This window comes from Hevea brasiliensis, chromosome 7, assembly GCF_030052815.1.
Source record: "Hevea brasiliensis isolate MT/VB/25A 57/8 chromosome 7, ASM3005281v1, whole genome shotgun sequence".
Classification (NCBI taxonomy): domain Eukaryota; kingdom Viridiplantae; phylum Streptophyta; class Magnoliopsida; order Malpighiales; family Euphorbiaceae; genus Hevea; species Hevea brasiliensis.
In genome coordinates this window covers 93,710,704-93,782,792 of record NC_079499.1, presented here as the reverse complement: position 1 = coordinate 93,782,792, position 72,089 = coordinate 93,710,704, and the positions used below count along the sequence as shown (strand labels likewise).

At 34.2% G+C, this 72,089-nt stretch overlaps 1 protein-coding gene across 2 annotated transcripts; it reads right to left on the bottom strand.

Moving 5' to 3' along the window:
- Positions 1 to 40,930: 40,930 nt before the first annotated feature.
- On the bottom strand, positions 40,931 to 46,466 carry LOC110637201 (uncharacterized). Of its 2 annotated transcripts, none has more exons than XM_021787199.2 (13): positions 46,168 to 46,466; positions 45,716 to 45,754; positions 45,459 to 45,607; positions 45,177 to 45,252; positions 43,645 to 43,942; positions 43,456 to 43,565; positions 43,298 to 43,345; positions 42,990 to 43,199; positions 42,622 to 42,723; positions 42,349 to 42,482; positions 41,863 to 42,001; positions 41,265 to 41,384; positions 40,931 to 41,182 (listed from the first exon to the last, which is right to left on the bottom strand). In XM_021787199.2, exons 1-13 carry the CDS (start codon positions 46,362 to 46,364, stop codon positions 41,155 to 41,157), a joined length of 1,650 nt encoding a protein of 549 aa, XP_021642891.2. In that variant the 5' UTR covers positions 46,365 to 46,466; the 3' UTR covers positions 40,931 to 41,154. The 2 variants fall into 2 exon arrangements, with proteins under 2 accessions (XP_021642891.2, XP_021642890.2); XM_021787198.2 differs by having other exon boundaries at positions 41,265 to 41,387; positions 46,168 to 46,465.
- Between the last annotated feature and the right edge of the window lie 25,623 nt (positions 46,467 to 72,089).

The window sequence follows — 72,089 nt, the reverse complement described above, 5'->3', positions numbered from 1 at the left end:
TGGTCTTTGTTTTATTTTTATTTTTTGAAAACTTTTTATTTTAAAGAGGCTTCTAAATTTGACGAATAATCTAATGAAATTTTATTTAAAAATTAAATTTGGTTTGAAAATTAAATTCTACTTAAAAATTAAATTGAGATTTAAAAATTAAATTTGTTGAAATATAATTCTGCCTAAAATGAAATTATCTTAAAAAAATGATTTATAAATTAAACTTTTTTGGAAGTTGGATTAACTTGAAAATTAAAATATGTTTGAAATTGAAAATGGATTTTAAAATAGATTTTTTGGTTTTAAGATTTTTTATTTTTTATTTTTATTTTTTTAAACCATATTATTAAAAAAATAGAAGCCAATTATTTTTAAGAAATTGAATTTTAGTTTTATTTTAAAAAAGTTTCAATTATTTTCATTAAATACAAATATTGTTAAAAGGAGTCAAACATATATGTAATACAAGTGATGTCTACTTAACATTTTACTAATTTCCTCCCTTTCCTTGATTAAAACTTTAATACCGGGAAAGGTGTTACTTAGTTCATAGGGATTTCGATAGACCGTGAAAACTTTCAACTCCCCATTGTAAATCCCATCATTGGTGTCCGAATGACTGAGGGTGTTATGTGTGTGATGTGCCTAATTATATACAAATGCAAGTTATGAGTTGAACACGTATATTACTTACAAATTGATCGAGAGATTTAGCAAGATGCTCCCAAAAGTTGGATTTCTCAAAAATTTGTAGCTCTCGACAAGTTAAATAATTCCCACACAAGAATAATATTCTGTTTGAATTTATTATTAACTTTAGAATAGTTCAAGAGAAATTAATCTAATTATTTTATTTTATGGGATATAAGATGAAATTATCATCACGCCCAACAAACCATTAATTGTTATTTCTTTAGGTCAGAGATGCAATTATCATCGAACCCATGATCTTTATTTTATTTTATTTTGTGGGATTTAAGATGAAATTATCATTAAACCTCCAATTATTTTAGTTTTATTTGATTCATAGAGCTTAAAATGGAATTATCATTAAACTCTAAAATCTTGAATATTATCTAACTTATAAGATTTAAGATAAATTATCATTAAACCCTGAAAGATTTTTATATGCTTTATTTCAAGTTTGTAGGATTTAAGATGAAATTATTATTAAATCCTAACAATACTTTATATTTTTAAATCCTAAGGTCTAAGATGCAATTATCATTAGACCTGAAGTAATTAATTCCAGATTTTATAATTAAAAAGATCTAAGATGAGATTATCATTAGACCTAAAATTATTTTAATTTTGTATTTTAGTGCATTTTATGGGTTTAAGGCTATACTTATATTTAGGTGATGAAACTATCAACCAACCCAATAAATTTTAATTAATGATTTTTTTTTAAGTATGTTTAAGGTGAAATCACCATCAAATGCTAATTAGGGTCCATGATGAAATTACCAATGAACCCAAAAGTTTAATTAATTTATTTCCATTGGACTTTAATAGGGCTTAAGAAAACTTTTCATTAAAACCCAAGATTTAGATTAATTATTTTATTTTAATAGGTTTAAGGTAACATTACCATTAAACCTAAAGCATTAATTATAAAATTTTATTTTCAATAGGATTTAAAGTGAAATTATCATTAACCCCAAAGCTTTAATTTAGATTTTTATCTTTAGAATTTATGATAAAATTATAAATAAATCTAACAAATTAATATGATTTTGTGAGGTCTAAGATACAATTATCATTAGACCGAAGATCTTGTTCCTTTAATCCAATTTGCTCATTTTCAATTTATTTATTTATTTTAGGATTCATGATCAAATTATCAATAAATCCCAACCAATATTTTAATTAATATTTTTTAATTACAAGGTCTGAGATGCAATTATCAATAGACCTAGAATAATTAATCTCAAATTCATGACAAACAGGGTCTATGATGAAATTATCATTAGACCTTCGATATTTAAATTTTACTTTAATTTACTTTGTTTATTTACTTTGTTTTTCAAGATTTATGATGAAAATATCAGTAAATTCAAAATTTTAATAAATTTTAATTTTATTTATTTAATATTTATTTTCAGTATTTACAATGGAATTGTCACTATTTTTTTAAAAAAATTATCTATCCAAACCACAACCCGATGTAAAAAACTCATTCTTAAAAAAGTTGTCCAACTACTCCCTACTGACATAATACCACTTGAAGGCCTTATATTTGGACTCAACAAAAAAGAAAAGAAAATAATAATAATAATAAAATAATAAAAATAAATAAAATAAATAAATAAAAATTAATTGATGAGATCTAAAATGAATTAACAAGTTTTCCACACTCTGTAAATTACAAATAATCCAAACACCTACATTTCATTTCAACATGATAGATAATTTTTAAATCCATAGAAAACTGAACTGTCAATTCATATATCAATAGATCATCTAGCATAGTACATTTTCAATCTACCAAGCATTATAATTGGTTACCAACAAATAACAATCAAGGTTTCCTTTTCTTTATCACTATCAAAGTAAAAAGAAATTAACTCAACAACTCAAAACAACCTGAATTTTAAATCTACAAATTTCAAACATCATCTTATCAAAGCCATAAATTTATTTATTTTAACAAAACCCATTAAGATTGAATGAAAATTAATCTAATAGTTATTTGAGATCAAGAAAGAGACCTTAATCCTTGGAGCAAAACTGAGAATTGGACAGAAGAAAGCTGATGCGAGAATCAAATCTTGGAGGAGACAACGTTTTTTCTTTGGAGAGGAAAGAAGATGATTCCCCTTCTAGGAAAGCTAATGACGTTGCTATCAAGAGTCCCCTTCTAGGAAAGCTAATGACGTTGCTATTAAGAGTTCCCAGGAGAGGATTTGTTCTCCCCTTTTAAAGAGAGGCTTGTGTCTTTCTGAGAGAGTCAAAGAGAGTGAAAAGGTTCCTCTTTTCACGTGAAACTAGGTTGTTTTCAAGAGAGCAATCAAAGGGAAAGAGAAGAGTTTCCTTGTATAGGTAGATAAAAAGTTTAGGAAATTTAATAAAATTAATTCCTCATTAATTGATTTTATTTTCTTTTATTTCTTCCAAAAATATATATATGCATATATATAACTAAAATTTAATGGCAACAAATTAAAACCTAATAGAATATTTCTTTTTCTTTTTTACTTTCCTATTTTATTTTATTTTTATTTAAAAAAATTATTTTCGATCCGGACAAAATATAGTATTTACAGTTGCCCCTCTTTACATGTTTTCTGTTAGAGGAAAGAAGAAAAGTAATTTCTAGTTTCCTCAAGATAGGAAACATGTGAAGACAAAAATACGTATATTTTGGACGGACGAAATCAAAAGGCAAAATAAGCAAATTAAAAGACAAAGAAAAGAAAGAAAAAAAAAGAATTTAAAATGGGGAAGAAACAAGCTAGGTAAGAGAAATTTAAAGTACGATGCAAGGTTATGGACACTAAAGTCCAAAAAGTAAAAGAATTTTCTAATTTTCTCAGAACAGGAGACATGAGAAGGTATAGTCTCATATTTTGGACAAAAGGGAAGAAATAAATGAACAACTGGAGCTCAACAGAAACTTAAATGTAGGAAATTTAAAGAGCAACATAGCTCAACAGATATTTAAAAGTGAAAATTTCAAGAACGACATGGCTCAGCGAAATTGGAAAACATAAAATTTAAAGAGTAACATAGCTTATCACAAATTTTAAAAAACAAGAATTAGAATAGCAACATAGCTCAAAAGAAACAGAAATTTAAAAACAATATAAAAATTTGAAGGGCGACGTGGCCCGACAGAAATTTAAAAGCAGGAATTGAAAGAGCAAAATAGCTCAACAAAAATTTAAAAGCAATATTAAAATTTGAAGGGCGACGTAGCCCGATAGAAATTTAAACGCATGAATTGAAAGAGCGATATAGCTCAACAGAAATTTAAAAGCAATATGAAAATTTGAAGGGCGACGTAGCCTGATAGAAATTTAAACGCAAGAATTGAAAGAGCGACATAGCTTAACAGAAATTTAAAAGTAATATGAAAATTTGAAGGGCGATGTAGCCCGACAAAAGTTTAAACGCAGGAATTGAAAGAGAGACATAGCTCAACAGAAATTTAAAAGCAATATGAAAATTTGAAGGGTGACGTAGCCCGATAGAAATTTAAACACAAGAATTGAAAGAGCAACATAGCTCAACAGAAATTTAAAAGCAATATAAAAATTTGAAGGGTGACATAGCCCGACAAAAATTTAAACTCAAGAATTAAAAAAAAAAAATTTATTACCTCTAATTTTTGAACAAGTTGCCTCCTAAATTTGTTAAGGTATCTATGCATTTCAGGAAAACCTAAATAATTAAATATAGTCTTGATTTAAGGCCTACAAAATAGTGTAAGATCTTAAAGAAAATTTAGTAAAGGATCCTTTTACTTGCAAAAGCTTACTGGACATTAAGCTTGAAGCCAAAACAGAGACAGAGAGTCAATCCCAATAGAGCCTGAAGGACTTATATACTTTTTTGAGCATTTGCCTTGAACAACCTTTTCGGATTCCCCCCTTCAAGCTTTTCTTTTCCTTTTACTCTCATTTTTCAAGTTTTCATCTTTCGCTCATTTTGCAGAGAGCGCCCTTTCAGGTTTTCACTTTCTTTCCCTCATTTTTCCAAGGACGCCCTTTCGGGTTTTCATCCTTGAGTTTTTTTTTTTTTTTTTTTTTTTTTTTTTTGGTGCTAGAGCTTGGGAAACTTTCTCTACCAATTGCTGCCCTAGTCGACCTTGGCCTCTTGCCCTTATATCTACATGTTTAAGCCATCAGAGAAATCCACTTGTCCTTTGTATTTATGTTTAAGCATCAAATGGGCATCGATTTATTCTTGTTGCCATCGATTACTTTACTAAATGGGTTGAAGTAGAATCATATGCCAGTGTTACTCAGAATGCAGTAGTGAAATTTCTTAAACGAAACATTATCTGTAGATATGGTCTTCCTGACAAGCTTATAACTGACAATGCAAAAAAACTTGAATGGCTTAAAAGTCAAAGAGTTGTGTGATCAGTATAAAATTCATCATCTCAATTCATCACCATACCGGCCACAGATGAATGGGGCAGTAGAAGCCGCGAATAAGAATCTTAAGAAGATAATTGAGAAAATGACAATCACGTATAGGGATTGGCATGAAGTGCTCACATTTGCTCTACATGCATATCAAAATTCCTTTTGTACAGGATTTTCCCGCTAGGGAAATATCCTAAAGACATTCTTCTGATCATTCTCTTGTCATTTTTGCTTACTTCTTGTGGCTATTCCCTTGTCTTGATATATTATTGAATATCATAATACCAGGGCTTCCCATCCACTTCTTCTTCGATCATTAAGCAATAAATAGGGTTATCTCTGGCCTTTATAAGAAGAATCTGTACTCCTTTACCTTCCTCAATTTGTGCCATGACAGCTAGTGTTGCTAGAGCATCGGCGAACTGATTCTTGTCATGACTTAAATGAGTAAAAGTAATCTCATCAAATTAATTTAATGAGATATTTATGGTATGGAATCAACTTCGGATCTCAAGTTTGCCATTCCCCTTTCACTTGATAAATTATTAAAGCTGAGTCGCCATATACTTCTAACTTCTTGATTTTCATTTCAATGGCTGCTTGTAAACCACTCACACAAGCTTCATATTCAGCGACATTGTTTGTACATTCAAATTTTAACTTTACTGCAATTGGAAAATGTTTTCCATCTAGAGATACCAAGACTGATCCAATTCCACTACCTAATAAATTGACTGCTCTATCAAAATACATTTGCCAGACATCACTCTGCTCTCCCATTTCTTCCTCCACTATATTTACGTACTCATCCGGGAATTCAAAATCCAAAGTTTCTGCGAAGAGATCTGCTATAATACTTCCCTTTACAGACTTTCTGGTCATATAGACCATATCATATTAGGACAGTATGACTTGCCATTTGGCTATTCTCCCTGGTAGATATGGACTTTTAAATACATACTTGATTGGATCCATTCTGGAAATGAGTCAGGTCTTATAATTTAACATATAATGCTTGAGGCAATTAGCAGTCCAGGCTAGTGCACAATAAGTTCTCTCAACAAATGAATACCGAGCTTCACAATCATTGAACTTTTTGCTTAGATAGTAAATAGCCCTTTCTTTCTTGCCAAAATCATCATGTTGCCCCAAAACACATCCTAATGAGACCTGAAGAACTGTCATGTACAAGATTAATGGTCTGCCTGGAATAGGTGGGACCAGAATGGGTGGATTTGATAAGTAATTCTTAATCTTCTCAAATGCCTATTGGCAATCATCGTTCCAAGTAGTAGAGTTGTTTTTTCTCAACAACTTGAAAATTGGTTCAACTTTGGATGTGAGATTAGAAATGAATCGGGAAATGTAATTCAGTTTCCCTAGAAAGCTTTGAACTTCCTTTTCAGTCTGCGGTGGTGGCATCTCCTGGATAACTTTGACCTTATCAGGGTCACTTTCAATTCCCTTCTCACTAACAATGAATCCTAACAATTTTCCTGATTTCGCCCCAAAGACACATTTTGCAAGATTCAGTTTCAATTTGTATTTCCTCAATCTTTCGAACACTTTTCGCAACATTGCGACATGGCTTTCTACTCCTCTTGATTTAATAATCATATCATTCACATAAACTTTAACTTCTTTGTGCATCAAGTCGTGAAACAAAGTAACCATAACACGCTGATATGTTATCGTTGCTTAATTATTTCTTTTAGAGGTGTACACTCTTCTTCCCCATCAACACTGTTGTCCTTCATGGCAATCAAAGGTTTATTAAAGTTAATATGGGGAATATCCATATTGATTGAATATTACTTTCAATATTAGGCCTAGAAAATAATGAAAAAGTAGAAGTTAATTGTTGGCTTGGAAAGAAGAATGAAACATAATAAACAAGATTTGAAAGATGCACCGTTTTTATTAATGCAAAATCATAAAATAAGGTCCATTTATTAACACCATGGACTAATTAATCAAGGGGTTAGTAGCATCAAATATATTACTTTAAAAATAATGCTAGAGCATCCTCTTCTTCCCAATTGTTCAGCTGCTCGCCTTCTTGCATAGGCACAATCAATAAATCATAGCTCTGACTTGGCTCAAGAACATTAATGGATAATTTTGACAGAGACCCTCAATCTCTTTAGTGATATCCTGAATGACTGGGAGTGGACGAGCTACTTGAGTGGTTGAGAGGAAAGTCTCTTGAATGTGAGGGATAACCATCTTTTCATCATAAAATTGGTCAAAGTGCCAATCTCTCAGAATATGCTTCATCTAGGGCTTCTTGTCAAACAAACCATTTTCATACCCAAAATGCCCTTCTCTCTTAGTCATAGTAATAGGTTCTGTTATCCCTTGCAGCCTAATGCCCAAGCCTTTTGCCTTTTGATATCCACTCTTTAACATCACCTTTGCCACCATGTTGGACACCTCCAGAGTATGCCTAGGTATACCTGCTGATTCTAGTGCTTGAAAAGAACTTTCAAGCACTTGCTCAGTTGTTTCTATATAAGGGATCGATTGAGGTTTAGTAACCAACATTGCTTCTTCCCCCTTGACTGTTAGTAGCTTTCCATTTGCAACATACTTAATTCTTTGATGCAAGGAGGAAGGTATAGCATTAGCCGAATGTATCCACGGTCTACCCAGCAACATCATATAGGTAGGCTCAATATCCATTACTTGAAAAATGGCATTATAGGTACAAGCCCCAACTTGTAAAGGCAGTTCAATGTCCCCTAACACCTCTCTTTTGGTCCTGTCAAAGGCTCTAACTACCATATTGCTTGAATGCATCAGAGAAGGTTCAACAGGAAGTTTAGCCAAAATGGCACTTGGCAATACATTAAGAGCAGATCCATTATTAACCAAAACTTTGGCTACCATGCATCCCTTACATTTTATAGTGATATATAAAGCCTTAGTGTGCTTTAACCCAATTGGGTCAATTTCATCATCAGAGAAAGTCATAAAATTCAAAGCTTGAATTTGCCCCACAATTTTCTCAAACTTTTCTGGAGAAATATCAAGAACAATGTAAGCTTGATCTAACACCCTCTGTAGTGCTTGTCGATGCATTTCTGAACTCAGAATTAAGGTTAAAAGTGAATTTCTGGCTGGTGTTTTTTTCAGCTGGTCAACCATACTATAATCACTTTGTTTCATCACTTGTAACAATAATTCCCCTTCGTCTTTCTTTTCACTTGCCTCCCCCTCTTCCTTTTCTTTGGGCACTTCTTCTGTACTATTAGTTGATTCTCCTACCTTTGCTTTCCCTTTCTTGGCCCTTTCAGCCTCTTTTGAGCCATAACATCTTTCACTTTTAGTGATATACTCTATTTCTCCTTCTTCAGCAACTGAACTACCTTAAGGGTAAGGAAATTGAAACTCAATCTTAGGCTCAATTTGGTTATTGGGTAAGCTTAAGTGACTGTCAAGGTAAGATGGCCCAGTGTAAATTATTTTGAGGCTTGGAACAGGTGAGGCAAAAGTGGGATTGCTCAAAGGTGGAAAGGGAGTGCTAACCATAGCAGACTGGGTAAATATCTGGTAATTGTAATTCCAAGGTACAGCATGAGTGTTAGTGACAGGGAGTTGAGTAGGAGCTTTGATAACTACTTAAGGTGATGACATGATGGAAATGGTGAATGAGATTCTGGGGCCACTAATGGATCCTGTAACACCCTCACTGTAGCAATTCTATACATTCTACTATTCCAGTGACCGGTGTCGGTCCAGACAGCTAGAACATTTGGAAAAATATTTAGATTAGAGTGAGGAGTCATAAATAACACAAATATTAATAAGAAAAATGTAGGAAAAATTTTAGAAATAAAATACAACTAAGTTAAATGAGCCGGTGCCCTAGTAATGGGTAACCGAGTGGGAAGTTGTGGTCCTCATAACTAGGAGCCTTAAACCTGGGAGAAAATTTATGAAATAATTTTTAGGGCTCCAGAAAAGAGTCATTGAGGTTTCTATGGCATTAGAATGCCAAGAAAAGGTTTAGAAAAATTTTTCGATTGGTACAAATGATTTTGGCTCAATAAGCCAAACGAAGGGCATTTTGGTAATTTGTCTTCAGAGATGATTTTTGATCGACTTGTCTAGTTAAGTAAATAATTATTATGATCTAAAATATTTATAAGTATTGCTAAAAATTAAATTGAAAATGAGTAGAAAAGAAAAGGAAAGAAAAATGAAAGAAATTAGGAATTATGATATCACATGATGTCACTAATGCACTCCCACCCAATCACATTTTGACACCTCATTATAAACCCAATTAAAGGAGTTAAATGGGCTGAAAAATCAAATGGAATTCTGCTCACTTCTTCCTCATTCCAGCCATAGCACACCCTCTCCCTCCCTTCCACCATTAACAAACTTCACCCAAGCTTCATCTCACCTACCAAATCACCTCAAAAGCCCATCTTCCCTTACAAAAACTTGTCATTACCACTAGAGCAAGCTTAGGGCAGCAATTAGAAGAAGAAAAAATGAGGTTTACCAAGCTTAGAAGTGAAGCTCTAAAGAGGTTAATACACTAACCATACCCTTTATCTTTTCTAAGCATGAAAAGCTTGCTTGATTAAGTTGAAATGGCATGAAAAGAAAAGAAAACTTGGAATATGTTGAAGTTTCAATTTGTGGCAGCCCTAGGTAGTAAATGAATTTGATGGTTTTGATGATTTTGTTTTAGTTAGTAAAGATAATTAATGAAGTTTAAGGCATTAGAAATCAAATTGCATGGATGTATGATTGAGATTGAAATTATAAGTTGGGGTTTTGACCTAACTTAGTTTTTGTATTATTACTTGGAATTTGATGATGTTGAGATGATTTAATGACCATTAGAAGTGCCAAATATGTCAAATGAAGTTTGTGGAGTTGAGAGAATTGAATTTGGGAGTGTTGATTCTTATGCAGGAAATTCAGACGTTTGAGTCCAATGTATTTTTTAAGCTATAAATGGAGTTGTAGAGGTTCAATTGGTGCAAGGCTAATTGGACATGAAACTAGACATATAATGGCACAACTTTGGTGAACAAACTTTGCCCAGAAAACTAAACCAAGTTGACCTAAAAATTGCCTTAATCCGGGTGACTTGCATTCTATCTAGGCAAAATAACTAAATGAATAGGGTTTATTCATTTGGTCATAACTTAGTGTAGAAAGGTCCAATTGATATGAAATTTTACCAGCAGATAGCTGAGACATATCCTAACAACTTTCATGAAGAACACAAATCCAAATTCTAACCATAACCTAGCCAAATTGCCAACTAAACTTAGGTCACCAAATCTGGTAGAACTAAATTGCCCAGAAATTCTGGGTACAAGTCAGTCCAGCCAGTTATGGTAAAATGACCATAACTTGAGCTACAAAACTCCAATTGGAGTGATTCAAAAAGAAAATTAAATAAGACACAATAAGGAACAACTTTCATGAAGACAATTTTGTCAAATTCCTATTGTACAAATGACCAATGGAATAGTAAACCTAGAGTATGAAATCTGAAAATTTTGAATAACATAAGATAAGCTTTGAAATGGTATTGGAAATCAATACCAATAAAAATAAAATACAAAATGTGGTATCTTGGTGAACATAGGTTCAATAAATTTATTATGTATTAAAAATTCAATAATTTGAGTGAATAGTAATGTGAATAGTAATACAAAGACACAAAGTGTAATAACTAAATTGGTAGAGGAAATTAAGGTATGAAATTTGGAATCCATGAAAAATTCATGGATTACTTGGAATAGAAATAGTAATTTACCTAAATGATTTAATGAACATTTAAGTTATGTGAATATATAATTAAGATTTATATTCCCATTGCTAGTAGGTCTAATAAAACATGAGTGATACTACTTGAATAGGAAAATGAAATTAACCTAGATGGATTATTGAGATTTATACTCCCATCACTAATGGAGTTCATAATATATTAGCAATACAACTTGAAGTATGAAATGTACCTTACATGAATAGATTGTTGAATGAATAAATGTGATAAAAGTGTCATTTGGGATTTAGGTTCCCATCAAGAGAGAAAGGAAAGATGTTTTGAATTTGAATGGTAGATCAAATGAATGTGAATTGTGATCAATATGAATGATGTAAGGAATGTATGAATATTATAATGAATGTATAAATTATTAAATTTTTCATGAAATAATGAAGTCATAAAATATAATATATTAATATTTAATGATATTATGTGCCTTGTATTGGTTAGACATGTGTGTCAGATTGGATAGATTGGCATGCCAATAGGGTATTGTTTTAGCAGTACTGCGAAAGGCTTTATGCCCGTATTCATGGCTTTATGCCTGCATTTGTGGATTTATGCCAGCACTAATGGCTTTATGCCCGTATGTGTTCTCATGGCTTTTTAGCCATACTGACTGCATACGTGGTTGACGTTCTGCGTCCCATGGTATGACGGTCCGAGGCACCGCAGTGTCCAATGCCAACGACCTGTTATCCAGTTTAGTCAGCCTGTCATAGGTTACTTGGGCAATCTAATTTATTAAAATAAGTTACGAATATTAGTAATTAAAAATGCTAGAAAGTAAATAAATGAGTAAGAAGTTTTGAAATAAATTAGTTTAGCTCAAAAAATTTGTTTCTTATAATAGTCTGAAGTAAATGAAATTAGTATTAAAAATTTTAAATATTACGAAATGATTGTAAACAACTTAGAAAGTATCAAGGAAGTATTAAAAAGACTAGTAGAAGAATTATAACTTAAATAACATTACAAATGTGACTTTCATAAGAATATAAGTATAAGTATAAATTTTAGATTTATTTGTACATTATATAAATGATTATTGTAAACTTATGAAAGAAGTGATTCTAGAGAGCAGCATAAATGACGAAATATATGTTGTATGGAAAATTTCATATGAACCCAATAAAATTCTTGAGTATAGAAAATATGCTCCAATTATTTTTATTTGTATATATTATTTTTTGTTATATTATTGCACCACTAAGCAGCAATGCTTAGCGCGATGGATTTGTTTCCTCGTGCAGGTACTGAAGTTAAAGCCTAGCGAATACTAAATAGAGATTTTGGAGTTCTGATCTGCAGAGTGTTCAAAGTTGTCACCTCCTCAGCAATACATGTAGATAGGGCCCATATAGATCATATTATGTATTTTGTACATTATAATTAGTTATTATTTGTAATGTCAACTATGAATTGTATGTTGAAATATAAATTATGGAACTATAATTAATTTGTAGATCATGTAAATTATGAATTTATGTAATCAGTCTGTAAATTATATAAATTAATGAAACTTGAGAATTTTTATATATAAATTATGCATTAATGGAAATGCATGGAAATGAGTATGAAATTGAGATATATGAATGAGATATGAATTATGAGATGATTATGAGAATAATTGATGAGATTTTTATTGTAAAATATTATTGAAATTTTCAAACAGGTGAATAGTAAAACACGTCAAACGATAATAAAATAGAGGAAACTCCGTTAGTTTCTCCGTCGAAAAATAGTCGATATTAAATATAACGAGAACAAAATTTTTAAAAAAATAAAGTAAGGTAAGTTAGGGTGCTCCAGCACCGAATGTAGCACACTTTGCTCGGCTACACTGTAGTCGAGTGAGGGGTGTTACATTTATTGGTATCAGAGCACGGTTTAGGCGTTCGTAGGCATAGATAGATGGAAAATAATAGTGTGCATAACATGCATTGCATTCATTTGAGTCGAGGTGACACTAATGCAGTCTGTTTTCTCTGGTAATGTGAAGAAATAAGGAAGTAGCAGCTCATCGACTATTTACACCGAGTAAATTTAGAGGACAAAATTTTTGTTAGAGGTGAAGAATTGTAACACCCTCACTGTAGCAATTCCGTACATTCTACTATTCCGTTGACCAGTGTCGGTTCAGACAGCTAGAACGTTTGGAAAAATATTTAGATTAGAGTGAGGAATCATAAATAACTCAAATATTAACAAGAAAAATATAGGAAAAATTTTAGAAATAAAATACAATCAAGTTAAATGAGCCGGTGCTCTAGTGATGGGTAACCCAGTGGAAAGTTGCGGTCCTCGCAACTAGGAGCCCTAGACTTGGGAGAAAATCCATGAAATAATTTTTGGGACTCCAGAGAAGAGTCATTGAGGTTTCTATGGCATTAGAATGCCAAGAAAAGGTTTAGAAAATTTTTTCGAATGATACAGATGATTTTGGCTCGATAAGCCAAACAGAGGGCATTTTGGTCATTTTGTCTTCAGAGATGATTTTTGACCGACTTGTCTAGTTAAATAAATAATTATTATAATCTAAAGTATTTATAAGTATTGCTAAAAATTAAATTGAAAATGAGTAGAAAAGAAAAGGAAAGAAAAATGAAAGAAATTGGGAATTATGACATCACATGATGTCACTAAAGCACTCCCACCCAATCACATTTTGACACCTCATTATAAACCCAATTAAAGGAGTTACATGGGCTGAAAAATCAAATGGAATTCTGCTCACTTCTTCCTCATTCCAGCCATAGCACACCCTCTCCCTCCCTTCCACCATTAACAAACTTCACCCAAGCTTCATCTCACCTACCAAATCACCTCAAAAGCTCATCTTCCCTTCACAAAAACTTGTCATTACCACTAAAGCAAGCTTAGGGCAGAAATTAGAAGAAGAAAAAATGAGATTTACCAAGCTTAGAAGTGAAGCTCCAAAGAGGCTAGTGCACTAACCATACCCTTTATCTTTTCCTAAGCATGAAAAGCTTGCTTGATTAAGTTGAAATGGCATGAAAAGAAAAGAAAACTTGGTATATGTTGAAATTTCAATTTGTGGCAACCCTAGGAAGTAAATGAATTTGATGGTTTTGATGATTTTGTTTTAGTTACTAAAGATGATTAATGAAGTTTAAGGCATTAGAAATCAAATTGCATGGATGTATGATTGAGATTGAAATTATAAGTTAGGGTTTTGACCTAACTTAGTTTTTGTATTATTACTTGGAATTTGATGATTTTGAGATGATTTAATGACCATTAGAAGTGCCAAATATGTCAAATGAAGTTTGTGGAGTTGGGAGAATTGAATTTGGGAGTGTTGATTCTTATGCAGGAAATTCGGACCCTTGAGTCTAATGTATTTTTTAAGCTATAAATGGAGTTGTAGAGGTTCAATTGGTGCAAGGCCAATTGGACATAAAACTAGACACATAATGACACAACTTTGGTGAAGAAACCCTGCCCAGAAAACCAAATCAAGTTGACCTAAAAATTTCCCTAATCCGGGTGACATGCATTCTGCCTGGGCAAAATGACCAAATGAAAAGTATTTATTCATTTGGTCATAACTCAGTGTAGAAAGGTCCAATTGACCTAAAATTTTACCAGCAGATAGCTGAGACATAGCCCAACAACTTTCATGAAGAACACAAATTCAAATTCTGACCATAACCTAGTTAAATTGCCAACCAAACTTAGGTCACCAAATCTGGCAGAACCAAATTGCCCAGAAATTCTAGGTATAGGTCAATCCGGCCAGTTATGTTAAAATGACCATAACTTGAGCTACAAAAGCTCCAATTGGAGTGATTCAAAAAGGAAATTAAAGAAGACACAATAAGGAACAACTTTCATGAAGACAATTTTATCAAATTCCTACTGTACAACTGACCAATGGAATAGTAAACCTAGGTTATAAAATCTAAAAATTTTGAATAACATAAGATAAGCTTTGAAATGGTATTGGAAATCAATACCAACAAAAATAAAATGCAAAATGTGGTATCTTAGTGAACATAGGTTCAATAAATTTATTATGTATTAAAAAGTCAATAATTTGAGTGAATAGTAATGTGAATAGTAATACAAAGACACAAAGTGTAATAACTAAATTGGTAGAGGAAATTAAGGTATGAAATTTGGAATCCATGAAAAATTCATGGATTACTTGGAATAGAAATAGTAATTTACCTAAATGACTTAATGAACATTTAAGTTATGTGAATATATAATTAAGATTTGTATTCCCATTCCTAGTAGGTCTAATAAAACATGAGTGATACTACTTGAATAGGAAAATGAAATTAACTTAGATGGATTGTTGAGACTTATACTCCCATCACCAATGGAGTTCATAATATATTAGCAATACAACTTGAAGTATGAAATGTACCTTATATGAATAGATTGTTGAATAAATAAATGAGATAAAAGTGTCATTTGGGATTTAAGTTCCCATCAAGCGAGAAAGGAAAGATGTTTTGAATTTGAATAGTAGATCAAATGAATGTGAATTGTGATCAATATGAATGATGTAAGGAATGTATGAATATTATGATGAATATTTAAATTATGGAATTTTTCATGAAATAATAAAGTCATAAAACATAATATATTAATATTTAATGATATTATGTGCCCTTGTATTGCCTAGACATGTGTGTTAGATTGGATAGATTGGCATACCAATAGGGTATTATTTTAGCAATACTGCAAAAGGCTTTATGCCTGTATTCATGACTTTATGACCGTATTCATAGCTTTATGCCCGCACTCATGGCTTTATGCCCGCACTCATGGCTTAATGCCTGATTATGTGTTCTCATAGCTTTTTAGCCATACTGACTGCATACGTGGTTGACGTTCTGCGTCCCATGGTATGACGGCCCGAGGCACCGCAGTGTCTAGTGCCAACGACCCGTTATCCAGTTTAGTCAGCCTGTCATAGGTTACTTGGGCAATCTAATTTATTAAAATAAGTTACGAATATTAGCAATTAAAAATGCTAGAAAGTAAATAAATGAGTAAGAAGTTCTGAAATAAATTAGTTTAGCTCAAAAAATTTGTTTCTTATAATGGTCTGAAGTAAATAAAATTAGTATTAAAAATTTTAAATATTATGAAATGATTGTAAACAACTTAGAAAGTATCAAGGAAGTGATAAAAAGACTACTAGAAGAATTATAACTTAAATAACATTACAAATGTGACTTTCATAAGAATATAAGTATAAGTATAAATTTTAGATTTATTTGTACATTATATAAATGATTATTGTAAACTTATGAAAGAAGTGATTCTAGAGAGAAGCATAAATGACGAAATATATATTGTATGGAAAATTTCATATGAACCCAATAAAATTCTTGAGTATAGAAAATATGCTCCAATTATTTTTATTTGTATACATTATTTCTTATTATATTATTGCACCACTAAGCAGCAATGCTTAGCGCGATGGATTTGTTTTCTTACGCAAGTACTGAAGTTAAAGCCCAGCGAATACTAAACAGAGATTTTGGAGTTCTGATCTGCAGAGTGTTCAAGGTTGTCACCTCCTCAGCAATGCATGTAGATAGAGCCCATATAGATCATATTATGTATTTTGTACATTATAATTAATTATTATTTGTAATGTAAACTATGAATTGTATGTTGAAATATAGATTATGGAACTGTAATTAATTTGTAGACCATGTAAATTATGAATTTATGTAATCAATCTGTAAATCATGTAAATTAATGAAACTTAAGAATTTTTATATATAAATTGTGCATGAATGGAAATGCATGGAAATGAATATGAAATTGAGATATATGAATGAGATGTGAATTATGAGATGGTTATGAGAATAATTGATGAGATTTTTATTGTGAAATACTATTGAAATTTTCAAACAGGTGAATAGTAAAACACGTCAAATGATAATCAAATAGGAGAAACTCCATTAGTTTCTCCATCGAAAAATAGTCAATATTAAATATAATGAGAATAAAATTTTTAAAGAAATAAAGTAAGGTAAGTTAGGGTGCTCTTGCACCGAATGTAGCACGCCTTGCTTGGCTACACTGTAGTCAGGTGAGAGGTGTTACAGATCCCGAAGTGGGTTTAGTTGATTCATTAGCATTTACTTCCAGTTCTCTTTCCAAACTTCCTTTTTGACACCTCAGAATTTTAAAATCTAGAAGTCTCAAGACCTCCTCTTTAAACCGATTACAACTACTGATGTCATGACTTTGAGCTCCCTTATGAAAGCTATAACTCAATTCTAGTTGATTCCCAACAAACTTTTCATCCACGTTTAGTGCTACTGGGGTTACATACCCTTTCCTTATTGCCAATTCTAGAATATCTTCAAAATGATCTATCAACTGTTCTATTTTTACAATATGTTCCCCTCTTTTGAATTCCACCATATTCACTTGGCCACTATTTCCAGTCCCGTGAGTGGGTAAAGGGTTAGTCGATGCATTCAGAGATGTCCCCTCATCTTCAATTTTCAACCAACCATTCCGAATGAGAGCATTTACTACACCTTGAAACTTAAAACAATTATCAATGGAGTGGCCAATTGCCCCAGCATGGTAATCACACTTAGCATTGGCATCATACCATCTTGGGTATGGAGGTTGAATGGGGTCCATAGGAACGGGCAAAATTTGGTTTATACTCCGCAGGTAGCAATAAATATTGCTCAAAGGCATAGGAAACGGAGGATTTAAATTTCTTTGGGGCCTAAAGTTATTTTGATTCACTTACAGTGGTGGTCTGGGGAATTGATTTACTGGTCTAGGGATGTATTGGTTTTGGGGATGAGGAATTTGTTGGTATTGAGAATAGGTTTGGAATGATGGCTGGCTGTATGCCTGAGGAATGTTTGCAATCATTAGGCTTTTTAGAGTTACCATGGGAGCTTGATTGGGAAATCTTGGGCTAAAATTGCCTCTGAAAAAAAAAAGGTTGATAGATGTCATGAGTTACAGCATGCACTTCTCCTTCTTTCTTTCTATTAGGATTAATAGCCTTTTTCATAGTACCCTCCCCTGCTATTTCTTACAACCTTCCTAGTCTCAGATTTGCTTCAATCCATCTCCCAGTTTGTATTATGTCCGCAAAACTATTGGAAGTATTACCAATCATCAGATTAAAGTAAGGTGCCTTCAGAGTTTCAATGAATAAGGAGCAAAGTTCATGATCAGTCACAGGGGGGGTACACCTCTGCCACTTTCTCTCTCCATCTCTAAGCATACTCTTTGAAAGATTCCCCCTCCTTCTGTAGTAGATTCTGTAAATCCCTTCTAGTCGGGGCTACATCGCAATTGAACTTATACTGCTTAAGAAAGGCATCTACCAAATCTTTCCATGTATGCAGCTTACTCCTGTCTAGCTGAACATACTAGCGTAAAGCTGACCTAGTAAGTTCTTCATGAATGAAATGGATGAGGAGCTTGTCATCCTCAGTTAGTGCAGACATTTTTGCTATGTATGTTGCTAAGTAAATATGTGGGTCAGAAGTTCCATTGTATTTCTCGAACTCTGGAACCTTAAACTTCTTAGGGATAACCACATCGGGAACCAATCTCAATGCAGACACATCGATTGATCCATACATGTTCAACCCCTCAATTGCTCGTAACCTTTCTTCAATTCAAGAAAACTTCTCATCTTCTACTTTTCCCTTTCCTTTATCAAATGCAGTAGGTCCCTGGGGTATCTCATTTCCCATTGAATATTGGAAATTGATGACCTGAGTAGTGGGAGCAGCTAGTGGGACAAGAGAAGTTTGGGCAAAGCTTTGTGTCAATTGTTCCATAGGGTAATTCTGGTGGGCAGGAAAATTGGGGATAGGCAAGCTGGTGACATTTGGAGGAACTGACAAACTAGTAGACAGAGGCATCACATATGTGTAAACATCACCCTCTAGGGGGGTTAAAACATTGTGAAAAGCTTGTGGAGGCTAAAAAGTAAAAGCAGTTCCAGGTTGTCCCGAGGATCCTGGCATGTAAACCTGAGGGAAATTATCACCAACATGCTGCTCAAAAGTTGCAATATCAGAACAAACAGTTGTGTCAAGTTGATGACCAGATGACTCTGGATTAACCATTCCTTTTCCCTTTCTAATTTTTATCAACTCAGCAATTTGATTTTTTAGCTCTATTACTTGTCCTTGCAAATCCTGATTTTGTTCTTGCTCCTCCATTCTCTGTTTCCTTGCTCTAGCTCATGTCCAGTAAACTCTTGTTTGCGTATTAGATTGCTTTACTGGAGTTCCTTTGATCTTAGCAATTTTGATAGATTAATCTCTGAGAAAACACAACTATGTTAATTTTAAAAATTATTTGAGTCACTTTTTTTGTTCACTTCTTATTTGATTAAAGGATACAGTGACACTATTCTACAATTTTGAATTGTATTATTAAGGCGAGAAAAATTGTTTAAACATCTGTCAAAGTAGGAAGATGCTTATTAACTCACTTTGATAATATAATTCGAAAACATTCTCTATTATTAATGGCACATGATTAAAGTTCTTGCTTTAATGATTATGAAATGATATGCAAAAGAGTAAGAGAAGTAAACATGTCCCTTTTGTCCTAGCAGGGAACCATCTTAAGGATTAGAAGAGGTTATCTAATGGAATGGTATTATCCTCAAAGGTGGTTAACTATAGCTTTTAACGTACAGAGTTTCAGCTCAAGATTTAACTTGCTAAGGTTTAAAAGGTCCCCAGATTGCCCCTATTGTAAACAGCAGAGCCTTATTTCATTTCCATGATACTAACGGGGAATCCACGGGTATCACAGTACATGAAACAAGTTCCAACCTGAGCGAAAGTCCTCACAGATACTAACAGGGAAACTCACGGGTACCGCTACACGACTTTCTCTTAATTCCTAAAGGGTTAAAATAACTCGGGTGTAGAGCTCAAGTGTGTGAGGACATTGTGTAAAGTGAATGTGTGTTAAGGGACATGCAAACCTCTTCCCTTTCAAGGGTTACACTACCATACCCAAACAACTGCAAAATAAAAACAAACATATATACACAAATATACATTTAAGTAAAAATAGAAATTACCAATAAATAAAGCATAAAAAAAAAAGTAATAAGATGAGGCAAATTTAACAAGTTTAATCAAACACAAGAAATTTTAAGAATACCATAAATTAAACTCCATAATTATTAACTTTAATTTATTAGAGCACAAAAATAAATCCACCATTGGACCTCTGGACTAGAAGCATTGGTTTGAATATCTCCCCAGCGGAGTCGCCAAGCTGTTGCAACGTATTTTGCAGTTGTCAAGCAATTCACACCGAAGTGAAAAGGTGAGGAGTCGCCACTTTAATTTTTGGGGGAAAATAGAGAAAACCTTTTATTATATTTTCAAAACTTTTGTTTTAAAGAAAATGATCCACTTCTATTCCAGAGATTCAAGGTTCGGGGTCCTTATACGTATGAGGAAGGTGTTAGGCATCCCACATCGTCCCAAAAGGGTAGATGGATTTAAGAATGTGCTCAAATAAATTAATGTCAATAATTTGAAATTGAGCTTAATTTATAATATTGGTTCCTTGCATTTGATCAAAAATATAAATGTAAAAACGCTTAAATATCTCACTATTAGGATAAGTCAAATACACAAGTAAGTGAAGCGACCCTAAAAGTGAATTTTGAATCCATTTGATCTTTGTTTTATTTTTATTTTTTTAAAACTTTTTATTTTAAAGAGGCTTCTAAATTTGATGAATAATCTAATGAAATTTTATTTGAAAATTAAATTTGGTTTGAAAAGTAAATTCTGCTTAAAAATTAAATTGAGCTTTGAAAATTAAATTTGTTGAAATATAATTCCACCTAAAATGAAATTAACTTAAAAAAATGATTTGTAAATTAAAATTTTTGGAAATTGGATTAACTTGAAAATTAAAATATGTTTGAAATTGAAAATGGATTTTAAAATAGATTTTTTGGTTTTAAGATTTTTTATTTTTATTTTTTTTAAACCATATTATTAAAAAAATAGAAGCCAATTATTTTTAAGAAATTGAATTTTAGTTTTATTTTAAAAAAGTTTCAGTTATTTTCATTAAATACAAATATTGTTAAAAGGAGTCAAACATATATGTAATACAAGTGATGCCTACTTAACATTTTACTAATTTCCTTCATTTCCTTGATTAAAACTTTAATACCGAGAAATGTGCCATTTAGTTCCTAGGGATTTTGATAGACCGTGAAAACTTTTAAGTCCCCATTGTAAATCCCATCATCGGTGTCCGAATGACTAAGGGTGTTATGTGTGTGATGCACCTAATTATATACAAATGCAAGTTATGAGTTGAACACGTATATTACTTACAAATTCATCGAGAGATTTAACAAGATGCTCCCAAAAATTGGATTTCTAAAAAATTTGTAGCTCTCGACAGGTTAAATAATTCTCATACAAGAATAATATTCTGTTTGAATTTATTATTATCTTTAGAATAGTTTGAGAGAAATTAATCTAATTATTTTATTTTATGGGATATAAGAAGAAATTATCATTACGCCCAACAAACCATTAATTGTTATTTCTTTAGGTCGGAGATGCAATTATCATCAAACCCATGATCTTTATTTTATTTTATTTTGTGGGATTTAAGATGAAATTCTCATTAAACCTCCAATTATTTTAGTTTTATTTGATTCATAGAGCTTAAAATGGAATTATCATTAAACTCAAAAATCTTGATTATTATCTGACTTATAAGATTTAAGATAAAATTATCATTAAACCCTGAAAGAATTTTATATGCTTTATTTCAAGTTTGTAGGATTTAAGATGAAATTATTATTAAATCCTAACAATACTTTATATTTTTAAATCCTAAGGTCTAAGATGCAATTATCATTAGACCTGAAGTAATTAATTCCAGATTTTGTAATTAAAAAGATCTAAGATGAGATTATCATTAGACCCAAAATTATTTTAATTTTATATTTTAGTGCATTTTATGGGTTTAAGGCTATATTTATATTTAGGTGATGAAACTATCAACCAACCCAATAAATTTTAATTAATGATTTTTTTTAAGTATGTTTAAGGCGAAATTACCATCAAATACTAATTAGAGTCCATGACGAAATTACCAATGAACCCAAAGGTTTAATTAATTTATTTCCATTGGACTTTAATAGAGCTTAAGAAAACTTTTCATTAAAACCCAAGATTTAGATTAATTATTTTTGTAACACCCCAAAATTTTAAAATTTTATTATTTTATGAGCATTTTTGGTATTTTAATTTTATTTAAATTTTAGGATTTTTTTGAGATTTTTCGGATTTTAAAAATCGGGTTCAATTTTCTAAAAATATAAACTTTGATGATTTTTAAAAATTAATTTAAAGACAACGTGGCAAAACTAAAAATATATTTGGAATCTACGAATTTTTCTGAGTTTTCTGAAATTTTTTTGGAATTTTTGGACCTCGTTTTCGGTCCCGAGGCAGAGTAAAAATTCAAAAATTTTGTATCCTGAATCGAACCGGCCGAATCGAATCGGACTAGATCGGACCAGTCGAATCGGACCGGCCTTTTCTTTTTCTTCTTCCCTTCCCCGCGCGCGTCCGACCTCCTCCCCTTCTCTCTCTCTTTTCTCTCTCCTCCCTCCTCCCCTTGCCGCGCCGCCACCTCCCCTGCCTCCCCACCTCGCCGGCGCGCCGCCTCAGCCCTCCCCCACGGCCAGCCGCCGCCTGGAACGCCGGAAAATGGCTCCAGAAGCGACGTGCAGTGCGCGCGCGACCGTTCACCTTCCCGGCCAAAATCCGGCCAATCCGGCCACCAATCGGACCGGGTCTTGTGTCTAAACTCATCTACTCGTCGAGAGCTTTCCATAGACACCAAGAACACCGAAATCCATATAGCGGTTTGTCCAATTTTTGCCCGGGAAGTTTTAGCCCATTTTGACTTTTGGGCTAGATTTCTCGCAAACTGTGAATCCCACGAGAAAACTGAGAGTACCAGAGCGCTCCACTCGTTGAGAGCTTCGCGGCGACATAAATTTCGAATTTTTTCGACACCGTTTTTCAATAGGTCTCACGGAACTTCGAAGTGTCTTTTCAAGCATTAAATGAGCTTAGAAAATTCTGAAAAATTTATGTACTAACCCCCTTATCGTGGGCTTCGTGTAAGTATCTTCAATTCGTGGAAATTCGACAGTTGCCCGGGTCTGTGAATTTCCGACCAGACAGACCCGTTACCGGAAAAGTTTCAGAATTGGATCGAGGTTTTGGCTACCCCCCCCATTGTCAGACATCCCGAGCGCGTTCCCAAAGTCGGAATCGGCAAAGGTAAACCCGAACCTTGCTTTTTCGTTATTTTCTAGTGCTTAAATAGGATTAAAAATTCATAAAATATTCGTGGTAGCTCAGAAAATTATGATTCTTTTTGCAATAGCCTAGTAATATTGCTAAGGACCACGGGGAAAAGTTTTAGAATTTTTAGAGCTTGTTTGGGTAGTTTTTGCAAAAATGATCAATTATAAGGACTAAATTGAAATTTTACATATTGTGATGGATGACTGATTTGATGGGCCCAGAAGAGGCTGTGTGATGTGATTGAGTTGTGAATATATGGATTGTGAATATAGAAGTGTGTTTTGAGTCATTTTGCAGGTTGAGTAGGTCCTAGGTATAGGGGAGACTCTGCCGGATTTTCGGCACAACTTAGGACGTATTTGGTCTTTTCTTGATTGTATTGAGTCATTTGTATTAAATAATTGTAATGTAATTGTCAGGTGAGCCGGGACAGCCTTCTTCCTCCGCCCAGCCGCCACAGTAACCATTGTCAAGTCTGTGAGTAAAATATTAATTTTAATTGTAATTTCACTATTATTATATGTTCAAGCATGCCCATGCATCACTTATATGCATATATCTATGTAGATAAACTTTATTATTATATGTTCAAGCATGCCCATGCATCACTTATATGCATATATCTATGTAGATAAACTTTAGGCACGATTTATGTTGCATTCATAACTGTGAAAGTGCCATGTATGTTGCTGGGGTAATTTGGAGCAGTGTGCGTGCGTTGGCGTGCGTGTGATGTGGTGTGAACTATGGATAGGACGGGTAGTCACGGCTTGAGATCTTCGCTAGGACTCGATCCTTCGGGGGATAGTCACGGCTTGAGTTCTTCGCTGGGACCCCCGATTTGGTTTATTAAGCGAAAGTCCGGCTTGAGTTCTTCGCTGGCACCAGGTTGGATTTAAGAGAGCTGTATAGGGGATCAGCTCCCATATATTATGATTGATATCACTGGGTGTGTGAGTGCTCCAAATTACCTTTATGATGTTATGATGTGAAAATGTTGTTGATGTTGCATTTCACTCCACAGGGTGCATTAGTTTTAGATAGTTATAGAGATTATGGTTAAAATTGATATTTTACTCTCTGAGTCAAACGCTCACTCCTGTTCAATATTTTTTCAGGCCACAGGAAGATATTTTTGAGATTAACCTGCTTTCTTCCTTGCAGGTCGATTATTAACGTTTGTATAAACTTGTTAAATCTTAGAATTTCCTCATGTGTTAGAAATGTTTATTTGATATGGGTCTGTAAACTAAATTATTATTTTGGACCTGTAAACTTAATATTCTATGCATGTTTGATGGATTGGATGAGGGAGCTGAGCTCCCATTTATTTTTATGCTGATGAGTATGTGGAGGGTGAGCTGAGCTCCCCAATTGAGTATTTATTGTGTTTACAGGTCGAGTGAGTCAAAAACTCCCCGTTGAAAGGTCCATTTTATGGCCGGACTCTGTTCGGTTGATTTCTTAAAATTGGGCCCAAATGGGCCTTAGAGTTGGTTTAAGTGAATAGTTAGGCTTACTACGGGCCTCGGGGGCTTTAGGCTGGCCCAGGTCCTAGTGCCGGTCCGGCCCATAGGTTGAGTCGTGACAAATGTGGTATCAGAGCTTAGGCTCCAGATTCATAGGGAAAAATTGTCTAAGTATTGGGAAGAGTCTACTAGGAGTCACATGCGAAAAAATAGGGTCCACATTCGTCTTGCATTGTCATCTTTGCTTCTAGTTTCTGCTTCATATATTGTGTGTAAATATGAGTCTATAGAGCTGTGTAATGAGTAATTTTGAATTTTGTGGGCTAATGCTACTGAATTTCAGGAAAATGCGTAGAAGCAGGAGAGCTGCCACTGCACCAGAACTAGATGTGCCTGACGAGGTGTCAGCACAAGATGAGACACCTGCCTCGAGGAGGCAGGGTAGGAGGCCTAGAGCTGCTCAAGTAGAAGAACAGCTGCCAACAGTTCAGGATCAGTCTTTCATGGCACAGGGTCCCATGGACCCCATGGCAGCTACTCTAGCTGGGTTGCAGAGAACCATCGACATGATGGTGCAGTATATGGTCCACTCTCCACAGCAGCAGCAGTCCACCGCACCAAGAGTGGAACCTTACAAATAGATAATCAATTTTAAAAAGTTGGTGCCGGGTACTTATGATGTGTCAGATGATGCATATCGGTTTTTGGATTCCTGCAGACAGGCAGGAACAGAATTGTAGTTGACTGATAGAAGACTTATAGAGTGTATGCAACATGTCATGGGGCCTATGCCTAGACAATGGATGAATGACTACATATTACCTCGGATGGAGGGTTTGTCGTGGACTCAGTTTGTGAAACTGTTCATCAATAGGTTTGTGCCAGAAAGCTTCAGGGATCAAAAGCAGTGGGCCTTTGAGGCCTTAAGACAAAATGGCAGGTCTGTAGATGAATATGCTACAGAATTTTTGGAACTAAGCAGGTATGCCCCTACAGCAGTAGCTACAGAAACTATGAAGGTGAAGAGATTCCTAAAGGGGCTTGACAGGAGGTATGCAAACCTGGCCATGATGTCGGATCAGTCTTTTGATGTGGTGGTAGATCGAGCCAGACAGATAGATATTAGCTATGCTATGGATGACAGCGGAAGAGCAAAGAAAAACAGAGCAGAGGGTTCTTCAGGTGTTCCCCACATGGGTACTATGGATAGTGGTGGCCAGACTACTTATAGAGGAAGAAGCAGGAATAAGAGGAGTGGTTTTAGACACAAATCGCAAGGGTTCAGACCAGGATACGGATCCAGCAGTGGTCACAGTTCAGGGTACAGCAGTTCTGGGTCTGGTTTAGGATCCTCCTTGGCACCTTGTGCACAGTGTGGAAGAGGACATTCAGGACCTTGTATGATGGGTTCAGGAGTATGCTTCAGGTGTGGCCAACCAGGTCACTTTGCTAGGGAATGCCCCGTGTTTACTGAGTCACAGATGGGGTCACAGGGTTTTGTTGCAAATGTTCCTCATCAGCTGTATCCGGGTGCTTCCGGCATGGCGACGATCGATTCGATGGCCAACAGGCCGAGGACAAGGGGCGTGGATTTGGAGGCGGATCAGAGGTAGAAGTCGATGTCGGTTACGCCACTCAGGGTAGGGGTCAAGCTCGGGTTTTCACCCTGACCCATCAGGATGCCCAGGCTTCAAATGCAGTTATGGCAGGTATTCTTCTGGTCTATTCCTATGAGGCTCGTGTTTTAATAGATCTGGGTGCTACGCACTCATTTGTCTCCCCTGTGTTTGCCATGAGGTTGGGTAGAAATCCTACAACTTTAAAATATCCTTTGTCTGTAGCTACCCCACTTAGTGACAACATAGATGTAGATATGGTTTTTTCCGGGTAGCCCAGTAGTAGTGGATGGAAAGATTCTCCCAGCAGACTTGGTTCCTCTACCAGTAATGGATTTCAATGTAATCTTGGGGATGGATTGGTTGGCAACTCATTATGCCACTTTAGACTGCAGGAACAAAAAGGTGTATTTTCACATACCCGGTGTGGAAGAGTTTAACTTTGATGGTGACAGGAGCGTGGCTCCATATAACTTGGTATCAGCAATTAGTGCTAGAAAAATGTTGAGGCGTGGATGCCAAGGGTATTTGGCATTGATGAGAGATACATCTGTAGAAGGTGTTAACGTGGAAAATGTTCCTGTTGTCAGAGAATTCATGGATGTCTTCCTTGAGGAGCTTCCAGGGTTACCACCAGGAAGAGAAATAGAGTTTTGCATTGATGTTGTGCCAGGTACAAACCCCATATCAATGCCGCCTTACAGGATGGCACCAGCAAAATTGAAAGAGTTAAAGGAGCAACTACAGGAGCTTTTGGACAAGGGTTTCATACGTCCGAGCACTTCACCCTGGGGTGCTCCTGTACTATTTGTAAGAAAGAAAGATGGGTCATTGAGGTTGTGTATTGACTATAGACAGCTGAACAAGGTAACTGTGAAGAATAAGTATCCACTTCCTCGGATCGATGACCTGTTTGATCAGCTCCAAGGGGCTAGATTCTTTTCCAAGATAGACCTACGATTAGGCTACCATCAGTTGAGAATCAGGAATGAGGACGTGTCCAAAACAGCATTCAGGACAAGATATGTTCATTATGAGTTCTTGGTGATGTCTTTTGGACTCACTAATGTACCAGCAGCCTTCATGGACTTGATGAACAGGGTGCTCAAGCCATTTTTGGACCGTTTTGTCATCGTATTCATAGATGACATTTTGGTATACTCTCGGACCGAGGAAGAACACGTGTGGCACTTGAGGATGGTGTTGCAAACTTTGAGGGAGCACCAGCTATATGCCAAATTTTCAAAATGTGAATTTTGGCTAGAAAGCATCTCATTCTTGGGACACGTGGTTTCTAGTAACGGCATTCAAGTGGATCCCAAGAAAATTGAAACTGTAACTGATTGGCTTAAGCCTACAACAGTCACTGAGGTGCGAAGTTTTCTGGGTCTAGCTGGCTACTATAGGTGTTTTGTGTAAGATTTTTCCAGGATAGCAGCTCCCCTAACTAAGTTAACTCGGAAGAATGTTCCATTCATTTGGACAGATGACTGTGAGAAGAGCTTCCAGAAGCTTAAGGAGTGTCTAACCACTGCCCCTGTGTTGACACTACCTATGGGTGGTGAAGGATACACCGTGTACTGTGACGCCTCCAGAGTTGGCCTAGGGTGTGTTTTGATGTAGAATGGAAAAGTAGTGGCTTATGCTTCAAGACAGCTGAAGAGGCATGAACAGAACTACCCCACCCATGATTTGGAAATGGCGGCTGTAGTCTTTGCACTAAAAATTTGGATACACTATCTGTATGGTGAAGTGTGCGAGATATACACCGACCACAAGAGTTTGAAGTACATCTTCCAACAAAGGGATTTAAACTTGAGACAGAGGAGATGGATGGAGCTTCTGAAAGATTATGATTGCACTATCCAGTACCACCCTGGGAAGGCCAATGTAGTAGCAGATGCTTTGAGCAGAAAATCTTCTGGCAGTTTAACGCACATTTCAGTAAAGAAATGACCGTTGATTCGGGAAGTACATAAGTTAATGGATCAAGGTTTAATCCTAGATCTTTCTGATGAGGGGGTATTATTGGCTCATTTTTCAGTGAGGCCAGACTTGTGAGACAGAGTTAGAGTTTCCCAGCACAGAGACCAACAATTGATGAAAATCATAGAAAGAGTACAATAAGGTGAAGGTGGTGAGTTTGGATTTGCCAATGATGGCGCCCTAGTGCAAGGTTCTAGGATATGTGTGCCCGATGTGGACAATCTCAGAGATGAAATCATGCGAGAGGCACACTATACACTGTATAGTGTCCACCCAGGTTCCACCAAGATGTACCATGATGTGAAAGATAGCTACTGGTGGAATGGCATGAAGAGAGACATAGCAGACTTTGTGTCCAAGTGCTTGACTTGTCAGAAGGTGAAGTTTGAACACCAGAGACCGTCAGGGAAGCTGCAAGAGCTCCCTATCCCAGAATGGAAGTGGGAAATGATCACTATGGATTTTGTGACTGGGTTGCCTCGTACCACGCGAGGATATGATTCGATATGGGTAATTGTGGACCGTCTAACTAAATCAGCTCACTTTTTGCCTGTGAAGACTACGTATTCGGTGGCACAGTACGCCCGACTCTACATTCGAGAAATAGTCAGATTGCATGGAGTTCCAGCTTCCATAATATCTGACAGAGGGCCCCAGTTCACTTCTCGGTTTTGGAGAAAGTTGCAGGAGGCACTTGGAACACAGTTGAACTTCAGTACGGCCTTCCACCCTCAGACAGACGGACAGTCCGAAAGGACAATCCAAACACTGGAAGACATGCTTCACATGAGTGTTTTGGATTTTGAAAGTCAATGGGATGATCAGCTGGCTTTGGTGGAGTTTGCCTACAACAACAGTTACCATTCCAGCATAGGGATGGCACCCTATGAGGCACTATATGGAAGAAAGTGTAGGTCTCCTCTATGTTGGACGGAAATGGGAGAAGCGAAGGTGCATGATGTAGACCTAGTGCAGTACACTTCAGAGGTAGTTCCTTTAATCAGGGAACAATTGAAAACTTGACTTTAAGATGGCGTAAGAGTTATGCGGACCCAGACGGAGGATGTGGAGTTTGCGATGGCGACTATGTATTCCTGAAGGTTTCTCCGATGAAGGGAGTCATGAGATTTGGAAAGAAGGGCAAGTTGGCACCTCGGTATATCGGACCTTTTGAGGTTACGGATAGAGTTGGAGCAGTTGCCTATCGGTTGGAGCTACCACCCAACCTTTCTCACGTTCATCTCGTATTTCACATCTCCATGCTCAGGAAATACATTCCAGATCCTTCTCATGTACTACAACCAGATGTAATAGAGCTAAAAGAGAACTTGACATTTGAGGAGCAACCTGTAGCCATAGTGGACTACCAAGTGAGACAGCTAAGATCCAAACATATCCCTATGGTTAAGGTTTTGTGGAGGAGTCAGTCGGTGGAAGAGTGCACCTGGGAGTCAGAACGGAACATGCGTAGCAAGTACCCTTATTTGTTCAATGTATAGTCATGTGCTTTATTCTGCCTTGTGTAAAATTCGAGGACGAATTTTCTGTAAGGGGGGAAGAATGTAACACCCCAAAATTTTAAAATTTTATTATTTTATGAGCATTTTTGGTATTTTAATTTTATTTAAATTTTAGGATTTTTTTTGAGATTTTTCGGATTTTAAAAATCGGGTTCGATTTTCTGAAAATATAAACTTTGATGATTTTTAAAAATTAATTTAAAGACCACGTGGCAAAACTAAAAATATATTTGGAATCTACGAATTTTTCTGAGTTTTCTGGAATTTTTTCGGAATTTTTGGACCTTGTTTTCGGTCCCGAGGCAGAGTAAAAATTCAAAAATTTTGTATCCTGGATCGAACCGGCCGAATCGAACCCGACCGGATCGGACCGGTCGAATCGGACTGGCCTTTTCTTTTTCTTCTTCCCTTCCCCCCACGCGTCCGACCTCCTCCCCTTCTCTCTCTCTTTTCTCTCTCCTCCCTCCTCCCCTTGCCGCGCCGCCACCTCCCCTGCCTCCCCACCTCGCCGGCACGCCGCCTCAGCCCTCCCCCACGGCCGGCCGCCGTCTGGAACGCCAGAAAACGGCTCTAGAAGCGACGCGCAGCGCTCGCGTGACCGTTTAACTTCCCGGCCAAAATCTGGCCGATCCGGCCACTAATTGGACCGGGTCTTATGTCTAAACTCATCTACTCGTCGAGAGCTTTCCATAGACACCAAGAACACCGAAATCCATTGAGCGGTTTGTCCAATTTTTGCCCGGGAAATTTTAGCCCATTTTGACTTTCGGGCTAGATTTGTCGCAAATCGTGAATCCCACGAGAAAACTGAGAGTACCAGAGCGCTCCACTCGTCGAGAGCTTCGCGGCGACATAAATTTTGAATTTTTTCGACACTGTTTTTCGGTGGGTCCCACGGAACTTCGCAGTGTCTTTTCAAGCATTAAATGAGCTTAGAAAATTCTGAAAAATTTATGTACTAACTCCCGTGTCATGGGCTTCGTGTAGGTATCTTCAATTCGCAGAAATTCGATAGTTGCGGATGCGTGAATTTTGGCGAACGGACGTTCTGAAAAAGTCTCCGAATTGGACCGAGGTTTTGGCTACCCCCTCATTGTCAGACGTCCCGAGCGCGTTCCCAAAGTCAGAATCGGCAAAGGTAAACCTGAACCTTGCTTTTTCATAATTTTCTAGTGCTTAAATAGGATTAAAAATTCATAAAATATTCGTGGTAGCCCAGAAAATTATGATTCTTTTTGCAATAGCCTAGTAATATTGCTAAGGACCGCGGGGCAAAGTTTTAGAATTTTTAGAGCTTGTTTGGGTAGTTTTTGCAAAAATGATCAATTATAAGGACTAAATTGAAATTTTACATATTGTGATGGATGACTGATTTGATGGGTCCAGGAGGGGCTGTGTGATGTGATTGAGTTGTGGATATATGGATTGTGAATATAGAAGTGTGTTTTGAGCCATTTTGCAGGTTGGATAGGTCCTAGGTATAGGGGAGACTCTGCCGGATTTTCGGCACGACTTAGGACGTATTTGGTCTTTTCTTGATTGTATTAAGTCATTTGTATTAAATAATTGTAATGTAATTGTCAGGTAAGCCAGGACAGCCTTCTTCCTCCGCCCAGCCGCCACAGTAACCGTTGTCAAGTCTGTGAGTAAAATATTAATTTTAATTGTAATTTCACTATTATTATATGTTCAAGCATGCCCATGCATCACTTATATGCATATATCTATGTAGATAAACTTTAGGCACGATTTATGTTGCATTCATAACTGTGAAAATACCATGTATATTGCTGGGGTAATTTGGAGCAGTGTGCATGCGTTGGTGTGCGTGTGATGTGGTGTGGACTATGGATAGGACGGGTAGTCACAGCTTGAGATCTTTGCTGGGACCCGATCCTTCGGGGGGTAGTCACGGCTTGAGTTCTTCGCTGGGACCCCCGATTTGGTTTATTAAGCGAAAGTACGGCTTGAGTTCTTCACTGGCACCAGGTTGGATTTAAGAGAGCTGTATAGGGGATCAGCTCCCATATTTATGATTGATATCACTAGGTGTGTGAGTGCTCCAAATTACCTTTATGATGTTATGATGTGAAAATATTGTTGATGTTGCATTTCACTCCACAGGGTGCATTAGTTTTAGATAGTTATAGAGATTATGGTTAAAATTGATATTTTAGTCTCTGAGTCGAACGCTCACTCCTGTTCAATATTTTTTCAGGCCACAGGAGGATATTTTTGAGATTAACCTGCTTTCTTCCTCGCAAGTCGATTGTTAACGTTTGTATAAACTTGTTAAATCTTAGAATTTCCACATGTGTTAGAAATGTTTATTTGATATGGGTCTGTAAACTAAATTATTATTTTGGACCTGTAAACTTAATATTCTATGCATGTTTGATGGATTGGATGAGGGAGCTGAGCTCCCATTTATTTTTATGCTGATGAGTATGTGGAGGGTGAGCTGAGCTCCCCAATTGAGTATTTATTGTGTTTACAGGTCGGGTGAGTCAAAAACTCCCCGTTGAAAGGTCCATTTTATGGCCGGACTCTGTCCGGTTGATTTCTTGAAATTGGGCCCAAATGGGCCTTAGAGTTGGGTTAAGTGAATAGTTAGGCTTACTACGGGCCTCAGAGGCTTTAGGCTGGCCCAGGTCCTAGTGCCGGTCCGGCCCATAGGTTGGGTCGTGACAATTTTATTTTAATAGGTTTAAGGTAACATTACCATTAAACGTAAAGCATTAATTATAAAATTTTATTTTCAATAGGATTTAAAGTGAAATTATCATTAACCCCAAAGCTTTAATTTAGATTTTTATCTTTAGAATTTATAATAAAATTATCAATAAGTCTAACAAATTAATATGATTGTGAGGTCTAAGATACAATTATCATTAGACCGAAGATCTTGTTCCTTTAATTCAATTTGCTCATTTTTAATTAATTTATTTTTTTTAGGATTCATGATCAAATTATTAATAAATCCCAACCAATCTTTTAATTAATATTTTTTAATTACAAGGTCTAAGATGCAATTATCAATAGACCTAGAATAATTAATCTCAAATTCATGACAAACAGGGTCTATGATGAAATTATCATTAGACCTCCAATATTTAAATTTTACTTTAATTTAATTTGTTTATTTACTTTGTTTTTCAAGATTTATGATGAAAATATCAGTAAATTTCAAATTTTAATTAATTTTAATTTTATTTATTTAATATTTATTTTCAGTATTTACAATGAAATTATCACTATTTAAAAAAAAATATCTATCCAAACCACAATCCGATGTAAAAAACCCATTCTTAAAAAAACTGTCCAACTACTCCCTACCGACATAATACCACTTTAAGGCCTTATATTTGGACTCAACAAAAAAGAAAAGAAAAAATAATAATAATAAAATAATAAAAATAAATAAATAAATAAAAATTAATTGATGAGATCTAAAATGAATTAACAAGCTTTCCATACTTTGTAAATTACAAATAATCCAAACACCTACATCTCATTTCAACATGATATATAATTTTTAAATCCATAGAAAACTGAACAGTCAATTCATATATCAATAGATCATCTAGCAGAGTACATTTTCAATCTACCAAGCATTATAATTGATTACCAACAAATAACAATCAAGGTTTCCTTTTCTCAATCACTATCAAAGCAAAAAAGAAATCAACTCAACAACTCAAAACAACCTGAATTTTAAATCTAAAAATTTCAAACATCATCTTATCAAAGCCATAAATTTATTTATTTTAACAAAACCCATTAAGATTGAATGAAAATTAATCTAACAAAGTTATTTGATATCAAGAAAGAGACCTTAATCCTTAGAGCAAAACTGAGAATTAGACAGAAGAAAGCTGATGTGAGAATCAAATCTTGGAGGAGACAACGTTTTTTCTTTGGAGAGGAAAAAAGATGAGTCCCTTTCAAGAGTCCCCAGGAGAGGATTTGTTCTCCCCTTTTAAAGAAAGGCTTGTGTCTTTCCGAGAGAGTCAAAGGGAGTGGAAAGGTTCCTCTTTTCACGTGAAACTGGGTTATTTTCAAGAAAACAATCAAAGGGAAAGGGAAGAGTTTCCTTGTACAAGTAGATAAAAAGTTTAGGAAATTTAATAAAATTAATTCCTCATTAATTGATTTTATTTTCTTTTATTTCTTCCAAAAATATATATATGCATATATATAGCTAAAATTTAATGGCAACAAATTAAAACCTAATAGAATATTTCTTTTTCTTCTTTACTTTCCTATTTTATTTTATTTTTATTTAAAAAAAAATTATTTTCGATCTGGACAAAATATAGTATTTACAGTATCAATATAAAGCTCCACCTGTTCTCTAACATCGTGATCTGATTCTGCTATTGACTTCTCCCTTTGACTATCCAATGAAGCAGACTCATTAAATGTCACATCTCTACTGATAATTAATACTGGAGACTTTGGATCATTGCACCACAACCTGTAGCCTTTCACTTCAGATGCATACCCTAGAAATATGCATTTTCTTGCCCTCGACTCAAGCTTACCATCTCTGACATGAGCATAAGCAGGGCAACCAAATACTCTCAGCTGAGAATAATCAGCAGGTGAACCAGACCAGATCTCAAAAGGAGTTTTGTACTCAATACCTGTAGATGGAGATCTATTAACCAAGAAATAGGTTGTATTAATTACTTCAGCCTAGAAATCCTTTTCCAATCCTGAATGTGAGGGCATGCTTCTTGCTTTGTCACAAAGTGTTCTGTTCATGCGTTCTGCAATACCATTCTGTTGTGGTGTCCTTGTACAAGTACAATGTCTCACTATACCTTCATTGCTGCAGAATGCATCGAACTCACGATTGCAAAATTCCAACCCGTTATCAGTTCTAAGACGCTTGACCTTCTTTTCTGTCTGCTTCTCAATCATCGTCTTCCACTTTACAAAGGTTGAAAATGCCTCATCTTTTGTTTTCAGAAAATACACCCACACCATCCGAGAGTAATCATCAATCAAAGTCATGAAGTACTTGGCACGGCTCTTGGAAGGGATTTTGTTAGGACCCTATAGATCTGAGTGGATATAATCCACTGTTCCTCTGGTCTTGCGCACTGCCTTTTTATCGAACTTCACCCTGGTCTGTTTGCCAAACACACAGTGTTCACAAAAGTCCATAGATTCTGTTTTCTACCCATCCAACAAATCCCGCTTGCTTAACACAAATAATCCTCTTTCACTCATATGACCAAGATGCATATGCCACAATTGAGTCTGATTCTGATTATTGCTTTCGGATGCTATTGCAGCTTTCCCTAAAACTGTACTGCCTTGAAGAAAATACAATCCTGAAATCAAACTGCTCTTCATGAGTACCATAGGGCCCTTGCACACTTTGAGAACTCTATTCTCTGCATGGTATCTGAATCCATGAGAGTCAAGTGTCCCAAGAGAAATCAGGTTCCTCTTTAGTCCTGGAACATGCCAACACTGTATAGTTCTGACAACACCATCAAACATCCTCAATCTAATGTTACCAATTCCCTCAACAGATAATGCACGATCATTGCCTAGAAACACCTTGTCACTCATCTGTTTGTAAGTGACAAACTAGTTTCTGTGTGGACACATATTATAAGTAGCACCAGTATCAAGAATCCAAGAATTTTGTCAATGATATGAACTCATGGATAAAATTTATCCAGCACTGTCATCACCATCAGAATCAATAAAACTATCAACCACATTCACAGAACTTTCTGGTTGCTTTCCCTTTTTATTTTTCAACTTGGGACAGTCTCTCCTGTAGTGACCTTGCTCTCCGCACTCAAAATAATTGGCCTTTTTCATTCTTGACTTAGATCTAGCCTTAGATTTCTTCCTGATAGAAGAACCCTCCCTTGAATGTGTTTTTCCCCTACTCACCAAACCTTCCTCTTTAAATCTTTCTTTATTATCTGAAAATTTCTTTTTCAACTCCTTCGATTTTAGAGAATTACTAACATTGTCTAGTGAAATACTGTCTTTCCCATACAACAGAGTATCAACAAAAGTTTCATAGGAGATTGGTAAAGAACATAACACAATAAGGGCTTGATCCTCACTATCAATCTCAATATCAATATTCTTTAGATCCATAATGATTGAATTGAATTTATCCAGATGTTCTTTAATGGGCGTACCTTCACTCATTCTCAGATTGTAAAGTCTTTTGTTCAGATACAGGCGGTTGGTCAGCGATTTGACAGAGTATAACTCCTCTAATTTTTTTCCATGTCGTAGATGCTGAGCTTTCACCAGCAATTTCGCATAGGACATTATCAGTTACGCTCATAAAAATCGCACTCAAGGCTCTCTCCTTTAAATCAGCCTTCTCCGTCTCTTTCATACGTTCTAGAAAGTTATCCTCGATTGTCTTCCATAGACCTTGTAGGATCAAGGAAGATTTAATTTTAATCTTCCACAGACTGAAACTCGATCCACCATCAAACTTCTCCATCTCATACTTCGTTGAAGACGACACCATCTATAAACCCTAGGCTTTACGCGCAAAGCTCTGATACCAGTTTGTTATAACAAGCACGCAAATCTAAGGCACACACACAAATCGCACAATCACACAATATTAAAAAGAGAAGAATAATAACACAGAATTTAATGTTATTCAACCGTAAGGTCTACGTCCACGGATAAGATAAGAGAAAAAGTTTCACTATGATGAAAAAAAGAGTAAGATATAATTAATCATAACTCTCAAATCCAAACCCCAGTGTATTTCTCGAATATCTCACAACTCTACCACAAAGAGTAGAATATTATAATATTTATACTGGTCCATATTGCGGGGGCAATATCTCAATTTTATCCCAATCGGATGACAAACGCAAAATTTTTGGGTTGAGTCATAATTTAAACTCATGAAAACATATCTAAAAATTCAAACCATAAAAAATAACAAATACAAACATAGAATTAGACGAGTCTCCAAACAACTAGACTAGTAGATTACTTATTGTCAAGTTCTTGGCGATACTTATCTTTAACGAGGAAGCTCCATATTTCTCAAGCATCACGTATCCAACCGTGTTTAATAGGAGAAATCCAAACCAAAGTAAGGAACTCTAGACTTTTACTCTCATTCGCATTATAGATCCTTAATCTACAAGTAGAGCATTATTCTCTACGCTTTTCTTTTTCTCTCTTTCAAATATTTATAGTCATTGGACTAACTTAATCATCAAAGAGTTTTTTTATGATGAACTCACGACGTCACCATAACCCTTTATATCATGCAAGTTCCACATGTCAAGCTCCTAAGACCTGCTGTTTTGAATCACATCAATATTTATTAATAATAATGATTTTTTAAACAAAATCTCTTAATATAAATGAAAATTTGTTAGATATGATCTGCCCTTAATCTTTCTTAGAAAAGACAAAAAAAAATTAATATTAACTTTTAAAGTCACAGTAATTCAACTTCTAATTTTCAAATGCTTGTGCGGATTTTCTTATTTGCATATAAAAAAAAATCAGCAAAAAAACGATAATAACGCAAAATATATTTGGAAATACAAATAAAAAATTGAAAAAAGTTATATTCATTATTGTTTATGCATTTAAGAGTTAGCATAAGAGAAGCTTTTTGTTTTTATTAAAAGATTTGTTTTTAGCTCTCATAAACACAGCCGCAAGCACTGTGTTTTTTCTTATTTTTCTTTTTGAATTAACTAATTATATTTATATATATTGTCATTAATTTATTTTTAATTAATGCGTGATTTCTCACGTTTTCTCCTTCTTAATCTTGGTAATTTTTACTCACCAATCCTTAAATTTTAGTATTGATTTTATTTTCGTCACTAAATTTTAATTTATTAAAATAAAATAAATTAATTTTAATTATATTTTTAATTTATTAAAATAAAATCACACGACTCTGATTATACTTCAAAAAAATATCATTTTGACATACAATGATGGTTTTCCCAGTTATAATGTTAATCTGATATCAATTTTCATTAAAAAAAATTGCATGGTCTGAATTGCCCTTTACCCACCTTCCTTTCTCCTCTCCTATTAAAACGACACTCCTCTCCCTCTCTTCACCTCATGCATTGCGATGAGACCCATCTCCTTTATTGAAGATTATCTAGACTTGAAGTCTTGAACTTGAAATACTTTGCGACCACAAAAACAGAGGAGAACCACTACACAACAGCACAACTGAGGAACAAACTATGAGAACTATGGTTTGCAAGACTTCAACAAAGCTCAAACAAAGTCATGTAACATATGAGAAAAAAAAAAAAAAAAAGATAGAGAATATTGAAGTGTCAAATGGAGTCGATCAAAACAATAAAATAAGTATCATACTCCACAAATCCCATCTCCTTCACTGTCTCCTCTGAGTCCCAACTGTCATTCGTCTATTTACAAGGCTAAGGGACTCCCACACTTCTGTAATGAGTGAATGAATCCGCCTTTTGCAGAGCCTCTAGTGTAGACTCAGATCACTAGCTTCCGATTGGTCGAGGAACCCATTTGGGGATAGCCCCCTCCTTCAACTTCTCTACCTCCTCCTCCCCATTTGGCGGAAACAATAGCAACAGCTTTAAGGGCATATTCACAATCTCAGAGAGAGTGGAAGTTGAAACCGAAAAGAAAACTCTTTTGGGTACAAAAATGGATTGGAAATTATTAGTCGAAAGAGAGGGAGATGAGATACTTGGAGGTGGGTTTGTGTTGGGGAATTGAGGATTTGGTGGGTGGATTATGAGATTTGTGATTTTCTTCTTGTCTAAGTTTTGATTTTTCAATATCTTTTAGATGATATGGGTTTTCGATTTCCTATGTTTTTGTTGATTCAAGTTTTAAAATTAAAAATTTTTTAAACGGATTGCTTACTAATTTATGATGCTTTATAGAATGTTTAGAGATGAAACAATTTTTTTTTAATTATCATTTTAAATGAGAGAGAAAGAGAGAGATAGAGATGAAGAAAAAGAAGAGATATGAAGACAAAATGAGACAGAAAGAGAAAGAAAGGAGAAGAAGAGAGGGTTAAATAAAATAATTAATTTAATAAATAAAATAGTAATTTTCTTTTTAAGAGGGTTAAAATAGTCATTTTATATTTTTGATTTTTAAAAGTAATTTTCTGAAATAAAATTAAAATTATATGCTTTTATTATAGCAAATTAAAATTTATGGACGAAAATAAAATAATCCCCAAAATTTAAAGACAGTTAATATAATTTACCTTTAATCCTACCATGTTAGAATTGGAATTAGCTTATGTGTAGGCAATAAAAAATAAAATTTTGTGTATTAATGGTGTATTTACTTTTTGAGAAATAATGAATTTTGTTGTTATAAATTCATCCATAATAAAATAGTTCTATTTTAGATACATTAATTGTAATTATAGAATTTGTATGTTAATTAATTCTTTGTTTTTCATAATGTGTATCATAATTTATAAATTTAATTATTAATCTACATGGACTAATAATTTTATGTGGCAAAACAATAAATTATTAAGTCATTTGTCAATAAATAAGGTGATATACGTGATTTAATATCAACTATATCTAACTTTATATTTATATATTGATATTTATTTTGTCGGATGTTTAGTTTGTCTAAATAAAAATGAAGCGTAAATTAAATTCTAAGAGCTGTAAGGATAACTGATCATGGTCTGATTTGAAATTAAAATTGGATTGATCCAAATTCCAATTTAAAATCGAAATCGAATTGAAATTGATAAAAATCAAATAGATTAAAATCAGTCTTAATTTGAGCCAAAAACAGAATTAAAATAGATCAGTCTAATTTAAGTCAAAACTTTTTTTTTCTTCACTTAAAAAAGAACATTTTTAAAAATTTAAATTTCAAATTTAGTCAAAATCAAACAAAACTGAAATTGGGACTGAATCCAAAACCAACACAGAGCCTCAATCCGATGCCAATTAGCCCCAACCCTTGAACCAAAACTGGCCCGCCAGACCGCCGGCCAAGTCTAGTCACTGGTGCACTAGTAATAAATGGTTCAAATTTGATTCATTAATCTATCAAATTGTAGAAAACAAGCACCTCCCTTAATCCCTACTCTGAATATGTTGACTCCAGTTATAGGTCATATCCCTCAACCTTTTTTCTTCTTTTCACCTGTTATCGGTCAATCAAATTGTGGAAAAAAAATGTATTACTGTTTAATGCATTATTCATATGTCTAAATAAAAATGAGCGTAAATTCAACTCTCATGATTGTAAAACTGACTATCGTTTCCAAAGATTCAATTTGAATCAAAATTAAATTTAAATAAATAAAAAGCAAATTAATTAAAATCAATCTTGTACTGAATCAAAACCAGTTTTTTCCTTTTTGAAAATAAAATTAAAAAATTTAAACCTTCAATTTTGATCAATGAAGCCAAAATTAGAGTGAACCCTCAATTCGATCCCAACTAGCCCCTAACTCTTGAACTGAAACTGGCCCGGTGTTATCACCACTGCACTCGCAAATGATTCAAATTTGATTCATTAATCTAGCAGAAAATTTTAGATAAACAAGCAATTGGCTTAACTCCTAATCTGAATATGTTGGCTCAAGTAGCAATTCATATCCCTCAGCCCTTTTTTTTTTCCCCGTCATTGGCTGGTCTAAAGAAATATAGTCTAAAGCTTGCAACAATCCGAATTACTTTTCTAATAAAAGCTTCAACCGATTCTATTTACTACAAATTCCATAAAAAACCTAGGACAATTGGTCATTTCCAGAATTCACATCAAGGCCCTGAATACCCTTCTGATAAATCCATAGCCTTGTTAAGTTACCACTGGATACCATTTTAATAAATCCATAACCTTGTAAATAATGTACAAACTATTGACTCCAAAATACATTGGTATCATGCTCCAATCGTCTATATAACGTAAAAGCCACCCAATCACGGTCCTACTGGAATAGTAATATAGGGCGCAACCAAGGATTTCAAGACACCCTTAGTTGTTTTTCGTTTTTCAGCGAACTGCAAAAACTCAGAACTTGGCATAAACCAATGTTATTATAGACAAAACTTGATATATACTTTTTAATCTCTCATTTGTATATCTTGCACAATGTCCACAAACAGTAGATGCAATCAAGCAGTAAGATCAAAGACCAAAGATTGAGGCTCATACAATTTCCATCATCTTTGCCTAACACATCACCATAAGTACTTTAGGGCCAAAAGTGCCCTATGGTAAAATTTTGTGACAACATAATGCTTGAAACATAAATATAAATTTCCTCAATGCCACACCATATCTACGATTGCCTTGAATGACTTCTCACCCTGCAATGCAAAACGCTCTAAATAAGACTCCACAATGATCCATTTCAAGCAACAGAAAAAAGAAAAAATGCAGCCCTCCTACCTTGGTGAACGGGAATAAGAGCGAGATCCAGAACGAGAATGCGAGTGAGACCGAGAACCGGAGCGAGAATGGTATCTTCGAGAACTCCTGCTCCTACTTGGACTTCTACTGTGTCGGTGTCTTCTGCATTTAATTATCAGATGAGTAAATGAATCCCAGATTTATTTATTTATTTGGGGTTTGGTTTTGGGGAGGGGGGGGTGGAATATTTATTTTGATAATTCTAAATTTAAAGGCAAATATCAGAGGGTGCCCCAATCATGTTACTAGCTATAAGATGGCTAATTTTACTTCTTTCCTAAACTTGCAACATTAGCGTTCATCAATCCTAACAGACGTCAATTTTGGTTTCAAGAAGTAATTTTTATGAAGGCCTTGCATGGGCAATAATAATAGAAAAGACAAACCCAGTATCGCATACCCTTGAAGCAGCAAAAACAAAATCTAGACTCAAACAGGATGTACACAATGTAATTGCCAACAAAATACAATCAGAGTTTTGAAATGGACATTGACCAATGTCAAAACATTCACTAAATTATCACAAAACTATATATGCACGGCATTTATTATTGATTCCATAAAACATGATAAATACCTAGGTGGAGATCGACTATAGCTCCTACTGCGGCTACGACGCCTATAACGACTTAACCGGTTTGTTTCTGCAAGTTTCTCCAGCCTCTGACGCTCCTGTTCTCGTTTCTTGGCAATTTCAGCAGCAGTATCTTTTTTAACTGCAGAAGAATAAAATCTAGTTATTAGGGACTCAAAAAAAAAATGAGGGTATAAAACAGACCTATCAACTTACTCTTCCTAAAACACACACACACACACACACACACACACACACACACACACACAATTTTCTCCTCAAAGCAAGCCTTAGGCAAGTGAGAAGAAAATGGAGAGAGAGAGAGTTAGGGGGGTGGTGGACAAAAAGAAAAATGAGAGTGTAAATGAACAGATAAAATTATCAAGAACTTTTCTAAGCCATATTTGTGTTAATATCCAAACATGGATGTGGACAAAAAGAGGACTTGTTGAACTATATAACAACAGAAGCCTGTATTATAGATCATACTTTGTTTGTTTAGCTGTTTGCTCATGATCCTTTTAAGCCTGTCCTGAGGAGTTTCTTTTTTCTCCCCTGGCGCCAGCTTCAAGGGCCCCCCAGAAGTAGTTGCTTTGGTTAGCTTTGCTAATGCTGATGATGTGCTGTTGAAAAAGTATCATAAATTTATAAATTAAAATTACATGAGGATGAGGGTTAAATAAAACACATCCATTAATTCAAATTCTACAAAACACTAATGTCTGAACAGCATCATCAATGTCTCTAGATATTATCACATACCTTACTGCTGGTTTCACCACTTTAGCGTTCTTCTCCTTATCAAGGGATACACCAGATGCAGGATCAACATGCAATGCCTCAAGTATGAGACCAGAAGATGGCCTGCACAACAGCATAAGCATTAGACTCCATTCCAACAGTTCCACACTTCTTGGAAGAGACTATATTAAATCAATTTCAGGGAAAATATGAGCTTCAGAAAGGAAGCCTCCTTCCCTCTCCATCTTGGCACTTATGAAGAAGGTAACCCTAGGCCTGATCTATTTTAAACCACAAAAGTTTTCTTCAGGTAACAAAATGGGTAAGCTGCAGCAGTGTAAAGACTGTCCAATCTATCTTTGCAATAATTAAAGGTCGAGTGCTCCGACCGGCTCAACATATCAGCTTGGGATGGAGGAGATGATGGTGGAGAATATCCTTCAAGCCTCGATTCGTCCCCGTCACCAGAGCCCCCAAATTCAGTGATATATTCTATTTTAGGAGTCCTTGACTTGCTATGACGAACTTCATCCGAATGACCTCCTCGAGCATATCGCCTTGAATGTGACGGTGAGTATGAACGCGATCTTGATCTCGACCTGAAAATGCAGAAGAATTCAAAAAAGTTTATAGAATAGATTCTCTGATGTAAGGGAAAAGAAAATAAGCATAAACATCAGCAAAAAGTATGAGCCACCTTCTAGAGCGAGAATAAGCTTCGTAAGTTGGACTTCTTCTAGGCTCCCTGCAAAGACAAAATGAAGCATCAATATCATAAACATAATAAGATGTACTTATTTATCATTTTCTAACGAGTTGCTTGAATTTTGGATAAAAAGAAATTAGTCTTTCTACCGGTAGGGATCATGATGGAGCACTCGAGTTCCTGTTATCCGAGCAGCTTCTCTCTCTCTTTCCCTTTCTATCTGAGAAGCTTTCCTCCTTTCCTTGCGACTCAGCTTCCTCTGAAAAAGTAATCCTTGTACTATTATTAATGACAACTACATGGGGGGGAAATCCAAAAGACACTGCTGCCATACTTACAATAGCAGGATCTCCTTTGATCATTTCCTTTTGCCTTTTCTCTTCCTCTTTTGCCTTTTTATCCATGTAAACAAGCCACCCATACCTTTTTACTCCAAATTCTTTTGCTATCATATCCATTCCTTCATCATTGCTATCATCACTGTTAAAATCCTCATCATCATCATCGTCTTCGTCGTCGTCTTCATTATCATCACCATCTGAAAATTGAGATTCCTCCTTCACATCACCATCATAAGAGAACCCCACTTGTGAATATGAACCCTTGCTTGAAGGAGCTTGTGTCAGCTGAGAAGCACTGTATTTTTCATTTCAAAGAAGAGAGAGAGAGAGAGAGAGAGAGAGAGAGATGAGATAATATGTAATCATCATTGGCGAAGCTAACAATACAAAGGTAAGACAAACCTCAATACCCTATAATATAGAAATCCAAGAAGTTTCCATAGACCACACAACCATGAAAATTCAAATTTCACGTGGCCAAGCAAACTAAAATGAGGCATGTCAAATAAGGATACTTGAATGTAGGTGTGACACTTCATCACAATGGAAGAAATATCAGTTAAAAAACTAAAAATTTCAGAAAATAACTAGTTCCAACAGCCAGACATGAACTTGTATTTGATATTCATCCCAAAGTCCATGGAACATAATAGCTATACCACAGAACTTCTCAGTGACAATTAAAATATCTTTATAGTTGACCATATGATTTTTTACATTTTTCATGAGATATGCCTCTTAAAATGAACAATTGGAGAGAAACAACTAAATTCTTATCCACATAGCCAACTGTCCCAAGTTTCATAATAAAAATGCCATTTTCTCATCATAGCGATTGCTATCAGCCAAGATAAAAACAAACCCATCTAAGTGGTTTTAGCTTTTAACAGCCTTACAAAGCCACTTATAAATGAATCAAAATTGTTTCTTTGAGATAAAAGGAACCCAATCATACAACGTGGCCAAGAATATCATGCTCACAACATGACAAGGCAAAAATAACAAGTCTACCAAATAAAAGTTGCAAACATACGGTCTCATGAAATCCACAGAAGAGTCCTTGTGAATTCAAGAAGATTGAATTCTAATGTCATCCCTAGTTTTAAATATCAGCCATTTCAGACTGATTCAGCCGATTCCTTTACACTGTTTCCGATTTTATTATTTTAAACCCTGTCTACCTGAAGTTTAAAAAATTATGATGGAATTGGCGGCTGATTCAATATGATTCCCTTACACTGTTTCCATTTCCAATATTTAAAACCCTGATGTCATCACATTCACATTCACACACACAGAAGAGCAGGTTATAAAATAATCACATGAAAGGTGGATGTGTATAACTACTTGAAGAATGAAAGAATTAATAAGTAATAACAGATTTATTGAACATGAAAACTTCCGTAAACAAAATTACATTGAAAACATTGTTGAGAATTCCTTCTTTTTTTTTTTAGCTATAACCTCAGCAGAACGAAATGAAACTATCCGCCAACTAAGCCAAATGGAAAGAGGGGGCTGGGACAAACCTGTCTGAAGCAAATGGAATAACAGCCTTAGCCTCCATCTCTTGGGTTACATGTTGCAAACCACCTTCATCAGTAACTGTTAATGCCCAATTAAAAACTCTCTTCGTCAGTAACTTGAACTTCTAACTTCTTAAATTTACACTAATATAAAAAGTGATCTCATGAAATCTCATTAAACTCCAAAGGTGAATAACTGTTGGTTGGCTTTGTCATAAGTAAAAGTCAATGAAGAAAACAAATCAGATATGAGAATTGAACACCAGCAAACAAAAAAGTACCGACATCCTCTACGTCGGTGCTTAATTAAATCCCGGTAACGCTCAAAATTAACAAACTCTTCTAGTTCTTCTTCTTCTTCTGACTTTTCTGGGGCCCGAAACCGTCTAGACCCAGCCTCTCTAATAAAATCAAGCAGGGCACGACCATCAAATCTGTTCAATAATAAAACATATATTCCTCAATCTTCAAAGCAATAGCCAAACTATGCAAGAATACACGAGAGAGAGAGAGAGAGAGAGAGAGAGAGAGAGAAAGAGAACCTGTCAATTAGAACATCCTGTTTCCCATTCCAAGGTATCCTGCCAATTTAAAAACTCAGTTCAAATTCATATGAAAGATAGATATTCTGCAAAATATGGTGGCACTGACAGCAAAGAATAAAGGAAACATCCAACAGAATTTCTAAACGGAAGTTCCACACACAAAAAAAAAAAAAAAAAAAAAAATTCTAAGAACCAACAGTGCTTCCAAAGTGTAAAATTCAAGAAAATCCATATAGTTATATTTACTTGACAAAGCGGGAGCACAACTTTAACTGAATACTCAAAATCTAATTCAATTATCCAAATTACAAAAATTTCAAGTACATTCTGCCACAACCCACAGGTACGAGCAGATAAATATAAATAGCCATCAAATTGATAAAAGGAGCATAATCTATTACAGTACTGTAGCAATCCACAACCCAAGATAGAAACAAAAAAGGACATACAGGCCTTGCTGATCCTGGGTGGCTTGGTAGAGACCATCGTCGCGGTAGGTCCGGTATCTACTGCCGATGACCTGAATAGATTGCTGAGGATCGCCTCTCCTCTTGGCCAAGTACACTGCTCGTCTCTGCGCTCTCTTTCTAGCCGCGTCCATCATGTCGTGGACCTTTCTCTCCGATCTTCTCGCTTCGTGCCACATATTTTCTCACAAATTCTCTCAACAATGGAAACCCTAATCGTAAGAAACAGGAAATTGCTTATGAGGTACTCTCCCGTTTTTGTTTTGTAGCTTAACGCTTGGCTTAGATCTGGACTGTCCATGGGGGCCACATTGCAGTATAATAGGCCTAGAAACTACTGGTCCGTATTGTGGAATTCGCGGCAGAGATTATCCAAAAAACGACGACGTTCTAGTAGATTAGGTTTCCATACATGGAATTATCTGCCCTTCTCCTTAATTTGGCAGAGTGAGAAAACTAGACCATATGAATAAAAATATTAATATAATTATTTAATTTAATTACTATAAAAATATTAATTAATTAATATATAATCCTAATTGAATAAAATTTAATAATACTAATTTAATAGGAAATCTATATACTAATATTACAAATATGTTATTTGTATTTATAAAATATAATTAGATTATTTGGAATACTAATCTAATAAAAAGTCTATATACTACTATTATGAATTTGTTATTTATATTTTATAAAATATAATTAGATTATTTATGAAAAACTAAGCAAGATTAAAAATTCAATAAAAGTCAAATTAATTAATTAACATATTTTCCATAAAAAAAATCTTATTAAAAAGGGTAAGACTAAAGCTATTATTAAATTAACATTCTATATTATATTCTATGAAATATATTATTTTAATTATAATGATATATAAATTTTGATATTGTTTATTCACACAATTATAAAATGAGTTAATAATCCTCAATTTCTAAAAAAGAAATATATTTTTCCTATTTCTTTTTATTTTGATGTTATTTTAATATGTAAAAAAAATTATTACACATTAATTCCATATTGATTATTCTAAATTATCAACTTTGAATTTTAAGGTGAATAAATTTTAAAATTTTAAAATTTTAAAATTTTCATCATTAGCTCTAAAAAAAGTTAAGTTTTTTTAATGAATTTTAATATAATTTATTTTTTGTAATATAGATTAAATATTATTAAATTCAATGATAATAGTTTAATAATTATTATAAAATTAAATAAATTGAGTATATTTATATTTAATTAAAATGCACTTTGCATGAACAAATTTATCAATATGCCCACCAACTAAATGTTTTAAAAAAAATTACATGATCGTCATGTAAAATATTTATCTCAAACTATTTTACATTTTAATGAATTTTTAATATAATTTTAATTTTTACACTATAATTTAAATATTATTAAATTCTTTAATATTTTTTGTAATTACATAATAAAATTAAACAAATTAAACATATTTATATTTTAAAAAAATTATAAAATTTTAAAAAATAATTATAAATTAAAAATAACAAATACGTATGATGTTTGAAGAGATCCACGAAATAATATTAAATTTAGATTTTCTAACTCTTTTTGTCAAAATTTCTCACCTATTGAATAGTTTTAAAAAAAAATCTTACCGATTATACAAAATGTTTATTTAGAGTTTTTTTTATTATTTAATTTATATTATTATTAATATACGCAGAAAATATACCGAGAATGAAATCTTTAGCAAATACTTGCTTAATTGAATTTAAATATATTTATTATTGGATTTTTTTATTATGTAATATGAACGGTTGCAAAATTTAAGACTATTCCAAAATTATGATAATTTTTTATAATTATTCTTAATGAATTTTTAAAATAAGCATAGCTTTTATTATTTTAGATTAATTTCTTTTCATAAATGTTTATGACATAATTGTATGTATTATAATTAATAATAAATTAAATGTAAATTATCTGAAAATGAGTCTATAAGGTGAATAAATTTTTTTCACTAAACATTTTAAATAATTAATTAATTATGAGTATTTTTACTATTATTTTATTTTTTGTAATTTTTTTTATAATTATCACTCAATATATTAAATTAAAGTTTAATTTATCCACACAATAATTTAAAATTTATTATGATTAGATTTTATTTCTTGATAGTGACAAAATTAACTACGAGTTATAAATTATTTGATATATGTGCAATGCTTGTACTTTTAATATATATATATATATTTGAAAAATATGATTTAAAATAATAAAATTAAAAATAAATTTTTATAAATATTTTATTTTAAATTGTGCTTAGGTTGAGCCAATATAAAATCTAAAATGGATTCATCTCAACAAAATTTTAGCATAAATTATAATTTAATTTGACGTTTGATAAAATTATAATTAAATATATATTTTTTTAATTTATTAAAATTATTCGCTCAATTTTAAATCTCTACGATATGATATTACTGTTGAGAAGTAAATTTTTTTTTAATAAAAAGTGAGAACAAAAAGATGAAGCATAATTTGTGTTTTGAAAATTTAAAATAACTGTTTTTTTATATTAGATATTATATTTTATTTATATTCGTTGTACATACTCATTTAAGTTTTTTATATATAATTTTTTATATAATATTATGTTATCATAATTTAGTTATTTTTAATATTTAATTAAATTTAATTTTTTTATTATATTATTAATTACCATTACGATATTTTATTTCTAATTAATGGTAGTTTAAAAAATTATAAAAAAATAAAATTAGTAAAAAATATTAAATTAATCAATTAAAATAATATAAATAAAATACTATAAACACGGTAAGAGAACATAAAATCTTACCAAAACAGACCACGCGATTCCAATTAAATATATGAATAAAATTATATAACTAAATTTAAAAAATTACACAAAAATGATTATGTAGATAACGATAAAATGAGAAAAGACTAGCTTTTTAAGAGTAACATGCCTTCTACTTTAGTTTTTTCTTTAAATTATTTTTAATAAAAGTTAAGATAGTTGATCAAGAAATATAATATGATAAGAATTTTATAATTAATAATTTTTAATTCCTATTTTATTTAAAATATATTTTTTAAATAATAAAAAATATAATTATAAATAATTTTAAAAACTAAAGATATTTTTTACAATTCCATTATTTCTTATATACATCACAAATATTATAGGTAATAATTAATTTTCTTCGATATCTTATTAATTAATTTATTTAATAAACTAATAGGTTTTTTTTCCAATATATAGGTGAATAAAATGAATATATCATGTATATATGATAAGTTAGTTAGATATTTATAATATAAAAATTCACAATTTTAATGGTTTAAAATTATTACTTTTTTTTAAATTTTTATTATAAAAAAATTAATGAAATAATTGAAAAAAATATAAAAATTGATGATATAATAATTCAATATGATAAAATTTTCATCAAAAAATTAGAGACTGAAAATAAATTAATATGCAGTCTATATATAATAAATCTCAATTAATTATTTTAACACATCACTAATTAATTTCTCTATGTAAATAAAATTTTTTTTATTTTTTAATTTTATATTCTGATTAATAAAAATAATATATATAGGTTATAAAATTTATTTTAATTTTCATGATTTTTATTAAAGGCCAAATGTTTAAAAAAAATTCAAAATTTTACGTGACATTTATTTTTTGTCAATTTTGACTTCATTTGAAAGTTTAGTATTTATTATGATCCAGTCAAAATTAGAGATTTGGGAGTGATGACATAGCCTCTAACATGACAAAAAATATTATTTTTTAATATATTTTTGCTAATGTGGCAGGTGACGTGCTAAGAATTTTTATGCTCTTGCTAATATGGCGGTTAATGAGACAAAATATTATTTTATATGTTATTGCTGATGTGATATAACTTTAATAATTAAAAAATCTAAAACTTTTTAACTTTTATAATTCTATAAATTTGTTTCTTTTATAGCCAACTGATTAATTTTTATTTAATTTGATCAAAATTAATATTTTATTATTTAATGTAATTGTCAAAATGAATATTCATATTATTTAGTATAACAAGAGAAATAATATTCCCCTATCTTTCTCCCCCTTTTTTTAGATATTTATGAAACTTATTCATGAAAATAGATAAATTTTTATTTATTTAAAATTAAAAATATGTAACATCTCTCACTTGACTACAGTGTAGCCGAGTAAAAGTGTACTACATTCGGTGCCGGAGCACCCTATTCTGTCTTGTTATGTACAATAATAATTCAGTTATATTGTATTACGTGTAGAAAATTTTTTTTTATCCCATTTTATCACATCATTTCTCATGTTAATTGTTCATGTACCATATCATACCATTACTTATAAAATTTTCAAACAAAATAAACTTGCATTTTATTCATATAACATTACTCACAATAATATACAATTTTATATACAATCCAAAATTTAGTTACATATCTCAATCTGATTTATTACATACAATAAACCAAAATACAAAATCTAACTATACATGAACCCTACCAAAATGAACTGGTGAGGTGATAATCAACACTGTAGCAGATCTGCTCAAGTCCTGTCTAGGCTCTACTGCTACTGCTATTGTGGCTCTCCTATACTTACGCGTGGTAAGAACCAACGTGCTAAGCATAATGGTTAGTGGTGCATATATTGAAATAAAAATAAACAAATAACTGAAATAATTTTTCTATGAGTATTCTTATAAGGAAATATAAGATTTTATGAATTTCTAAGTCTTTTACATGTTTATAGAACTTTGGGCAAAATAAATTAATTGGAATCTTTTTATCATGTATCTTATGTTAAATTCAATGAAGTTCACCTTAACAATCTTCTCATGTATTTATTTCAATTAAAGATTTCTACTCATTTCTGTGCCCAAGTAACCTATGACAGACTATAAAGACTGGATGCACGGGAGTATACAAGTTAGGCAGCCGTATGTTTATCAAGTATATAACGGTCATATCAGGCACAAGGCCAAGGGGCAGGCATAAGCCAGTAATAATAAAAATTGGCACTATGGCCATCGGGCAGGCATAAAGCCAGTAGAACAATCTTCTTAGACATATATTGTCTGTCAATGATTATCCCTGTGAGCAATACTGCAATATGTAGTCCCTAATTGGTATACCAATCGATCCAAGCTATATAAATGAGTCTAGGTGTACTTTGGGCAGAATAATATTATTAAGTATTTATAATTTCATTAATTCATGTTATTTTTATGCTTAACAATTTATTCTAATTCATTTCATCTCATATGCCTAATTGTTTTATGGACTTTTCTTTAGGTCCAGTTTGGTGCATTGTTTTTACATAGCAGATTGACTAGGATGTGACAACTGTTTGGCCACACTCCCTTCATAGAATTTATTTCTCTATGTCTTATAGCCACTTAGAAATTTTTATTACAATTTTTCAAGTTTTTTAGAATTAATTATGGCCAAATCACTGGCCTAAACTCATGTACCCTGTTCTACCAGGACTCATGTTCAGATCAGAAACTTTGACTCCCATTTTAGGGTTCTTATGTTCATAATTTGAGGACCAAGTCTAAAACAAAGTTGGAGCCCTGTTTCTTAGGGTTCCAAATCAGTATGGCTCAACCTAATTGGAGTTTTTCTAGTAGGAGATATAGCTAAATGAGTGTTCTGAGGTCAAATGGACTTTTTGAAAATTTCCAGAATTTATATGTTAACTTGACTTAGTCAATTGACCTAGTTCTCTAGGCTTATCGGTTTTGGTGTATCTATGTCTCATAAAACCTTTGCCATTAGTTTCATTACATTTGGATTTTTATAGACCAAGTGTCACATCTTACGCCTCTGTAAGGCATAACATGATCCCGTAGAATACCTAATGAACTACCGAACTTCACCTACCGATAACTCATTAAGTACCCTATAAGGGATTTTAAAATAATTTTCGACAAGTGGTGAGCATTTTCTAATAAGTACTTAAAACATTTAGTTAAAATTAAAACTAGTTAATATTTGTGGCCCATTTTATTTTTACGCAAATTTTATAAAAAATTTAACAGAGTTCCCTCTGTATTTTGAGAAACCAGTTCTTCAAATACCTGTAAAAAGCACTTCTAAAAATTTTTCTCAACAACTGCTTCAATTTCATACTCAATCTCAATCAATTTCTCAACACATTTATCAACTTTCAAATTTCAAATCCACTATCCAATGATCATCAAAATACTAGCAATCCATTTCATTCAAATTAAATAAAATAGTTCCATTCATATTTCATTAGAAACAAAACAATTTAGATACATCATTACAAAATTTACATTAAGAGAATTTCAAACTGCAATATATATTACAACTTTATACAAATTTTATACAAACTGCTCAAGACCCATTTTTACATGTCTATACATTTATATGCAATACATACATCCAAAGAAATATTTACAATTAGGGTATAAATTATACACGATGACTTTAAGCTGATAGCTCCTCACACCTCAGCAGCTCAGTCTGCTGCTCCTCTATTCTCTAAATCTGCGACAGCAATAAAAGCTATCGCTGAGTATTAGGACTCAGTGGTGCACAAAATACTAAAATAATCTTTATGAAAAACTTAAATCACATTTATTCAAAATTTTGGCTGAACATGAGAACTAAGTACAAATCATGCATTATGAGATTTTAAATGCAAACCAAGTTCATTTCAAAGTATCAAAACACATTTCATAAAACCCACAGTTAGATCATGCCATTCGAAATAAATAGAATCTCAATAGCCAGAGGCTAAAGAGAAATCATATCACAAGGCTAGCTAGCTCAAATATATGGACCATTCACATCCTCTTCTACTGGCACACCTCAACACTTCTCCAGAGAAGGAATCAAAATTCGAAACTAATTACCCCCACTAGTCGTGCTAGTGAGGTGTTTAAATATATGGTCATGACACTGTGGTTTCAAAACTTATCTTAACAATTTGCTAAACATTATCATTTCAATACACATAATAATTTTCAACAATTTAAATCAAACATCATAAGAATGCCATAATTTAATATTTCACATTGTTCAAAACAGTATGCAAAAGATGATTATAAAAAGTATACGTTGTGCACAAACCTCAAGCGAGTCGCCTCTTGGCCTTGACTCGGTTCCTCGGGTTTTTTCCCGGTATTCTTTTCAACTGAAACACACAATTTTATAATGTTTTAGTACTAGAACTTAACATAAATCCAAAATAATTTAACTTCACATTTACCTAGTTCTAACGTGTTAAATTCGACGTTCTCGAAATTTTTGTGTTTTGGGTTACTATTCACTACACTATTCAAGTTAAATAGTTGACTTTCTAAGGCTTAATAGGTATGGGAACTCTAACTTCACCCACATACCACATTTTGGTCACTAAACTTGTTGGTTTTGGTTGTTTACTCAAATCCTAAGTCTTTTAGGCAAATTTGGTAAATTTTAGTTTTGGAGTCCTAAGTTGCACTGTTCCATTGGTCACTTTATTGTTGGTAAACTTTCTTCATAGAAAATGTTCCCCATTGTCTTAAGTTTATTCTCCTTTTTTAATCACCCCAATTGGAGTTTGTAGCTCAAGTTATAACCAAAATACAGTTACTGTTCACGTGCACTATTCATACTGCAATTTTGGTTCTGGCAGATTTTTTATCCAACTTCGTTCAATAATTTGATCAAGTTAAGTCCGTAATTTGGTCTAATTTCCTTCATACGAAATGTTCTACTATGTCTTAGGTTTCCATCGGTTCAAGATTCACCTAAATCGGAGTTTTCTAGAGAGAGTTATAGCCATTGAAACTTTACTGTTCAAATGGCAATCCTGCAGTTTTGCAGGTTCAGTAACTCAACTTTGCTCAATAATTTGATTAAGTTAATGGCATAATTTGGGTTGGTGTTCTTCATGAAAGTTTTAGATCTATATCTTATCTAATTACTGGTAAAATTTCAGGTCATTTTGATCTTATTAGCTCGAGTTATGACCAAATAAACAATTACTGTTCATTTGGTCAGTTTGTGCAGTGGCATACTGCTCTTAACCAACTTTGGTCAATTGGTTCACTAGGTTTTGGTCAGTTTTTGGGCATGGTTCCTTAATGAAAATTGTGTCATTTTATGTCTATTTTTATCCCCAATTGGTGGCATATCATTTGGACTTGTAAAATTTCCGTTTTGGTCCTTCAAAGTTGGCTTTACCCTACGAATTTGACTTCCATTCTAACAATTCCCACACATCTCCTTTGGTCATTATTGACCATTTTTCTCTTCACAATAGTTCAAAGTCATCATTTATGCATTTCTCCAAAATTTGCCTCAAAACCCTAGGCCTCCAAACCCTAATCTCACTACTTAATTACCATTAGAAATTTCAAAGTTCCCTACTATAATCCTTCAACTAAAGGAGGTCCATAACTCATTCAAACCCATTAAATTCATACAAATCATGGCCCCCTTCAAGCTGGCCGAAAATTCAATAATGGTCCCTGTTAGTAGTATGCCCTAGAGCATATCATTTAGTGTGTATCTTGTACATATTTTTATTAATAAAAGGCATTTTCACTTTTCTGTTTACATAATATATTTATGTGTAATAGAAAAGGTCCATTGATATTTTGTTAGAAATATTATTCTTAAGTTGTTAAGAATATGAGTGACAATATTTCTAGCACGAAGTATCATAAATAGGTTCACAATCGAGGATACTTCATAATAAGGACATGACTTATCCAGAAAGATTGTATTCATGTTTGTTCCCAAGTTATTTATATGAGATATAAATAAGATGGAATGGTGAGTCTCATGCCATATAACAAACATGATAGGCACTTATAAATGATAAGTAGGCCGAACCAGTGACACTTATGACAAGCACATGGAGTTTACTCTTGTCAATGTTTTGTCATAAATCATATCAGTGCATATAATCTTTAGACCTGAGATAACACAGTTATCTTGTATATAGGTAGTTTGAGTTTGATACTGCTTTCATACTTGTACTGTGTATGAGTATATGGGCATGTGTTGGGTTCTACTAGTTATATATGGAGGTAGGTGTTGATCAAGATGGAATCTGTTCCTCTAAGTAAATAGAGATAAAATCCTATGTTCATTTAATTGTTCTTGATGTTTCAAGTTCCTGGCCAGGACAAATAGATTTATTCAGAAAAGAGTTTCTGATGAGAAAATCTTTTAATCAAGAACTGGAATTAAAAGAGAACATAATATTCATAGCAAATGGAGTTTGACATAAAACATGACTCGGCTTGAGTTGGGATTTTGTATGAGAGATTCTAGTGCATGGTAACATATGATTATAGGTTCATTTAAGGTAAACCTTATTACTAATTGGGTGGCCATGGCATGCTATGCTAGGTGTTAACCATGGTCTATGAGGTTCATAAAATGATTTAGAGAAATCATTTATGGTAAGAAAGAGTTCTGATGATATTAAGAGTTGATATCATGTCTCATTGCCAATTAGTGATGAGCCTAGTAAGTCACACACATACACAAGTTATCACCTAATTAAATATGATTTAATTAATTAATTAAAGAGTTTAATTGATTAATTAAATAGGTTTGGTTTGCAATTAGTTTGCAAAGTCCCTAGCATGACTTGAAACCAAATCTAGATTATTGGATGTATAATATAAGTTAAATTTATATTTAAAGTGTTTAAATATGAATTTAATTAATGAGAAATTAATTAATAGAGATAAATTAATTAATAGAGATTAATTAATTAATTTATATTTGATATAAATTAATTAGAAGAAGAAAAATAATTATTTTGGGTTGAGAACTCAAAATTAAGACACAGGGGCATTTTGGTCATTTTACAGTGTGACACGTGGCACCATGAGATGGTGACACGTGGCACCATGAGATGGTGACACATGGCATAACACATAAGCTTGCCAAATGTTTTTTAATCATGTAAGATGATTAAAATCAAGATTACATATAGGTTTGACACTTGGCACAATGTGATTGGGTCACTTAAACCTAGAGCTAATCAAAGGGTGACATGTGGCAAGGGTTTAATGTGTTAACCTAGCTATTTAAGTGTTGTTATGAGAAAATAAAATACAACCAGCAGCCACACTCCTTGGTCACGCCATTTTGCAGCCCTCCCTCTATTCTTCTTCATCTCTCATCAATTCAAAGAGATTAGCCATCAATCTCTTGAATTAAGAACACTAGAAATTGTTTCTAGTGTCCTGTTTACATCTCTAATCTCTTAAAAGGCAGAACTTGAATTTCTAATTAATAGAAAAGGCTTTAGAAGCTGTTCAAGGGCTGCCATAGGTGTTGTTGGTGTGGACAAGCTAGAGGGACAACATCTGGTGTCCTGAAGACGAATCTCATTGGGCTCTAAGCCTACTCCAACTTGTGAATCTTGCCTTCAGGGCAAAATGACTAGATCACCCTTTGTTGGACAAGGGCTAAGAGCTGAAAATATTTTGGAGCTAATACATAGTGATGTATGTGGTCCATTTAAAGAAATGGCTAGAGGGGGTTTTCATTATTTTATTACCTTTACTGATGATAAATCAAGGTTTGGGTATTTGTATTTGATGAAATACAAACATGAATCTTTTGAAAAGTTCAAAGAATTTAAATCTAAAGTAGAAAATCAAATAGGAAAGAGTATTAAAGCTCTTCGATCAGATCGTGGAGGTGAATATTTGAGTATTGAATTTGATGAATACTTGAGAAAGCATGGCATTGTTTCTCAGCTGACTCCTCCAGGAACGCCACAACTGAATGGTGTATCTGAAAGGAGAAATCGTACCCTATTAGATATGATACGTAGTATGATGAGCTATACTGATATGCCAATCTTCTTTTGGGGATTTGCATTAGAATCAACTTTGTATATTCTGAATAGGATTCCATCAAAATCAGTTTCTTCCACACCTTATGAGATATGGCATGGAAGAAAACCAAGTCTTAAGCATGTTAAGATTTGGGGTTGTCCAGCTTATATCAAAAAGCTGAACACTGATAAATTAGAGACCAGATCAGAAAAAGGTCGATTTGTTGGATATCCAAAAGATAGTTTTGGATATTATTTTTATTTGCCTACTTCACAAAAGGTTGTGATAAGTAGAGATGCCACATTTCTTGAATAACAGTTTGTTCAAGAAGGAGGCAAAGGAAGGCAAATAGAGTTAGAATTGGAGAATTACGACCAACCAACGGTCAGGATGGATATAGATCCATCTAGTCAACCAATACCCGTTGATGAAACATTTACAGCTGTTCCTTGTAGAACAACCAGGGTATCTCACCCACCAGTGAGATATGGTTTTCTTCATGAAGAAGAACAAGAGTTGTCTATTCATGAAGAAGTAGATCATGGAGATGATCCACTTACCTATGAAGAAGCTATATCAGATATAGACTCTTCAAAATGGATTGATGCTATGAAATCCGAGATTGATTCCATGTATAAGAATCAAGTTTGGGATCTTGTTGACCCATCTGAAGGTATTATACCTATAGGGAACAAATGGGTTTTCAAGAAGAAAATTGGTTCTGATGGAAAGGTAGAGACCTATAAGGCAAGGCTAGTAGCGAAAGGGTTTCGCCAAAGGCAAGGAATCGACTATGAGGAGACTTTCTGCTTTGTTGCCATGCTTAAATCAATTAGGATTTTATTAGCAATAGCTGCATACTATGATTATGAGATTTGGCAGATGGATGTCAAAACAGCTTTTCTCAATAGATACATTGAAGAAAACATTTTCATGGAATAACCTAGGGGATTTGAATCCCAAGATGGTCACGCCATCTTGGTCACACTCCTTGGTCACACCATTTTGCAGCCCTCCCTCTATTCTTCTTCATCTCTCATCAATTCAAAGAGATTAGCCATCAATCTCTTGAATTAAGAACACTAGAAATTGTTTCTAGTGTCCTGTTTGCATCTCTAATCTCTTAAAAGGCAGAACTTGAATTTCTAATTAATAGAAAAGGCTTTAGAAGCTGTTCAAGGGCTACCATAGGTGTTCTTGGTGTGGACAAGCTAGAGGGACAACATTTGGTATCCTGAAGACGAATCTCAAAGGCGCAGACACGCTGCAGTGCATCAAGAGGTTAGTGTAATTGTTATTGATTTAATCTAGGGTTCTAAAATTAATCTGATTAATTTTAAAAACTTAAATGGCAAATACAGATTCAAAAACATATTAAAAGAGTTTTAATATGTTGTTTATCATTGAAATCAAATAGATAAAAATAAATCTTGCATGATGCATGTGACCCTAGGTGAAAATTTTGAATTCAATGGTATAAACTTGTGTTTTTCACGCTTCTGTTCCTTCAGTCCCTCCCCCATATTTTCTTTTCATTTCATTAATTCTAAGCTCATTTCAACCATCACATATGCATTTAAAATGGAAAAACGACAAATTAACAAACTAACCTCAACTTAAACACCAATCTTCAATTGTTCTCTTTCTTTCTTCTTTCTTTCTTGTTCTTAAGTTGATATTGCAAGGTCTAGTGAGGTTTTTAGGGGAGTTATGTAAATTGGGTGAAGGAATTTAAGCTTAGATGTAAGCTTAGATGAAGGATTTTCATGGGAGTTTATGGAGGAAGATGGGGCAGCAACCAAGGGAGAAGAAGAAGTGATTTTTGTTTTTTTTTTTTCTCGTTTCTTTTCTTTATTTATTTTAGTTATGGAAGACCACAAAAAACCTAAATAATTAATTTATTAATTATACCTTTTATGGCATCATGCATGATGTCATGCATGATGTCATCACCCTTTTTACTTTTTCATTTTTCTCTTTTTTTTTCTATTTTTCTATTAGTTCTTTAATTTAATTTTCAATTACGAAATTTTCTTTTCTCCGATTTTATTTGAAAGTTAGGTCAGGAGTCAGCTCTCGGGGTCAATTGACCAAATTGCCCCTCGCCGGTTCATCCCTGTTTGCAATTAATTCCATATTTCTTCCGGCTCCCTGACCTAATTATTTGACTGGCTTAACAGATCTTTTTCATGATTTTCTCTTTTCCACTGTGTTTTATAAGGGTCCTAAGGACCGCAGCGTCACTTTTTACGGTTCGAAATTTGAGTTTAAAATGACTTGATCGTTCAGAAGGTCACCCATCGTGTGACTCTACTCGTTTAACTTCTTATGTTCTGTTTTTCTTATTTATACTTAACTACTTGAACATTACTAATTATTTGTGTTTATGGTTTATCTAATTGTCTTAAGTATGGTTTTAATCCCCTTAATTGTCCGGACCGACACCGGTCACCGGAGCAGTGAAATATACCAGGCTATACAAATAGGGGTGTTACAATTCTCCCCCCCTTAAATAAATTTCGTCTCGAAAATTAACCTGGTATCAATCTACGAGCATTGTGGGTGTTGTCTCCTCATGTCCTCTTCTCGTTCCCAAGTAGCCTCCTGGCCCGAATGATGGTTCCACAGCACTTTTACCAACGGTATCTGCTTGTTTCGTAGCTGATTCACCTCATAAGCCAGAATCTCTATGGGTTCTTCTTCATATGTGAGGTCTGGATTTACTTCAATTTCCTCTACTGGTAGTACATGAGATGGGTCTGATCGATACCTCCTCAACATAGAAACATGGAAGACATTATGTATCTTCTCCAACTCTGGAGGTAGTGCCAACCGATATGCCAAAGGACCCACTCTTTTCAGAACCTCATATGGCCCAATGAAACGAGGACTCAGTTTCTCCTTTCTGCCGAATCTCATAATTCTCTTCCAAGGAGAAACCTTGAGGAAAACTTTCTCACCCACTGCATACTCAATATCCCTTCTTTTCAAATCAATGTAGGACTTCTGACGGTCTGATGCAGTCTTAAGTCGATCTCTGATCACCCTAATCTTCTCCTCAGTTTGCTGAACAATTTCGGGTCCAATCATCTTTCTTTCACCCACGTCATCCCAACACAATGGGGTTCTACATTTTCTGCCATACAAAGCTTCATATGGAGGCATCCCAATGCTTGATTGATAGCTGTTGTTGTAAGCAAACTCAATCAAAGGCAAGTGTGTATCCCAACTGCCCTCAAACTCAATCACACAAGCCAGTAGCATGTCCTCCAAGATCTGAATTATCCTCTCAGACTGGCCATCTATCTGTGGATGGAATGCAGTACTGAAGTTCAATCTAGTTCCTAAGGCTCTTTGAAGACTACCCCAGAATGTAGAAGTGAACCTAGGATCTCTGTCTGACACGATGGATACTGGCACTCCATGCAGTCTCACAATCTCATCGATGTATAACTTGGCTAATCTTTCTAAACTGTAGTCCATCCGAACTGGCAGAAAATGAGCAGATTTAGTCAGTCTGTCAACAATAACCCAAACTGCATCATGACTCTTCTGTGTCCTCGGAAGTCCCATCACAAAATCCATCGTTATTCTCTCCCATTTCCACTCTGGTACTGGTAGTGGATGTAACAACCCAGCGGGTACTTGATATTCTGCCTTTACTTGCTGACAAGTTAGGCATTTAGAAACAAACTCTGCCACATCTCTTTTCATACCCGTCCACTAGTAATGCTCCTTTAGCCCCCTATACATTTTTGTGCCACTAGGGTGCATGGCAAAAGGAGACTCATGTGCTTCCTTCAAAATGATCTTCCTCAATTCAACATCATTAGGAACACATATTCTGCCCTGGTGTAGCAGTAGACCATCATCTCTGATTGAGAATTCTGGTTTCTTGCCCTGCCGGACTTCTTCCAACAGCTTTTGATACTTCTGATCATTCTGAGCAGCCATTCTAATCTGATCAATCAACACTGGCTATACATGCCATGCAATTGCTGTCTGCCCCTCATCATTAATCTCAAAGCTGGCATGTAATGATCTCAACTCATGTATCAAAGACAAAGGAGTAACCCGTAGACTTGCCATAGTCTTGCGACTTAAGGCGTCAACCACAACATTAGCTTTCCCTGGCTGATAGTCTATCAGACAATTATAGTCTTTTATCAACTCTAACCATCTCCTTTGTCTCAAATTCAGCTCTTTTTGGGTACCCAAATACTTTAAACTCTTATGATCTGTGTAGATGTAACACTTTTCCCCATACAAATAGTGCCTCCAGATCTTAAGAGCAAACACAATAGCTACAAGCTTCAAATCATGTGTTGGATAATTCCTCTCATGCGGTTTTAGCTGGCGTGATGCATAGGTAATGACATTTCGATCTTGCATCAATACACAGCCTAACCCATTGTGAGAAGCATCACTATATACTGTATATTCTTTACCCGGAGTAGGTAAAGTCGGACTGAGCTTGACCAAACATCTCTTCAATTCATCAAAACTCTGCTGGCATTTGTCCGTCCACTGAAATTTTACATCTTTTCTAAGCAGCTTGGTCAATGGAGATGCCAACATGGAGAATCCCTTCACAAATCTACGGTAGTATCCAGCTAAACCCAGAAAACTGCGAATCTCCGTGACATTTCTGGGTGGCCTCCAATTAAGGACAGCTTCAATCTTACTTGGATCTACTTTAATGCCCTCTTCTGATACTACATGCCCCAAGAAATATATTTCCTTCAGCCAAAATTCACACTTCGACAATTTGGCATATAGCTGTTTCTCCCTCAAAGTCTGCAGTACAATCCGCAGATGTCTATCATGCTCTTCTGCATTCCTCGAATAGACCAATATATCATCAATGAATACCACAACAAACTGGTCGAGGTATGGTCTGAAAATAGTGTTCATCAGATCTATAAAAGCAACCGGAGCATTAGTTAACCCGAATGGCATAACCAAAAACTCATAATGGCCATAGCGGGTTCTGAAGGCAGTTTTAGGAATACTCTGCTGTTGTACTTTCAGCTGATAATAACCTGATCTCAGGTCAATTTTGGAGAACACAGCTGCACCCCTCAACTGATCAAACAAATCATCAATACCGGGCAATGGATATCTGTTCTTTATAGTCACCTTATTAAACTGTCGATAATCAATACACAAGCGGAAAGTGCCATCCTTCTTCTTTACAAACAATACTGGCGCTCCCCAAGGCGACACACTAGGGCGGATAAAGCCCTTGTCAAGCAGTTCTTGCAACTGCACTTTCAATTCTTTCAATTCTGCAGGTGCCATTCTATATGGCATTATGGAGATTGGGTCCACACCAGGCATAACATCAATCTCAAACTGCACCTCTCTTTCTGGAGGTAATCCTGGTAATTCATCAGGAAATACATCCGGAAAGTCACATACAGTAGAGATGTCTTTCAGTGCTAGACTCCCCACTTGGGTGTCTATTACATTTGCCAAGTATGCTTCACACCCCTTTCTGATTATCCTTCTGGCTAGTGCAGCAGAAATGATGTTTGATGGCAGTAAATGCCTCTCCCCATGTATTACCACATCACCGTATAAAGGGAGACCAAAAGTGACTATCTTCAGTCTACAATCAATCATAGTGTGATGCCTGGCTAACCAATCCATGCCCAAGATAATATCATACTCTCTAAAGGGCATTTCAATCAAGTCTGACAGGAAAACATGTCCTTGGATCACCAAATGACAGTCTCTATAAATTCTGTTGACCCGGACCTCTTGTCCTAATGGACTAGTTACTAGCACTTCAAAACCCATTTGCACACATGGAGCAATGAAGTGAACCGACTATGCTAGCACTAACATATGAATGGGTTGAACCGGATCAAACAATACAAATACTTCTTGATCGAGAGATAGAGAATATACCGGCTACCACATCGAAGTCTCGGCCTCTTCTATTTGTCTCATTGTGTAGATTCAGTTGAAGCACTTTCTTGTCCCGATCGACCAAGCGTGCCCGATTGCTCAAGCGGTGCCTCTACCTCTACCTCTTCCTTTGCCAACTAATTGTGAACCTCTGAGAGCAGGGACTCAATAGATCCTCGCAGTAGTAGGAGCTGGATCATATCTCGAAGACGGAGCACTAGTGCAGTCTCTTGCTAAATGACCCTTGCCTCCGCAGTTAAAATAGGCTCCAGTGGCCCAATAACATTCCCCCCCAAGAATCTTGCCACAAGTCTCATAGGGGCGGGCAGAATGTGAACCCTTGCTCGATCTTGACTGGACCTAGGGGTCTCGCCGAGAAAATCTGCCCCTACCAAATTTTCCACCTTGACCCCTGCTGGGTCCACTAAATTTCTTTCTCTTTCCAGAGGTAGCACCAGAACTCTGTTCAACTGATTTTTCCCCCTTGTCTTTTTCTGATTTCTCAGCTTTTTCTTTCACTGGGGTTGCTTCTGATTCAATTCTCTCCAGTTCAAGTGCTTGAGACATAAGCTCTGAGAAGTTGCTGTGTCGAAATCCCACAACTTGCATCCTTATGCTGGGCTTCAAACCCATCTCAAATCTCTTGCACCTTGCCTTGCTGGTAGTAAGGAGACTCCCCGCATAGTGACTCAGGCTGGAGAACTCCCTCTCATACTCTGCCACTGATCGATTTCCTTGTTTCAAACTCAAAAATTCTTGCAGTTTCTGATCAACATATGCATCTGGGATGTATTTCTGCGAACTCTCGATGAAGTCATCCTGTGTCAAGATCGGCGGTTCAGCTAAGCTGTGGGGGATGGTCTTCCACCAATCATATGCATCCCCTTACAGTAGTGACACCGAATACTCAAACTTTAGTTCATCTTGGCAGTGCAGCTTCTTAAATACTCTGTCCATTCTTTCAAGCCATTGCTCTGCCTCTAAAGGGTCCACTGTACCCTTAAATTCTGCAGCCCCATACTTCAGTAATTTATCATCATCTGCTGGAGCGATGGGTGTGCCACAGGTGGTTGGGGTGGAGCTTGAACAGGCATACCCCCAGCCATTTGTTGAAACATCGCAGCTATTCGCCGTCTGCGTAACTGTGCGAATCGTGGCATTTGTGGGTAGTCTGTGACCCACTAACATTCGGTAAAGCTGGGGCTTCCCCTTGTGCCTCAGCTTCAACAGACTGCTCAACTGAGCGATCTCCTTCTTCCATTTCAATATGAAGTTAGGGTATCTCCTAAACAAATAATTGATGGAGATTTCCCCCCGTTAGTTCATATTCATGATGTAATGCACTGTATGTAACAATTATGGACATTGAGCATTTGTACTTAACAAAGAAAAGACACAAATTCATAGGTTAAAACATACTTCAAAAATTTGCTCTGATACCACTAAAACATGTCACACCTTACCCCTCTGTAAGGCATAACATGATCCCGTAGAATACCTAATGAACTACCGAACTTCACCTACCGATAACTCATTAAGTACCCTACAAGGGATTTTAAAACAATTTTCTTATTTTTGACAAGCGGTGAGCATTTTCTAATAAGTACTTAAAATATTTAGTTAAAATTAAAACTAGTTAATATTTTTGGCCCATTTCATTTTTACGCAAATTTTATAAAAATTTTGACAGAGTTCCCTCTGTATTTTGAGAAACCAGTTCTTCAAATACCTGTAAAAAGCACTTCTAAAATTTTTTCTCAATAACTGCTTCAATTTCATACTCAATCTCAATCAATTTCTCAACACATTTATCAACTTTCAAATTTCAAATCCACTATCCAATGATCATCAAAATACTAGCAATCCATTTCATTCAAATTAAATAAAATAGTTCCATTCATATTTCATTAGAAACAAAACAATTTAGATACATCATTATAAAATTTACATTAAGAGAATTTCAAACTACAATATATATTACAACTTTATACAAATTTTATACAAACTGCTCAAGACCCATTTTTACATGTCTATACATTTATATGCAATACATACATCAAAAGAAATATTTACAATTAGGGTATAAATTATACCCGATGACTTTAAGCTGATAGCTCCTCACACCTCAGCAGCTTAGTCTGCTGCTCCTCTATTCTCTAAATCTGCGACAGCAATAAAAGCTATTGCTGAGTACTAGGACTCAGTGGTGCACAACATACTAAAATAATCTTTATGCAAAACTTAAATCACATTTATTCAAAAATTTGGCTGAACATGAGAATTAAGTACAAATCATACATTATGAGATTTTAAATGCAAACCAAGTTCATTTTAAAGTATCAAAACACATTTCATAAAACCTACAGTTAGATCATGCCATTCGAAACAAATAGAATCTCAATAGCCAGAGGCTAAAGAGAAATCACATCACAAGGCTAGCTAGCTCAAATATATGGATATCCATTCATATCCTCTTCTACTAGCACACATCAACACTTCTCCAGAGAAGGAATCAAAATTCGAAACTAATTACCCCCACTAGTCGTGCTAGTGAGGTGTTTAAATATATGGTCATGACACTGTGGTTTCAAAACTTATCTTAACAATTTGCCAAACATTGTCATTTCAATATACATAATAACTTTCAACAATTTAAATCAAACATCATAAGAATGCCATAATTCAATATTTCACATTGTTCAAAACAGTATGCAAAAGATGATTATAAAAAGTATACGTTGTGCACAAACCTCAAGCGAGTCGCCTCTTGGCCTTGACTCGGTTCCTCGGGTTTTTTCCCGGTATTCTTTTCAACTGAAACACACAATTTTACAATGTTTCAGTACTAGAACTTAACATAAATCCAAAATAATTTAACTTCACATTTACCTAGTTCTAACGTGTTAAATTCGACGTTCTCGAAATTTTTGTGTTTTGGGTTACTATTCACTATACTATTCAAGTCAAATAGTTGACTTTCAAAGGCTTAATAGATATGGGAACTCCAACTTCACCCACATACCACATTTTGGTCACTAAACTTGTTGGTTTTGGTTGTTTACTCAAATCCTAAGTCTTTTAGGCAAATTTGGTAAATTTCAGTTTTGGAGTCCTAAGTTGCACTGTTCCATTGGTCACTTTATTGTTGGAATTTGGCAAAACTTTCTTCATAGAAAATGTTCCCCATTGTCTTAAGTTTATTCTCCTTTTTGAATCACCCCAATTGGAGTTTTGTAGCTCAAGTTATAACCAAAATACAGTTACTGTTCACGTGAACTGTTCATACTATAATTTTGGTTCTGGCATATTTTTGATCCAACTTCGTTCAATAATTTGATCAAGTTAAGTCCGTAATTTGGTCTAATTTCCTTCATACAAAATGTTATACTATGTCTTAGGTTTCCATCGGTTCAAGATTCACCTAAATCGGAGTTTTCTAGAGAGAGTTATAGCCATTGAAACTTTACTGTTCAAATGGCAATCCTGCAGTTTTACAGGTTCAGTAACTCAACTTTGCTCAATAATTTGATTAGGTTAATGGCATAATTTGGGTTGGTGTTCTTCATGAAAGTTTTAGATATATATCTTATCTAATTACTAGTAAAAGTTCAGGTCATTTTGACCTTCCTAGCTCGAGTTATGACCAAATGAACAATTACTGTTCATTTGGTCAGTTTGTGCAGTGGCAGACTGCTCTTAACCAACTTTGGTCAATTGGTTCACTAGGTTTTGGTCAGTTTTTGGGCATGGTTCCTTAACGAAAATTGTGTCATTTTATGTCTATTTTCATCCCCAATTGGTGGCATATCATTTGGACTTGTAAAATTTCTGTTTTGGTCCTTCAAAGTTGGCTTGGTCATGCTACCAGTAGCATGACCATTTACCCTACGAATTTGACTTTCATTTTAACAATTCCCACACATCTCCTTTGGTCATTATTGACCATTTTTCTCTTCACAATAGGTCAAAGTCATCATTTATGCATTTCTCCAAAATTTGCCTCAAAACCCTAGGCCTCCAAACCCTAATCTCACTACTTAATTACCATTAGAAATTTCAAAGTTCCCTACTATAATCCTTCAACTAAAGGAGGTCCATAACTCATTCAAACCCATTAAATTCATGCAAATCATGGCCCCCTTCAAGCTGGCCGAAAATTCAATAATGGTCCCTCCCCCATATTTTCATTTCATTTCATTAATTCTAAGCTCATTTCAACTATCACATATGCATTTAAAATGGAAAAATGACAAATTAACAAACTAACCTCAACTTAAACACCAATCTTCAATTGTTCTCGTTCTTTCTTCTTTCTTTCTTGTTCTTAAGTTGAGATTGCAAGGTCTAGTGAGGTTTTTAGGGGAGTTATGTAAATTGGGTGAAGGAATTTAAGCTTAGATGTAAGCTTAAATGAAGGATTTTCATGGGAGTTTATGGAGGAAGATGGGGCGGCAACCAAGGGAGAAGAAGAAGTGATTTTTGTTTTTTTTTCTCTTTTCTTTTCTTTATTTATTTTAGTTATGGAAGACCACAAAAAACCTAATTAATTAATTTATTAATTATACCTTTTATGGCATCATGCATGATGTCATGCATGATGTCATCACCCTTTTTACTTTTTCATTTTTCTCTTTTTTTTTTCTATTTTTCTATTAGTTCTTTAATTTAATTTCCAATTACGAAATTTTCTTTTCTCCGATTTTATTTGACAGTTAGGTCAGGAGTCAGCTCTCGGGGTCAATTGACCAAATTGCCCCTCGCCGGTTCATCCCGATTTGCAATTAATTCCATATTTCTTCCGGCTCCCTGACCTAATTATTTGACTGGCTTAACATATCTTTTTCATGATTTTCTCTTTTTCACTGTGTTTTATAAGGGTCCTAAGGACCGCAGCGTCACTTTTTACGGTTCGAAATTTGAGTTTAAAATGACTTCGCAGTCGTTCCCAAGAAGGTCACCCATCGCTGTGACTCTCGGCTCGTTTAACTTCTTATGTTCTGTTTTTCTTATTTATACTTAACTACTTGAACATTACTAATTATTTGTGTTTATGGTTTATCTAATTGTCTTAAGTATGGTTTTAATCCCCTTAATTGTCCGGACCAACACTGGTCACTGGAGCAGTGAAATATACCAGGCTATACAAATAGGGGTGTTACACCAAGTTATGGCCATTTTTCCAAAACTGGTTAGGTTAGCTTTAATCCAGAAAATTCTAGGCAGAATGGTGCAGGTCAGTTTGGTGTCCTAACTTGAGTCAATAATTTCATTTGGTTAGAGGCATTTATGGGCTTGGTGTTCTCAATGAAAGTTGTAGTCCTAGGTATAATCTTTCCAATGACACAAAATCAGGTCATTTGGACCTGTCTAGAGGAAGTTATGGCCAAATGAACATGTACTGTACTGTTCATTTGGTCAATTTTTTGGGGTTCAAGGTTTAGACATTCGGATTGGGACAGTAAATTGATCAACTTATAGACAGAATTTGGGCATGGTTTCTTCATGAAAAATAGGGCATTTTGTCCTAGGTTTCATCTCCAAGTGGCCTCACACCAATTGGAGCAACACAACTCCAGTTATAACTCAAACAATGCACTGGACTCAAAGGTTCGATTTTCCTGCATAAGAATCAACACTCCCAAATTCAATTCTCCCAACTCCACAAACTTCATTTGACATATATAGCACTTCTAATGGTCATTAAATCATCTCAACATCATCCATTTCAAGACACACACCAATTTCCTCAAAGTTAGGTCAAAAACCCTAACTCACATTCCTCAATTCATGTAAACACATGCCAATCAATTTGTTCATCATAATTACTCATCAATATCACTAATAAACACAAATAATTTCCTCAAAACCATCAAACCACAACTCTTATAATGGCTGCTGAAATTTAGTAATTTCCTATCCCTATGAATTTCTTTTAATTTCATATCAATCTAACTTAATTTAGCAAGCTTGTCATGATTAGAAAAGAAATAGAAATGAATTAGTGCACTAACCTCCTTAACCACTTTCTTGGCTTGTTAAAACTTTGAATTTTCTTCACTTTATGACAATCAAAATGTTCCTCTTGATGTGGGGATTAATTTTTGTGAAGGGTGTTTCGGGTTTTATGGGGAGAAAAGGGAGGAAACTCAAGCTTGAGAAAGGAAAAACAATGGAGGAAAGAACTTTAAAGGGTGCCGGCCATGAAAGAAATGAGAGGAAGAAGGTGAGTTTTTAATCAATTTATCTCACTTTAATTTATTTCTTATCCCTTACCATTAGTTTGTCATTTTCCTATTAGTTACTTTTTCTTTTAATGATGTCATTATGACATCATAAAAGCTTATATCATAATTTTTTTCTTTTCTTCTCTTTTCTCATTTTCCATATTATAATTTTTTATTCTAATTTATTTTATGTGTTTTAATCTTTCTCATTTTAAATGACACTTAGGTCAAAATTCAATTCTGGGGTTGAAATGACCAAAATGCCCTTCTTTAGGCTCACTGGGTTATTTTTGTCTATACCGATAAATAAATTTTCTTAGATTTTCTTTGACATTTTTAATGTCATTTATACCTCATTAACCCTTAAATTAAGTCTCGAAAATTATCTCTTGGGATTTCTCACGTGTCTGGGGTTAGTAACTGTCTTTACCGATACTTCCCCGTACGGTCACCCATCTCTGTGACCCTGGCTCGTTTAAACGAGTTGCACTTCATTGCTTTTACTTTTCTTTAATTTTAGTTAGTCTATATTCAATTAATTTATGTTTCCTCACTCTAGTTTGAGTGTAAATCCAGACATTCAGACTGTCCGAACAGAAAATTAGTCGTTGGAACAGTAGGATGCACGGACTACCTAAAGTGAGGGCGTTACAAAATATCCATCCACCCTTCTCTCTCTCCTCCTACCCATTATCATATATATATATATACACCATTCACCAACCTTTCTCCCTCTAAATAAAATCCCCTTTCTCTCTCACCCACTATCATTTAATAATATATAGACATTCAACCACATGTTTATTATTATTATTATTATTATTATTATTATTATTATTATTATTATTATTATTATTATTTGCTAAAACATGAATATATTGACATTTTATAGATGAATTTTTTTATTTTTAAATAAATAAAAAAATACGAGGAGAGAGAGAAATTATTTTTTATTATAGTAAGAAATATAAATATTTATTTTTGTACTATTATTAGGTAATAAAAATATTAATTTTTTATCAAGTTAGATCAAAATTAGTTAATTGCTTATAAATGAAATAAACTTATAGAATTGGCTATAATTGATAAAAGTCGAAAAGTTTTGAATTTTTTTAATTATTAAAGTTATGCTATGTTAGTAATAATATATAAAATAATAACAATTTTACTACATCAACAAGAGCATAAAAGTTTCTACCATATCACCTATCAAGTCAACAATAACATATTAAAAAATAATAATATTTTTTACCACGTCAACGCCTCCCAAATCCCCAATTTTGACCGAGTCATGATAAATATTAAACTTTTAAATTAAGTCAAAATTGATAAAAGAAAAAAAGTTTTAGCTATAATTGTGAAAAGGAGTAAAGTTTTGGATTTTTTTTAAATATTAGGTGTAACACCCCTATTTGTATAGCCTGGTATATTTCGCTGTTCCGGTGATCGGAGTCGGTCCAAAAAATTAAGGGGATTAGAACCACACTTAAGACAACTAGATAAGCCATAAACATAAATAAGTGGTAATTGTTAATTAGTTAAGTATAAATAAGAAAAACAGAACATAAGAAGTTAAACGAGTCGAGAGTCACAGCGATGGGTGACCTTCTCGGGAAGGACTGCGAAGTCGATTTAAACTCAAATTTTGAACCGTAAAATGTGACGCCGCGGTCCTTAGGACTATTACGAACACAGTGGAAAAGAGAAAATCACGAAAAAAAATTGTTAAGTCAGTCAAATAATTAGGTTAGGGAGCCGGAAGAAATATTGAATTATTTGCAAACCGGGTCAATTGACCCCGAGAGCTGACTCCTAACCAAACTGTCCAATAAAATCGGAGAAAAGAAAATTTCGGGATCAAGAATTAAATTAAAGAACTAATAGAAAAATAAATAAATAAAAAAAATGAAAAAGTGAAGGGAGATGACATCATGCATGATGCCATAAAGATTATAATTAATAAATTTAATTAAATTGATTTATGGTCTTCCTAAGACATAAAAAAAGAAAAGAAAAAAAAAAGATAAAAGTCTTCTTCTTCCCTAAGTTGCCGTCTCCCATCTCTCTCTCCCTCTCCATTTCTAAACTCCATTAAAGCTTGCACTCAAGCTTTTGAATCCACTAATTAAACGCTAATTTCCCTAAATTATCAACTTAAACCTCATCCTTGCATCTTGAAGAGTGTAGAGGAGCAAGAAATAGAAAGCAAATTGGAGGAAAGGGGAGTTAGAAATTGCTACCCAAAGGTTAGTAATAAACTCTAAATTATTTCTTTAAATTTCATGCATATATGCTTAAAGTAACTTAGAAACTAAAGAAATCAAAAGAAAACATTTGTGGAGGACCAAACCTAAATTTAGGCCAGCATGGTGGGGAGTGTGATTTGTATGATTTGATTGTTTTGGATGGGAATATGAACCTCAAGTAGTTAAGTGATTATAGTTAAAGGCTTTGAATTAGCTAAATGCAAAGAATTTGTGAACTAGGGTTTTGGACACTTAGAGTTTAGAGACAAAAATATGAGAAATTGGTAAATGATGTCTTTGACCTAGTTTAAGGTGAGAAATGGTCATTTGTGACCAAATGAAGTGTGTTAGAAGTGTTTGAACCAAAAGCAAATTCGGATTCAATGTGGTCATCTTCTTGTGGCGGGACCAAGTTCCACTGAGGGACCAAAAATGAAAATTTACAAGTCCAATTGGTATGAGACCAATTGGGAATGAAAATAAACACTAAATGACACAATTTTCATTTAGGAACCATGCTCAAAAAGTGACCAAAACCTAGTGAACAAATTGACTAAATCCAAAAAATCTCAGTCTGCCCTGTACAAAATGACCTGCCTGTTCATTTGGCCATAGCTTGAGCTAGGAAAGTCTAAATGACCTGAAATTTTACCAGTGGACAGATGAGATATAGACCT

Coding starts and splice junctions, on each gene's coding strand:
- LOC110637201 (XM_021787198.2), bottom strand. CDS start 46,364: ATGTGGCACGAAGCGAGAAGATCGGAGAGAAAGGTCCACGACATGATG. Junction 45,608..45,715: donor CAGGATGTTCTAATTGACAG/GTTCTCTTTCTC, acceptor ATTATTGAACAG/ATTTGATGGTCGTGCCCTGC. Junction 42,724..42,989: donor CAAGCTGATATGTTGAGCCG/GTCGGAGCACTC, acceptor GCTGTTGTGCAG/GCCATCTTCTGGTCTCATAC.